Below are 70348 nucleotides of genomic sequence, written 5' to 3' on the forward strand. Positions count from 1 at the left end.
CGGATGTTTCATTGTAGGCCTGGTCGAATCCGCAATGGTCTGTAATGAAGATCTTTTTGGAAATAAAGAAAAGGTTAAAAATAAAAGATCGGTTATTGATTTTCAAAACCATGTATCGCCTAAAGTAGAAATTATTTATAACCATATATGTATATAAATTATTTTATATATATTAGATAATATTAATTAAGGAAGAAAAATTAATGCATATTTAAATTAATTATCTACATAATCAGAAGCAGTTGTGACTAGTGCCTCTGGTGAGTATTTTTAGAAGTACAATAACAAACTTGTGGATTGAGCAACACGTGATTGTTGGTTAGAAATGATAAGGTTTAAGATACTTTTTAAAACAAACAAATACTTAATTGCAAAACGATACAGCAGTACTATGGGTATGATACAATACGCATTATTTATTGAAAATTATATTTCTTTTAAGCCTTTGCATGAAAGGGAAATATGAAAACGAATTTATTCTGGAAGTGACAAAATAAGTAATGCACGTATAATGAAAAGACATATGAGCAGTTTGTCAATTTAATAAAATCGAACCTACATCATCGCTGCCTTTCAAACATTTGTCTTCACGTTTCAAAAGATTCTGAAAGATGTTTAAATTGGTGGAACTTGTTCTAAATTATTTTGTTAAGTTTTGTGGTGGAATTCTTCTCACCCTTCGTTATGTATGTTCTGCTTTAATTGGTACAAAACCCTGACCAACGAAAACTATTTCATTAGCCTGAGTTGGGTTATATTAGGTAGCTGTACACTATTTTCATAAGGAATGTAACATATTTTGTGTTGGTTGAAGGCATCAATTTTGTCTTGAGCATAGTAACATGTATCTCCATTTGGACAATGCTTTTTCAAGAATAATATTAATTCTTTTTGATGCACTCCACAGTATATAATTCATGTTAATACAAAATTTAGATGGTAAGATAAGATTATGGCCAGTCAAATCAAAACCATTTGTCTGTAACTTTGCACGACGTTTCAACTTCACTTCTGGAATACCATTCTTTCTTTTTACACAATAAAATCTTTTATTTCTCACATGTTCAGAGCTATTCATTGTGAAATAAGATTTGTCCATAACAACAATCTGGTTGTTTTTGAGCTGCAGATCTCTTTTATTCAATCATTGCAGTAATCTTTTTTGATTTTCTAACTTCTTTACAGTATATTTGGTGTATAAAGCATTTCCTAACAAGAACATGTTTGCCCTTTAATATCCCATGCACGGGTATGAAATATTGTAAACTTTGTAGTTGAAGTCCAAAATATTATCAAAGGCTATTTTAATAATTTTCAAAGGAAAGTTGGAAGAAAATGTCCAGAATGTAGGGAAAAAATGAAAATTTGAGTATATAATGAAGAGAACGCTTTGGATTTTTACTTAAGTATAATAACTTATAAGAGGTTTCATTATCACTGTTTATATGATACTACTACTTTTACATGATAAATTCACTTGAACTAATTTATTGTTGCTTTGCATTGTTTTCAAACAGATTGTTTATACAGAATTACATGATGTATAACATCAGCTTTTTATTATTATTCACAAAATTAATTTTGATACATTAGTATTTTAAGTCAACAGAAATTTTAATGTTAAATATTTTTTCTAAAAGGATTTTAAAATTAGTTTTATTTTATTTAGAAGCAATTCAGTTTTTATATTTTTAACTTTATAAAATGGCACAAAGATGAAGTTCTCTATATTAGTTTCAAAATTGTTTATGGCATAATGAATAGTTACACTCTTAAAATAGTTTAATATATTTTTTTTATATAAGAAGAGTTGAGAGAATTTACAGAAACATCCTGCATCATAGGAATTTAATTATTTATTACATGGAAAATCCTTTTAATTTAGTGGAACTTCTCATCTTCAGATTCTCTATTTCATCAGTAGAGAATAAATAATAAAACATTTAAATTTATCTCATGTAATAATTGCATTAAAATCCAAATAACTATATAATAGATAATGAACTACTAAAATTGAATCTTTTTACATTGAATAGCAGGTAAATCAAAAAGTTCTAATTATACATTTTTGAAAATTAAAGTAGTTTTCTGCAAGTTTATAGTGTTCTCAGGTACTCTGAAGTTTGCGGTAATATCACATTTTCTCTTTACTTTCTCTCTACTTTCTTCTCTTTAAAAATTTTAAATGATTAAAGCTAAACTTGTGTATATTTCATACTTAGACATTGTGAAAACATAGCTAAACATTTTCTACTATAAATGTTACTAAAATTGTAAGACAACAGTTTTTCCATACTCCAAAGGTTTATGGAAAACATGCATGTTGGAGATTTCCTGAATTGTATGCATTCTTCAAATCAGCTGACAATATATTACTATTTCTTGTCAAACTTCATTACTGAAATTTAAGTTATTCTAGCTTTAAATTTTCCAAATTTAAACTAAAAAGAAACTAATATATTCTTCAAATTTCAATACAGTGATACCTCACTTTTCGTCGATAATTCGTCCGAAAACAATCGACGAATTCCGAAACTGATGAAAACCGAGACAATTTTTTCCATACGAATCAATGTAAATCCAATTAATTCGTTCTAGACACTCCAAAATACATACCAAAAACATATTTTATAGAGAATTAATATAGCGTTAAATACTAAAAGCAATAAGAAATTAATATAAATGACTAATTAGCATAAAGATAAAAGATAAGATAATTAGCATTAATATAAAAGCAATGAAATTGTTTGGCTAGACGTGCAGGGTAATGTCTTGTCTTGTAGAAGCTAGTTGGACGCGAGCCTCTAGCGTATATCGCCCTGTGGTAAAGTGTGACATAACTGTCACGCAATAGTAGTTATATGCATTTACGATTGTCGTATCGCAGGGGAATAATGCCTTCCGGAAGGTCCGTTTAAGGATAACTGGCTCCTATTCAGGCGTTACAAATGTGGAGAAATCTCGGAAAACTTCATGTGGCCAGCCTGTCCTGATAAAGTGCGAACCCATGACCGAACTCCCAGTGTTTAGGAAACGGAACCGTTGGCTAATGGTAGGCCATTGCAGGGTAATGCTCACACAATGAGAAATAACGCCACACTGAGTCGGAAAATGTGTGGGTCGCCTTTTGTTTTTTGAAAAATTAGCAGTGAGGCCACTTGAGCACGCCAACGAAATCTGATGCAATTGACAAAAACTGAGACAAGTTTTTCACAAAAAAAAATCGATGGAAACCGAAACCTATGATAACCGAATTCATCAAAAACCGAGGTATTACTGTATCTCTGAAAATAGACTGCATCCTGTATCGAAAAAACTGCATCCAAAAACTGCAAAGACTGCATAAATCTGCATCCAGATTTATGATATGATGTTTGGGTTAATGTAACCCTTGGTGCCAAGATGGCAGCTTGTCTCTGATTCCTGCAAGGAAACAGTGGGACGCACGTTATAACCTAACCTAACCTATTGTAATAAATTACCATAATTATTAGCAACCAAATTATTAGAATAGGTTAGGTTTAGAACGTGCGTCCCACTGTTTCCTTGCTGGAATCAGAGACGAGCCACCATCTTGGTACCAAGGGTTACATTAACCGATGTATGATCACAGATTATGACATATCTGTGATATGTCATAATCTGTGATCATACATCGGTTTATGGATCACAGATGACCATAAAATTGATAAATTTGTCATTAACCGATGTATGATCACAGATTATGACATATCTGTGATATGTCATAATCTGTGGCCTCTAGTGCCATGTGTCTTATTTCTCTGTCACTAATTTCATTGTATTATTGTAATGATTTTTATTAGATCAATATTCATAACAGTAGATATTTAAAGGTCATCTTAGCCTAGTCCCATTAGTCTATTGCAGTAGTGTCATACCTACTTGGATAAAAATTATAGAAAAGTTATGCAGCACTCTTAAGAAATGTTGTATTTTTTGAGGAACTTGTTCAAATGATGCTGACACTGACAAACATTGCATGTGGAAAGATGTGAGCATAAATCCAATTTTGTTTCACAATGGTTAATGCAAAAAGTGAAAAGGTTTCCAGTTGTGATACTGTTGTGGTTAGGGATTGCAATCCAGCAGTGTTTTTAATCCAGCTGGATTTTTGCTGGATTGAAATCATTCCAGCTGGATCCAGCGTGGATGTATTTTTGGTGCAATAAAGTGTTATCTATCTATCTATCTATCTATCTATCTATCTATCTATCCATCTATCTATCCATCCATCTATCTATCCATCTATCTATCCATCTATCTATCCATCTATCTATCCATCTATCTATCCATCTATCTATCCATCTATCTATCCATCTATCTATCCATCTATCCATCTATCCATCTATCCTGCAATTTATGTTTTTTTAATGAAATAAAACATTTTAAAAAATACTTTAAAAGCTTTTATTATTTAGACTGGTCACTATAAATCAGTAAAACTTCTTACACATTTAGGTAGTAAAATTAACTTTGGTTCGGTTTAACATTTGAGATAGAGATAATTAACTTTAAACGTTTAGTTAGATTATAATTATAATGTAATCTTTAAGTTAAATAATAGCAAAGGTAATTGTACTGATTAATTTATATTAATATATTATAATAATGTAAGGATGGATAATCAGTGGCTAAGTGGCTATCAGTCTTACCAGTTTTTATATATATAGGCTCTACATATTAGTCTGTAGTTATTTATAGGTATATAAAACTATGTACTGGAAGTAGAATAAGTTAAATAAACTACACCTTTATCAGTTTAGCAAAATTTAATAAAATAATAACGTTTTTAATTGTTTTTAACGATCTTCCTCAGTTACAAAAAAAATAGAACATTAAATATAGAACATAAAATGTGTTCGGAATAAATATAAAAATTAACGGAAAACGCCCAAACGGACAAAATATAGATAGATAAACAAAATAAATAGCGGACAAAATATATACAGGGTTTTTTGTTTTAAACTGACGGTACTCAGAAACATCTGTAGAGCAATCTAGCAGCCGGACTGTCACCAAATTTGGGAGAATGGCTAAGGATGACATGGAAAAGAGATTCCGCGAAGAAAAAAGTAGTACCTAAATTCGCCGGTAGAGGAGGATTTGGCGCTGTTGTAGCGAAAAAGCTACCAGCACTTCACTGAAGAAAGGGTCATCAGTCGCTTTTTTCCACTTGCATGGCCGCCTCGCTCCCCGGATCTAACCCCATGTTACTTTTTCCTGTGGGGTTACTTAAAGTCCAAGGTCTATCTTAGTACTGTCCCAAACTTGATGACTTTGAAGGACAGCATTTCTCGAACGTTCCTGTGATGAACATTCCTGCGGACATGTTACGTTTGGCCATAGAGAACACGGTGTTCAGGATGCAATGCCTTTTTCAGCAGGACGGTGATCACATTGAAGAAGAGAGAAAGTTATTTGCTGATTAATTAAACTTTCGTTATTACACTGAAACCTCTGTCTGATTATTCATTCGTGTGTTTGTTAATTGCAGCTGGATTTTATGCAGATTTTTAGCTGTTTTGCTACAACAGCGCCAAATCCACTCCTACTGGAAAATTTGGGTACTACTTTCTTCTTTGCGGAATCTCTTTCCCATGTCGTCCTTAGTCACTCTCCCAAATTTGGCGACAGTTCGGCTGTTAGATTGCTCTACAGATGTCTCTGAGTACCGTCAGTTTAAAAAAAACACCCTGTACGTAAGATCCAACGAAACCAGCATTGTCCGTTAATAACATTAATTAATGTAAAAGGATCTCCACATGGTAGACAATGAGTCCGCATCTCTATGGTTTATACAACCAGTTGTCATGTGCGCCTTGCAGATTTCCAATCTCTCAAGATGTTTGACCATTTGCCTATTTGTCGTCGTTTTTATAATTGCCACTTAGGCAATTATAAAAAATGTTAACATCCAATGGGATATTCCCATTGGATGTTAACATCCTTCTGTCTTGCATATGATGCCAGCGCAGTGTTGTCAAGGTTCTTACTGATTGTATATTTGTGCTCTTGAGCCTTTGTTTTAAACTGCGCATCGTTGCACCCACATAAACAAGCTTGGAATTGAAACGTTGGTTGTGTAAAGGCACCGAATATATACCCGTTGTTGAATTCCAATCCTCTTTCTTTTTATCGTTTCTTAAAAGTTTGAAAACAGTGGGATTACGTCGGCATACAATACGAAAATTATCAGACCTGGCAGTACATCTATGTATCTTGTTTAGTGCTTAATTACATTCCATTTTTATTCTTTTTACATTTATTCCGAACACATTTTATGTTCTATAGTTAATGTTGTATTTTTTTGTAACTGAGGAAGATCGTTAAAAGCGATTGAATACGTTATTATTTTATTAAATTTTGTTGGATTGATTAAGGTATAGTTTACTGTATTTATAAGTAATTTAATTATTAGTGTTAGTAAAGTAGTGAGTAAGTAATTAGTAGCAGTCTAGTAGTTAGCAAAGTGGCAACGCGACGACGTAGACTTTTGCGCAATTATTTAGAAAGTTAATTGAGTATTTGCGGATCCACAGCGCTGGATCCAGAAGGCCGAAGAATGCGCTGGATCCAGCTGGATTGCTGGATGAGGGATCCAGCAATTGCAATTCCTAGTCGTGGTAGACAGTAGTGTATAAATTACTTTACTGTGCAGTAAATATGGAACAAATTTTATGTTCAACGGAATCAGTTCTATTGACATAAATTTGTCTTTAGTTGTTTATTTTTTCAAAATAAAAAACAAAACCATTGGTAATCATGTAGAAATTAAGGTACTCTACATCTTAGATTCAATAGCATCTTGTATTTATATATTTATATTATATATAGTATATTATATTTTATATATAATTATATTTAGTAAATAATAATAATTATAATTATTATTATATAGTAAATAATAATTATATTTTAAATATAATTATTATTATATTTTAAATATAATTATTATAGTAATTATTATTTACTATATATATAAATATAATTATTATTTACTATATATAATATAAACTTATGTATATTATATATAGTAAATATGGTGCATATACAGTTATCATAAAATTTATATGAGTAGACAAAAAATTAGAATATTCGTCTGGCTGAAAGTTTAGTGTACATTTTCTCATGAACAACACAGAGTACAAAACTTTTTTTGACCCTACATAAACAATGTCTATGTATATTTTTATACCCATTAATCAGACAAATTAACTCAAATGTTTTTTGTTACAAATGGAAATGAAATGACAGAAGAATAGAATAACAGTTTGACCATGACAAGATATATGAATATTGGCAAAAACAACCAAATAAACAGCCATAAAAACTAAATTGTAATGCAAATTTCCATATTGGTGGGCAGAGCAGTATAACAGTACAACATGGGGCATAAGTGCGACATCAGTGACAGTGCTAAAGATATTATCATAGCCTTGTACAAAGTAGGAAGAACACAAAAAGAAATTGCGAGTTATGTAAAATGCTTGCAGCCAACAGTCTCCAAAGTACTGAAACAAGAAAACTGTATTCAAGTTTTAACTAATAATTGCCAGAAATGTGATGTAAATGAGCAACAACTTCGAAGGATGAGAGAAACTTGTAAAAGATAGTTGTGTGAAACCGCTTTAAGAGCTTTAAACACATGCATGCACAATGGAGAGCAACTAGAATGAACGTTAGTGGCCAAACCACATGCAGAAGGTTGCATGATTTGCACTTCAATTATCGTGATCCCAACATGAAGCCATCTCTAACGAAAGAGTAACGACAGGTGAGTGGTGCAGAGAGAGGCTCATGTGGAACAAGACGACTGGAATAATCTTCTCTTCGGTGATGAATTCCTGTTTTGTCTCTCCTGTGGTTACCAAGGCCCACGTATATGAAGAACAACCAAAGAGGCCTTCGAAAAGGACTGTATGAAGAGATCCGTGAAGTTTGCATCATCTGTCATGATCTGGGGATGCATGATTTCTAACAGCGTAGGACAACTGCATTCTTCTGGAACGTGTCAATGCACAGACATATCAAGACATCTTAGAGACATTTATGATATCATTGGCAGAGGATTTAATTAAAAAAACATTTCTACAAGACAAAGCATCTTCTTATACCACAAAGTCAATGATACATTGGTTAGAAGAAAGACAGATTGCAATCCTGCCTTGGCCAAGAAATTCACCAGACTTAAACCCATTGAAATTTTGTGGGGAGTCATGAAACAATTGTGAGATCCGGAAATTCCCCTGAACGAAAAATTTTAAAAATCGTTCCCTTTATTAACTTGAGAATTTTCTTATTATAAACATCCTGTCTAGAAAAGGTCCTGGACGAGAAAATATGCGTCCCCGGCCATATAACTGTCAACTATCCTTTGTTCTTAAACTGTATCCAGATCATCTTGCAACCTAAGTTTATAGTTAACATCCGAACTCGTCATATATTTTTGGTCCCGGGAACACCTATGACCCAGATCGCCATCATCCCTCGAGCACGTGACCACTTTTCCCAGCCTAAAGCTATAAAAGCCACTTCTTTCCCCCCTCGGAGGAGTCTCTTATCATCTGCTGGACAAACGCCATCGCGGGTTGTCACCGCTCTGGACCTACCATCCCAACGTCTCCGTGCTCAGTCGTCGACTTTATAAAACTGTGCCAATTTCGGATATTTATCTCCACTGCTTAGATATCAAAGAGCTAACTCTATAAGGAAACTATTGTGAGGTATGAACTGAAACTGTAAGCTCTCTCTCTCGAACCCTACGCGAATTAGGGAATTAGTCAGATTTTGTATTTGTGTCCTTTGTTAATTCTAATAAACCTTGTTTTAATTGTTAAATGGTGTCCTCTTTGACTCGAATATCGCTTTCGCCTTATCGTCGACCCCATCTCACCTATCCACTCGCCCGACCAACAGAGTCCCTACTCGCGGGACTGAATTCAAAACTTAGCCATCTTGACAAGTGAAAGGTCAACGACCTGTTACTGGAAAGGGGAGATACGACTTCCTCCTACCTCGCTCGATCTCACACGATCACTTAATGAACAGTGATGAACTTCTAAAGAGGAACTTGTGGTGTGCATTCGACACATTTGGAACATCACCAGAAACAGGTGCAAAGCATTAATCTGCACCATGCCTGACAGATTGCGAGCACTAATTATGGCAAATGACGACACCACAAAATATTAAGGGTACGTTTGTTAAGTCAAAACGAGTTAAACGAGAATGACGTCGTTGTTATTCTTGTTTCGTTAGACTTTTCGAACGATTTGTTATAACTAAATGGCTGTTTCTAAAATCGAAGATATGAATGTTGCTAGTGCAGCCTTATCCAAAATATTTATCTTAGGTTGCTTCGGATGGACAGTTATTTCAATCATTTCACTTTTTAATTCACAATTTAAACACTCAAGTAGATCTAGAAACATCGATATCATCAGGTGCCATTTTTCTTAATGAAGTAAACTAACTCTTTCCTTCGTGAACTTTGTTAGAGTTTCGTTCGATACGTCATCACCGCGGAGCATGCGCACTGAGCGAGACTACTACTTTTCAAACGATTCGTTACTAACGCATTTAACTCGTTCGACTTAACGAACGTACCCTAAGTTTGTTTTGTTGTATTTGCTATATTTAACCCACATTTAGCTAATATTCTAATTTTTTGTCATGGTCAAACTGTTATTTTATTTTTTTGTCATTTCATTTTCATTTGTAACAAAAAACATTTGAATGAATTTGTCTGATTAATGGGTATAATCAGTGCTGTAACTAGCCATTCCTGTGCCCTGTGCAAGAGTTTGCATTTAGACCACTTGTTAATTAGGTTTGGAAAAATAATAAAACAAATACATGCATTCTGGGTCCCTCTTCCAAGTGAGTCCTGTGGGGATGCACCTGCCTAGTTACTGCACTGGGTATAATAAATATACTTAGACATTTAATAAAGTAAAAATTACATTACAGATACTACACATATCTTCATTGCTCACCATGTCCAATCACCAGGAGCAACTATTCTCTATTGTAGAGATGACCTACAAAGAAAGGTCATCTCTGCAGTGGAGAATAGTTGTTCCTGGTGATTGGACATGGTGAGCCATGAAGATATGTAATGTAATTTTTACTTTATTAAATTGTAATTTCCGCCAGCCTTTTTTACAGATACATAGACATTGTTTATTTAGGATAAAAAAAGTTTCATACTCTGTGTTGTTCATGAGAAAATGCACACTAAACTTTCAGTTAGATGAATATTCTAATTTTTTGTCTAAGAGTTGAGTACAATGCATCGTATTAGATAAGTGATTCCCAACCAGGAGTACGCACTTGGTGAATTAGGGGTATGTGAAAAGAAATTAGTAATGGTGTATGTACTAAATGAATATTCAGATTTTGTATTGAGGCCTTTGGCAATGTCATGGCACTTAATGCTTAGTTTTAAATATTAGTCTTATATTTTATATTATAATTATTCCTGTCTTTCCTCCAATGTTTTTCCGTTAAAAAAAATAACTTTTTACATGTAATTTTGTATATAGTTAAAACAGCTAACATTTTACAACTAATTTCTTAATATTGACCAATATTTAACTTTTTTCTGTTCAGGTAGAAATTATGATTATGATCTTATTGTAATTGGAGGAGGTTCTGGTGGATTAGCTTGTGCTAAAGAAGGTAATTTTAAGTTTTTATGGTATACCTACAATAATCTGTTCTTATAAAAAAATATATAACGGGAATATATATATATATTTGTGTGTGTTTGTGATGTTATAATGTTGCCTCAAAAATCTATTTTCAGAATTTGTATATATTGTGAGATTATGATGTTTAGTTAACAACCACAGAGAGTACTCAAACAAAGAAAACATTTATTTTTCTATCACGATGATGTACAGATTATTAAATTAGATGACAAGCGGTCTCAATTCTACCGCTCAACACTAGAGACACTTTTTTTTAATCATCCAGATATTCGTAACCGAAGTACAACGCGCGACAAAAGTATATGTCTGATGGTGAACCGAAAAATTCGATCTTGTAATACACTACTTACAGCTAAAAATTAATCTAGAACTAATATCTAAAACTAAATCTACAGCTAAGAGGAAAGATAGAAAATAGGACAGGTAAAAAATATAGAAAAGTGGGTATCCAAAGTTCTTTCTCTGTATCCAAAAAAAAGGATGGTCACTAGTACATGTATCTATTCTGTTAGTTCGATGCATCCGGGCCTTTCACCTCGCTTCTTTCAAAATAAATCTCTGGATTCTAACCCTTACGTTTTCACCTCCTCCTTTTTCTTTTCGTCTGATAGATCATCAACACTTTCTTCTTCGGTCATATACCGCTAGTCCATTTTGCACAGAGCTAAGGCATGCCGGAATAGCCAAACTCATGTCTCTCCTCTCCGAAGTTCAAACACCAAGTGTCCCCACTCCCTCACAAATTGTACTCGGGCTGTCAACTCCTCGTATCACTATGACCATATAAGGAAAGGTATTTTCAACAAGAAAATTCTGGGAAGGGCAGATAATAGAACAAAGGGGAGAAGCTATACAGGAGAAATAGAAATAGAAGGAAAAATAAGAATATAAAAATACGCCTATGTAATTACATAATACATATGGCATACAGCCACAATATATAAAGCTATATATCTGGAATGTAATCATTGCTACAGATTTAACATAAAATCATAGATTTTATTTTATATTATATAAAATAAAATTGTTTCCTCGTAATATGAAAAAATTGCAGCAGAATATAATGAATTAACTCATTTATACTTTACAGTATAATTTTTAATATAAATATTGAAAATAGCTAATTATGTTTGGGTTGAATAGATGTTATAATATCTACACCGGAGAACAGTACAGTTTCACGTATCTAAAAGCCTTTTACTGGTGTGCGTATTATCATCACACTAAACCTATTCGTTACAAACGTTTTTCGAACCTTAACGGTTCTTCTTCAGGTAACGATCCCCTAACGAAATGCGCTTTGATTCTAAGTTGTGAAGAAGTACGATCCAGAACGTTGTCCCGTCCTGATGATGTCAATCTGGATTTGCGTGCTACGCTTGTCGTGCTCTAATTTATCGTTTTATTTAGTAGGGCCTGCCATGCCGTCGATAGTTATCTCGTCCTTGTAGTTAATGCAATTACCTTCATTAATAGTGTTAAGACATATGTAGGTTGCTTCCAGCCATCTGAGGTGGTTAGTGCGGTGGGTGGTGTGAATGACTTTTGCCTGGGTGAAAATGGGTTCAATGTCAGGGTCTGACGAGTAAACGGCTAGAGCAGTGTTGTTTCTTCCATGGTTAATATCAGCTACATGCTCTTTGATACGCGTTTCGAGCTGGCGTTTGGTGGATCCTATGTATATCATGCTTCTGTTACACCTGTGTTACAGAAGCATGATAGTGACGGAGTAACAAAAAGAAGCCCTTCCCTGAGTTACTCCGAGTAACAACATCTCTGTCACGTATAACCTGGTTCTCAAATCTTTGTACAAGGAGATTGCCAGAAAAAAGAATATCTGTATTATTTTTAGAAGACATGCTACAATTTTTGAATTGTTAAGGAACGGAAAAGATACAGCAGATCGAAATAAGCTTCTCGGCGTCTACACCATTTCCATTGTGGATCACAGGTGTAACAGAAGCATGATATACATAGGATCCATCAAACGCCACCTCAAAACGTGTATCAAAGAGCACGTAGCTGATTTTAACCATGGAAGAAACAACACTGCTCTGCTGTTTACTCGTCAGACCCTGACATTGAACCCATTTTCACCCAGGCAAAGGTCATTCACACCACCCACCGCACTAACCACCTCAGATGGCTGGAGGCAATCTACATATGTCTTAACACTATTAATGAAGGTAATTGCATTAACTACAAGGACAAGATAACTCTATCAACGGCATGGCAGGCCCTACTAAATAAAACGATAGATTAGAGCACGACAAGCATAGTGCGCAAATCCAGATTGACGTCATCGGGACGGGACAACGTTCTGGATCGTACTTCTTCACAACTTAGAATCGAAGCGCATTTCGTTCGGGGATCGTTACCTGAAGAAGAACCGTTAAAGTTCGAAAACGTTTGTAACTAATTGGTTTAGTGTGATGATGATACGCATACTGGTAAAAGGCTTTTAGATACGTGAAACTGGGTTGAATAGATTAACACTGCTAATAATACTGCTTTCATTATTAATTGTGATCTCTTAAACTGAAACATAATTAACTTTGTGATATTTATGATTCTTACTATTATTTTTAATGGATTTAGTGATTGTAATTAAAATACTCCCATTCAACAGTAGAGAAAAATCTAGCAGTCCAATTGCAACCACATTTAGTATGGTGTCATTTTCATGGTGAGTGAAACTAATTTTTTTTATGGAAATGTCACCACACCAACTTTGGTTACATTTGAACTGCTAAATATCTCTTCAGACATTATTGGACTGCAATTTAAAAAAATAGTAGACCTATAAATTTGCACTGTTGTTTGTTCAGCTGTTTGTCTTTCCTTAATCTCGAGAATGGAGTTAGATGAAAGACAAAACCAGATATGCAAACCTTAGGAGTAGGAGGTCCTTATTAACTATATATGAACTTCTGATCCAAACCAGAAGTCATGTTATTTCAGTTCAAAAATTTTCCCCTGAAAGGTGTTATATAGATGACCAGCATGACTTTATTGTTAAAGGAAAAGTATGATGTACAGGGGAAAACTACTACTTAGGGTACATCCTATGTGGAAGCATCCAGCAACTGCGAGCGGAAAGAATCTTTGTATGCATGTCCAACTCACGAGCAACTTCTGTCCAGAGTGGACATGTATCATTTACAAGATGGCGGCGAAATGACTTCGTCGAATGCTTGCTACGGAAAATATGACAGACATTAAAACAGTAAATTTGATAGGTAATTGATATCTCTAACTAGATACACAACAAATATAAAGAATCTTCATAGAATAATAAGTTGAAAAAGTTTTATTTTTAAAACGTTACAATTACAAAATAAGAAATGATTAAATTATGTAAAAGATTATTAATTAAAGTACATATAATGTACAGTATATACACAATTTATTTGTCATTCTGTTTTCATTCATCTACAAAATCAGCCATTTTCTTCTTTGAAGTGTGAGCAGTGGAAGCGGCAATCAAACTTGCTTGGTAGCTGCTTCCTGCATGCACAAGTAGAAGTGCTATCTGGTGGTCGCTGCACGCTAAACGCAGTTACTCCGGACACGCAAATTTGCTTGAACCAGTTTGTTTGCGTGGCCCATCCAGTGACCGCGAGCGCATTCATGCTTGAGGTTGCTGGATGCTGCCATGTAGGACATACCCTAATTTGAGGTAGAGAGCATTACAGACCAGCAAGGTGATGATGATACAATAAATAATTGCTTGTTGAATAGGAGTACTGTAATTATAATGGCTTAGCAATTTTTCATCCTTTCACAAAAGTTGGATGAATTATTCATATACACATAGAACTATTAAACTTCATTTAACATCATGACAAATTAATTCAATGCAAACATTTTTGATGTACTGATAGATCTGCTTCAGGGGACCTATTCTGAGCTCTTCCGATAACTCAACTGGAGCGATACGTGGGACATTCAATAAGTTTCTTTAGTGAAAGCAGTTAACGAACCTTAGACAAATTGCTATTCTGTGCTCCACGTTAAGTGGGTTTCGCTACAGGTAGTCAGTTGAGATGCATCTGGGTTCCATGCTATAGATTATAGCTATTACGCTTAAGCAAAACATCAACATAGTTTATTAACTCTCTCTCCAATTACTCGTGAAGTAAAATCGTTCTTACAACAAAAGATGCTATGTTGTTTTCACTTTCGTTACGTTCCTAATGGCAGCTCGAAAGTGACTGATAACAAAAGCTTAGTTATCGCACATGGCTATCGGAACCGAAAATGAAACGTACAGCTTGGAATAGCATTTTCACGATTGATTAAATGCAAATTACGTGATTCCGATAGAAACTGGTTTTTATTGTATTCATTAGCTTAACGATACAACTCAGAATAGGTCCCCAGGTCTATATAGCTTACATTCTATTTTGGAATGTTACAATATATAAATTTAGAAATAAATTTAACTATTGTAACATCTACATGTTCTGTACATTTTGAAATAGATTGTAAGCAAGCTACATGGATCAGAAGCAGATCTGTCAGGATATCATTGTCAAAGATGAATTAATTTGTGCTGGTGTTAAATTAAGGCTAATGTTTATATGCATTCATTCATTGCATTCACTTGCAAGTTTTCTAATATGAGGACAATTTGATTTTATAGACTATTTTAGTTATTAAATTTTGATATGCCATTACATTTAGTTATATTTTTAATTAAGAGCAATTATTACATTTCATAGATACAAATGAAGATTTTAAAATATTTTTACTTAAAAATTATAAAAATATGATATTAATATTTCAACAAACACCATTTTCCTAATAATTATTTAACGTGCCATAGTTTTTTGTTTTATTAATTAATATATGTAAGGTGACCAACCATCCTCCTTTAGGGAGAACAGTCCTCCCTTGAAAAGTGTCCTTCTTTCCGATATTTGAAAACTGATCTGTAAATCTCTGTATTTGATCGATGCCGAGCTGATCTGTTGCATGTGATGTGATGTGTGTGTATTTGACATGATGATTTATCAAGGCTTAGTATATTGCAGCGAGATGCGATTACAAGATGCATACGCTCCACACAGGAGACTTTGAGAGAGTGTGCTGCGCAGAAGTGGCTTTGTTTACTTCTTACCAAAACATGACACAGCACATATGCATGCAGTACAGATAAATTATAGTGTATTTGTGTTGCAGTGAATAAAATGTTTCTTCTATTTATGATATTTTTCCTTCAATTTACTTGTGTCCTTCTTTTTGTCGTAAAAAAGTTTGTCACCTTAATATATGTAACAATTAAAGAATTGTAAATTGCATATCATTTTTTTATAGCTGGAGAATTAGGAAAGAAGGTAGCAGTTCTAGATTATGTGAAGCCAACTCCTCAAGGTAAATGCTAAATTTTGTTTTAATATTGTTTATCAAAGTTCATAAAACAAACTAAACAGTAATCACTTTAAAAATACCAGATGAATTTAATGTAATATTCTCAAGAAAAATATGATAATATTTAGTGTTGTATTGTTTTAATGACTAAATAATTTATAATAATTTGAAAAATGTAAAAATAACAATGTTACATGAAATTCAAACTGTTGTTCTTTCCTAATGTATGATATTTTGCCATTTATAATTAATGTTATACAAATATTTTTAATTGGAGTTTTTCCATACATGCAGCATATTAATGTTAGATTAGTATATAAATATAATTTAATATTTATTATTAGAAATTAGAAATTCCAATGAATTGATTGCCATTTGAAGATCTGGGAATTGTAAATGAATCCTTGTTTGATATTATGATAAATACAGTAACTAGTCTTGTTCTCAATGTGGGCAATAGACATAGACAATCTAGCTTTCTGTCTAGGGCTGTGTGGTTGCTTTTAGAGACTCAGATACAAAAATATGCATTTGTTTTGATCTAGTACTGATTAGAATCATATACTTTAATTTCAAGTTCCATGTAATATAGGCCTTATAATATATAAATGTATTGGTTGCCATTTGTAAAGGTCGCCTTTGGCGGCCTGAGTCAAAGAAACCGCCCGACTGAGGTAATTGCTCCCACCTGGAGTCGGGGCCATAAACGGCCGGAAGGATCAAAGGTGTAGCGTCTCCACTTAAGGGTCAATGTGTTGGCCACGTGCCGGCCAGCTTAGGAAAGTAAATGTAAATAAAGCGCGGACGCAAATGTAAGCTACGTCGGCGGGAAATAAGGCGGACGTCGTTGAAGGCTCTAAGAAGGGGAGGCACTGATTGGTCGCAGGAAGGAGTAGCAGAATCCCTTAAATTGGAAGGGTGGCAAAAAAACGAGGAGAAAGGGCGAGGGACCTGATACGTGGCGGTCTCTAACACCAGGCAGACCTTTGAGGCGGAAGAGAGAGTGTTCTCCTCTTGGGAAGTCCTCTAGAGAAAGGTTGTCGTAGAGACGGACGGCCACGAGGTCAAGCCATCTCCGGAAAGGTGACTCGTGTTCCCCGGCCAGCTAAGTCGACGTGCGGCATCTCAGTTTCGGTACATTAGCGTACGTAATGTTATTGCATAGTGTACATCTTTGTAAATATTTGTAAATAAACTGTATATAACTAATTATCGAGTGTGGAGGTGTGACTTTCAACGGACCATCAAACGGACAATCTCGAGGCGTACAGAACGACTCGGGACGGAACATTTGTAAAGATCACGTGACGAGTAAGAAGGATCTTCACTGGCGCAGTCTTCGACAGGATTTTCTTGCAAATCTTCAGGAGATTCTCGCAAGACGACAGGAAAGTACTGAGCCCACATTCGAGATAGTTGAGAACTTTGGATACTTACGGAAGGAAGAGTAGCCGGAAATCAAGGCGGAACAGAACTCAACATTGGTAAGTTGTTCTTGATTATTTGTATTCAGAATGCCGGGACGCGGAAGGACTCAAGGGTCAAAAAGGGGTATGCCATGTTCTGAGGATCAGGGAGGTCGGGCTGATCTTAGTCAATCCCAGGAAATGGATACGGAGCCGGAAAAGGAAATTTTGGACCCCGAGGTCGAGGTTACGGACAGCCAGAATGAAATAGAGGGGCGTGAGTCTGACGAGTTAGAGAAGTTACGCTTGCAAATTAGACTAGCCGAAATAGACTCTAAAAACAAAGGAAATTGAAAGGGACGTTAGAAAGAGCGAAAAGGAAATGGAAACGCAAATTAGACTAGCTGAAATAGAAGTTAGGAAGAGTGAAATAGAGTTAGAGAGAGATCGTCTACGAAGTGATTCTAGGACTAGTGATAACTCTGAGCTGGGAGGTAACTTGGATAGCCTAGCTAGAAAAATCAGATGGGCTTTACCTAAAATGCCAGACAAGGAGGCGGAAGTACCGTCGTGGTTTCGTGCCGTAGAAGTAGTTTTACAAACGTACGATGTGCCGGAAGAACTTCAGGGGCAGCTAGTTTTAACGGTGCTATCGGAGAAATGCAAAACGGCGTTAAATAGGCTTACGGCAGACGAGATCAGGGATTACCAAACCTTAAAACAGTTCCTACTAGACGAACTAAGACTGTCTGCTGCTGAATACCTCAAAGAGTTCACTTCCGCTGAAAAGGGAAGCAAAGAAACGTGGCCCCAATTTGCAGCTAGAATGGAGGATCTCTATCGGTATTATCTGAATAGTAGAGGCGTAGATTCCTTTGAGCAGCTAACAAAATTGGTGGTCTCGGATCACCTTAAGACTAAGCTAGACGCCGACGCTAGGCGTTACGTTTTGTTGCAAGAAGGTAAAGGCTGGTTCCCACCGGAAGAGTTAGCCAGATACGCAGATAAGCATGCGGAGGCTGTGGGAAAGGGTGACTTTAGAGTTATATCTGAATTCGAAAGGGATAGAACAGTCACTAGAACTGGAGGCATGAGCGCGAACAATGGAGGATCAAGAATGAGATGCTATGTCTGTGACCAAATGGGTCATCTCAGAAGGGATTGTCCTCGGAGACATACTAAAGAGGAAGGACCGAAGTCTAAAGCAACGCGAGCGGTTAAAATAGACGAAACGGTAGAATCGGACGAGCAGCTAGTAGCGAGGGTAAAGGTGAACAGGGAAACGGTCAGCGGAAACGTACCCGTTAGTGTAAACAAAAATCTCCTGCTCGCTTGTAAAGGTAATAAATTTTCTGCAATAGTGGACACGGGGGTAGATATGACGGTTATTAGGAAGTCTGTAGTGCCTGTTTACGTGTCGCGGGTAGCGAGAAAGGTTAAGTTAATCAGCGCATTTGGGCAGCAGATATCAGCAGTGTTAGCGACAATACCTGTAAGACTAGAAGGGAGGTCGAGTAAAAAGAAAAATGATTACGCTCCAGCCTTGATAACTTGCGCATTAACTGACGAACTTAGCTGCGGTACAGATGCATTACTTTCGGCAGCCGATTATTGCGTTTTGAGGAGAGTCGAACGGACGAAAACGAATAGGCGACGGAAACCAGTCGCGAAGGTTACGGTTGCGAAAGAAAGCGGGGAAAATAGGACGAGCCCCACGACAAATAAAAAGAGCGATGCTAGAAAATATTGTAAGGCGGGTCATAGTCGGCAGGCAAGCGTTCCCCTTCGGCTAGTTGACCGCACGCCTCTTAAGGAACAATCGGTCCCTAGGGCATTGGTAGCGCGGGATGATAAGGCAAAAATCGCGCACAGAAGGGGGAAAAATCGTAATGAGATCGACGTACTATCCAGACGGGAAATCAGGAGCAATCCGGAACCCCCAGATCGTACAGACAAGGCAGTTATGTCGGTATTAAGTCCTTCGGATAGATGTAATCAGTATCTACCAGGCGATTCTGAATGCAATGTGACGGGACAATTTGCCGAAGATGTTATTGACTGTGTAAAATATCTTTTTCTGTAAAATATTAAATACTGTATATTGTTAGTATAGTTTATTATTTGTAGTAACTTGATCCTTGTAATAAGAAAGGAGGAAGTGTAGTGTAACGAAACAATTTGTACGGTAAAGATTGCTGTTTGTCGCGGTAGTATTGTTTAGGTCAAACAGGCTTTTGTTGAAGCGCAGTTTGAACCTTGTCGGTGGGAGGTGTAAAGGTCGCCTTTGGCGGCCTGAGTCAAAGAAACCGCCCGACTGAGGTAATTGCTCCCACCTGGAGTCGGGGCCATAAACGGCCGGAAGGATCAAAGGTGTAGCGTCTCCACTTAAGGGTCAATGTGTTGGCCACGTGCCGGCCAGCTTAGGAAAGTAAATGTAAATAAAGCGCGGACGCAAATGTAAGCTACGTCGGCGGGAAATAAGGCGGACGTCGTTGAAGGCTCTAAGAAGGGGAGGCACTGATTGGTCGCAGGAAGGAGTAGCAGAATCCCTTAAATTGGAAGGGTGGCAAAAAAACGAGGAGAAAGGGCGAGGGACCTGATACGTGGCGGTCTCTAACACCAGGCAGACCTTTGAGGCGGAAGAGAGAGTGTTCTCCTCTTGGGAAGTCCTCTAGAGAAAGGTTGTCGTAGAGACGGACGGCCACGAGGTCAAGCCATCTCCGGAAAGGTGACTCGTGTTCCCCGGCCAGCTAAGTCGACGTGCGGCATCTCAGTTTCGGTACATTAGCGTACGTAATGTTATTGCATAGTGTACATCTTTGTAAATATTTGTAAATAAACTGTATATAACTAATTATCGAGTGTGGAGGTGTGACTTTCAACGGACCATCAAACGGACAATCTCGAGGCGTACAGAACGACTCGGGACGGAACATTTGTAAAGATCACGTGACGAGTAAGAAGGATCTTCACTCCATTGATTACTTTATGCAAAATATAAAATGAATATGTAACAAGGAGGAGTTTAATTTAGTGTTGATATTTGTATGTTAGCCAAAATTAATACTTCAAATTTGATTTCTAAACCATTGTTTTTAGATTTTTCTAAATTTGAATAATAAACGGATGATAACATACTCATCAATATCAAAAATAAATTTAACAATTAAATAATTTAAAAGTTGACAGTTGGATAGCTGAGACAGCAAAAGACATAAATCTGGAACACCAGAGTTAAGGTTAAGTTGATTCAGAGAACTTGGGAATCTTTTACAGATATGTAGGGTTCTGTCCCTTACCACCCAGCTGCTTCCATTGTGGGTCTAGGCGAATCTGAAAAAAGGCTCTCTACTTAAAGCCTGCAGGGCAAAAATAGTTTTAAGAAAGCTAATAATTAACTCATTATAATTTAGAAATATTTTTGTGATAATCAGTATCATTATCAGTATTAATTCAGCCAGCTGATAGTACATTTTCTAATATGTCTTGATAGCATCTTGTGTATCACATGTATAAATGTGTACTTAATTTAAATTTTCTGTACATGTTTTTTAGTTATTTTGTTGAGTCATATTGTATTTGAATGCAAATTTTATATCAGATATTTGTATTTAAATTGATGTGTTTGTTCTCAGCCATTTGACTTTTGAAAAGTACCATTTGATATTTGAACGTTTGTGTCTGAAGACAACAGAAATTAAAGTTGTCAAAGATTTTTGCATAGTTTAAAAAAACTTTTATCAATATAAATCTGTTTAACATCAAAAATCAGATTTCTTCTTTCAGTCATGTTCTTTCTTGATGTGAAGTGCTATTGGTGTCCACTTTAAAAAATACTAAGAAATCCTAAATAATTTTAATATTGATTATAATTTATTTCTGAGAAAATGCATAAAATTATTTATCATTTTTAATCAGGAAATAAATGGGGATTAGGTGGAACGTGCGTCAATGTTGGATGTATCCCTAAAAAATTATTTCATCACGGTTCATTGCTTGGAGAAATGATAAAACGTTCAAGAAGTTATGGCTGGAATGTGTCAGAAATAGTTGAGCACAATTGGGAAATTCTGCAACAAAATGTAAATAGCTACATTAAATCATTAAATTGGGGACATAGAGTTCAGCTGAGAGAAAAGTTAGTACTGTTAATTATTATTAATATATACAGTCAAACCTGTTTTTATGCGGTGGATAGGGACCGCATAAAAAAACGCTTAAAAAAAATCACACGAAACTTTACGACTGGCTATAAAAAATAGTTTTCGCAACACAGTTAAAAAAATATTTTTTTATGCGGACAATAGGGACCGCATAAAAAAAGTCTCACATAGAAAATAACTCAAAACCGTACGAAATAGAATTTATTGACAACAGATGTCAGCACTTGACTGCATCGTCTCGTCTATCATCTGTTTTACATATTTTTGTCCAGGTGGTGTTTTGTTGACTTAAAAAATAAATTATTTCATTTTTCGCATATTCATGCAATAATATTACTATAATAAGTTCATTTATGCTATAATAAGTTTATTTAGCTATAATAAGTCAACGTGAGTCATGACAAATCGCACGAGACTAGTCGCCAACTATACCGCACAAAGAAAATCGCACAAATAAAAAAATCGCACAAAAAAAGACCGCATAAAAACAGGTTTGACTGTATATCTATTTATATGATTACTTATATTAATTATTATATACAAAATATAAATATTTTTTTTTACATTCACTGTTTCATTGACGTGTTAGTTTATTAATTATGGAATTATTTTAATAACTTTTGATTATGTAATTTAGTTGTGTATTGTGGGAGGTCAGTTAAAATATATTTTAAAATATATATGTAATTTTACAATTTTCAAAAATGAATGTACTTTTAAAAACTAAAAATCACTGATAATAATATTAAAAAACAAGACTGATGAGAAGATCAAAGAGATTTACTTACACTATATGCATTTCAAACGATATATTTCAAATTGCTTCTTTAGTAGGTGATACGGAAGCACAAAGTAAGTAATGCAGTTTGAACACTAATATACAAGAGTACTAAGATATAATCTAGTCACATGCTGTCAACCGCTTTAATAATGCCATACCAATTTTCACAGGCTATATGACATATGATAACATTTAGCATTTTATTCTCCATTTTAAGCCCATAGAAGATGTGATAGCACATCTATGGGCTTCACTATAGTTGAGTTGGTCTCAAAATTTAATGGGTCAAATTTGATAAAACTTTGTTATTTTTCATTAATTACAATGAGGAATCCAAAAATGTGATGAGGGTCCATTTAAATGTAAAAAGTAGGAATTGAAGGGGTTTTTGATATACAGAGTGGTTAAAAAGATTAAACAACAACAAACTAGCAATTAAATAATAATTAGGATTTATTGCTACATTTTTATTGTACAGAAATTTATTTTTCTGAAAGATATAATGAGCAAATATGGTAATCTTCACCAGCACAGGAGCAATGTGCTCATTGGTGACATATTACTCGGCATATCAAATCTTCCATTGAAACAGAGTACAAATATCCAAGTAAAGACATTCAGGATCAACAGAAACATAATGAAGTAACTTCAGTTTGTCTCAAGATGCCTTTTTGAAGTCTTGTTTAAACTCCTTGGTAATTAATGATATTAATAAGAGATTTTGTGTAGTCAAATGAATCTAAAACAATTCTCTACTGAGTAGAAGGAATCAAAAACTTAAGAAACTTTGTATTACTTACATGTAATCTATTTTTAAAACCATCCACATCAACATGTAATTTTTTGCTATTAAACACATTTTTGCCTCAATAGGCTCTGAACAACAACAATAATTTTATCATCACCATATCCTGGTGCCCAGATTTAGTTGCAATATTTATTACTAAGTTAAAGCACTTACTAAATTCGATGCATGTTATACATCATCTTGCCTCAGTATTCTGTTTTGCCCAACATTCCCTGCATAAAGTTTCTGCCAGTTTTTCCTATCTATATGTTTTGTTTGCCTGCTCTCAATTCCCAACCTTAAAGCTCTTGCTTATACCAATCATCATTCTCTGATCTTCCTTTTACTTTCTTCTTTAGGATTTCTTTGTAAAATTCTTATTAGATCTCTTAGGTCACTCATTTCTATACTTATCTTGATCAATATAAGTTTATTTTAATTTCATTTAATGATATTTATAAATTTAAATATAATCATTTTTTTATTATGATGATTAATTACAATATTTGTACTTTTTAAGTCTTCATTCTAATGTTTTCATACATTTTATTTTTACAGAAATGTTGATTATATTAATGCTAAAGGATCTTTTGTAGATGAACACACTATAACTGCTGTTGGAGATAGGATAAATGTAATGTATTTTAATTAAATACTATTATTAAACTTAACTATTATTTAATGTCAAAAACTTAATCTCTTAATCATAAAGAATTTTTAAAAATTAATGACAAGACCAAATTATTTTCTTACTTATTGCTTGTGGCTTAAAACTAAGCTTGAAAACTTACATTACAAATGCTAAACATATAGAAAAATTTATAATCAAGAAATTATTTTATATACAGTGGAACCTCGCTTAACGAGCACCTCGCACAACAAGTATTTCTCATAACAAGCAAAACAAATTGTAAAAATTTGCCTCGCTTAATGAGCGATATTTCGCATAACGAGTGACGAGGAGAGGGGAAGTCCCGAATTGTGCACACTTGGCATGCTCCATCAGTCTGTTTAGCACTCCTTTCGCTAGAATCTTAGTGTTGCTTGTGATCACATATTTTTCCAAACTTGTGTTCACACATATTACTTATAAACATCAACAACCATAGCCCGTTTATTATATAAACACACCAAACAATATGCCAAATTCTTGGGTCATTAAATTTAATGACCGATTCCAAATTAAATTTTAGAAATGTCGGAATTAAAAATTAACTATTTATAATTATTAAATTTAATACGAGATGGAAACATAACTATCTACCTCTAGTCAAATTAATTAATTTCTAATATTTAATTATAGCCTTTACATAACCCAAGAATTTGGCATCGTTTGGAGTGTTTATCAAACATATTAGCTGTGACTTTTTTTTTTTGTTTGTTTCTGCAAATCGAATTCTCATTTCAGGATGGTTCATTCCACGCTAGAAGAAAAGATGATGATGATTCATGCTCTTTAGCAGTTTATATTGTACAATTTTTTTTGAATAAACGTTATACATAAAACATTTGAGCATTTTTTTGGTGTGGAACGCATTATTGCGTTTTACATTAATTTCTATGGAAAAAATTGTTTTGCTTAACGAGTGTTTCGCGTTACGAGTAAGACTCTGGAACGAATTATGCTCACTAAGTGAGGTTCTTAAATTGTTCTTTAACAAAATTCATTACATATTAAATAAAATGAATAACATTTGAAGGGCTCAATTACTTTGGGCAAGTTTAGTGGCCATTCACTATTATTTAACTTGCTCAATGTAATTAATTTATATAGTAAAATTGCTTGATGTTGGGTTTGAGTGAGTAAAGTTGAAAGCTGAGCTACTTATGTTGCTACTGACTCAAGTTTATTGTCTGACTAGGAAACTCATTCTGTGTAATTGTGGGAACGCCGGGGGGTAGGACGGTGTCGTACCTCCTTGTCGGCGTTCGGGTCGGTATGACCCACCCCACTGTCAAGGATGGCTAATTTTTCCCAATATCCCGACTTGTCGGGATCGGGTAATTACTGGTCAGGTCAAGTGGAGGAAGTGTGTGAGTTCGACGATAAGGTTAAGGCGATATTCGAAATAACGGAGTCAGGAAAGAACAAATAAAGATTTATTTGGATAGATAACCTAGTACAGAGAATCTGCGCGTCCCGTCCCTAATCGCAAGAGAGAGAGAGTTCACAATTGTTGGGGGGGTTCATACCTCTTGGTTATCGACAACAATTGCAGAATGTTCTTCGGCTCTGGCGGTGGCTCTGGTGGTGGGCGGAAGGATCTGGCGTCTTTGGAATGGCCTTCGTATGGGACTCTGTTTCGCCGGGACGTTCGTCTTCTTCGGACGTTCAGCCACCCCGTTCTCAGATATCTTCCCCCTTTTATATTCCTGATCTCGTCCGCTGCGATCACCAATCGCGACGGAGGGTGATGAGTCGGGCTCCGTGAGTCAGAAGTCAGATCCGGAGAGGAGGGAAGCGTGTTTGACGGCGGAAGACTGTACATCCTTTGAAGCTTGATCGCTATCTCTGATCTTGATTGTTATCTCTCGAGGGGATTCAAACAATAAAAGTTTAAAATCAGACTGGCCGGTTTAATTCGGTCCTCACATAATCATGTGCAAGAGTAACAAAGTGAGTAGCTGATGTCTACATATCAGCTTTTACTTTAACATTTACATAATCAAGACATTTTATATTTCATAATAGTGGATATTGTTCACGACTAAAAGATTAATATCATTACGGTTCCATTGTACATCTTATGTTTTCACAAGTCAGCACCTAATAGCACAGAAAAATAATCAGTGTTACTGATAGTTTTAAGTGTAACATTAACTGATTTAAATATTTCTTCTTAGGGGTAAATATGCTATTTCATTTACATTTATTTGAACTACCTTATTCATATACGAAGGAAATTCTATGTAAGTAAAAATAAGACATTCTATTTCATATTGGAAGTTGTGCTTTGGTTTCATTTACAAATCATTCTCAGAGGTCAGTTTTAGGAACAAATTTATCAAACTTTAAAAGGTGTCTGGTTCAATTTTTTGTTCAAAAATTTTGTTTTCTATAAACAATTTAGAAACTTTAGGTAAGAAAGATTGGTTCAAAACATAACTCAAACTTCTGCTTAGAGCATAATGATACTTAGCCATAAAAATAATCTGGTGTTTTAAGCTGAAGATTGGCTAACAATTTGGGTTTTGTTTATATTGTATATGTGTATATTCTTGAAACCTCTATGGGAGATTATTCATGCTAAGTGTTACAACCATCTAATAAGATTTTTTGCTAGCAACAGATATACCTACATTCATTGTACATTACAGCCCATCATCTAGCTGACTCAACAAAATTTTAGCTAATTTCAGCATCTTCATTACAATTCTTTGGAAATGCTGGATACTTAGGCTAGTTACTTAAGTAAAATAATTAAAAATAAATAAAATAATAAAATTTTATATTAAATATTGTAATTTTTTCCATAGAAAAAGTTAACTGCCCATAACTTTGTTATAGCAGTTGGTGGAAGACCAAATTATCCAGACATTAAAGGTGCTAAAGAATATGGAATTACGAGTGATGATATATTCTTATTAAAGAAACCTCCTGGTAAAACGTAAGCTTAATTTTAATATTTAAATAAATAAATTATATGATTTTTAGCAATGTCTTAACTTACCACTTATAAAAGTTATTAATCTGAAGAAATATATGTGACACTATAACTGTTGTGGTAGAATTATAAAATAGATATCATTTTCTTGTATTACCTATTTTTTTCTTTTATTCTATTATAAATTCTTTCCATCTTGTGGGCACTAAGAAGGCTTTTTTCTTTTGCATTTCCATCATTGAACAAGTGAACTGCTAGATGTTGAGGGATGAAGCATGACCTATTTGAATCAAACCATTTATGAGAATTTTTGAGGTCCAGATTTTTAGAGTGGCAGATTGACATCTTTGCTGAATGGCCCTCATTACATCTATTGTTTATTGACAATTGTAAAAAATTGACAATTTTTTACAATGGAAAAAATTCCAAATAAATTCTGTATCCATTTCATTATAAAAATATGAAAGAAACAATCAAAATCTGACTTAAATATTAAAACAAATTTTTTAAATTACATATATCAGACATATGAGTATAGTTATTGATGCTGCAGTAATAGTACTTAGATTGGTACTTAAAATTAATAATAGGAGAAAGTAACTGTTGTAATTGAGGCAGTATAAATACAGATAAAGTAACAAAAAATAAAGGAGCTGCCTTTATTTTGAAAAGCAATTTGAATTGGATGAATTATTTTATCATTTCAACTGTTAAATTTGCTCAGTTCATAAGAAAAGAATCCAAAGATGAAGGAAATCTCAAAAAAAGTTTATTGAGTTTTTACTCTAGGACTTCTGTAATCGAGAATATATTGCTTTTAAGTTAAAATATCAAGAGAAAGTCATAAGATGATGACTCAGTGATTCAGTTTTCTTGGCTCAAGATCTCATTGTTTTACTTTTATGTTAAATAAATTTTTTCTTTTTTACATTTATTAATATTTCTTTTATGAAGTATCACTGTTGTAAAAATTATTGCAAAAAATGAAAAGGATTCTTTGTTTGTGCATATAGGATGACTTAGGTTTTTGAGCAATGAAAAATTAATAAAAACCTCATGTTATATGAAAGTAAATATGGTATTTGAGTATTTTTTTCAGCATGGAATTGCATTATCATATTTTACATTAATTTCTATGGACTGTGTATAGTTCATGCTGTTATTATAGCAAAGTGCTATTGAGGTCAAGGTTAATGTCTCTTTTAAAGAGATGATCTGAAAATAGCTGATTATTTAGCAATGATTATAAATATAGTTATTTCATATTTGTTAAATTGGTATTTTTAATGAATATTTGTACATTCTGAATCAATAAAGATAAACTTTTTCCTGTCACGTGCATTATAATCTTTTGATTTTGCTACATGGGTATCAGCTGCATGGAAAAGAAATCTTCAAAAGCTGATAGCAGTCATTCAGGAAATACTGCATTTTAAATTCACTCGACGGATCAGAGGACGAGACTTTGTGGACTAAGAGGAGAATTGTAACAAAGCTTCGGATGCCGAGTCCAAGTAGACAGAAGGTGATAGTGTCAAGAAAACATTGTTGTTTGCCTTAATACCTGCATTTGATGATAATTTATTTGTGATTAAACGAAATGAAATTAGAATTGTATTAATAAATCTTATTTTCTTTATTTTGATCTTTAAAGTCACACCTCGTCCTATATGCGAGATCATCTTATACGTGAGTAAATATGGTATTTTATGTATAATATTTATTTAAAGAAATTTATACAATGCACATTGTTAAGGAGTGTGAATCAATGTCATCTTTTCTTCTAGCACAGAATGAACCAACCTGGAATGTGAATTCAATTTGCAGAAAACAAAAAAAAATCACAGATAATAGCATGATGGAGCATGCGCACAATCCGTGACTTCCCTCTCCTCGTCACTCGTTATGCGAAATTTTGCTCAAGCGAGTCATTTTTTAAAAATTTGATTTACTTGTTATGCGAAATACTCGTCAAGTGAGGTTCCACTGTATTTATCTATAAGAGACTAATGTTATTTGCATATGTTTTTAACAAAGAAATAAAAAAATATTGATTGGATTGATGCTGAAATAGTTTTTGAAAAATATCAGTAGTTTTTACAATAATTACAGAAGAAATAATAAATTTAAAGAAGAAAAATGGACATTTAATTAATACAGAAATAAAAAATAAATTATATAAATGTATTTGGAGATACAGCAAAACTAGTTTTTGAAAAGATTTTCAAATTTTTCAATTAAAAAGTTTAAAGGACAAAGCTATTCTTAATTAAAAACTAAGTGATGCAGGAACTATAGTGATGCCAAATTGATTAAAACTCAAAGATTTTAATTTAAGATAATTATGACAAAAATAAAGAACTAAAATTTAAGTGTTCTATTAATATTTGATGTTATATCTGAACTACTATACCAATGAATATATATTTAAGTTATTATAATAGTAATTATATTTATTATTACTCTTAATATTTAAAATTTTGTTTGTAGAAAATGTAATATTAAATATTAATATGTTTGATTATATTTTTTAGGTTAATAATTGGTGCCAGTTGTATCCTTAAATTGAGTTTAATTTTACTTGTTTTTTAATAAACATATATTTATTTTAATAATTTTTTATTAACATTGTGATTATATTTTTTACTTGCTAAAACATAAAATTTCAGAATGAAATTAAATTACATTTTGATTAATTAAACTTAACATAAGGTAAATTTTTGTAAATTCAAGCAAGTTAATTAAGTAAGAATGACATCAACATTACTTTTATTTCACTTTCACTAGACATTTTGACCGATAGTTTAATAAAAACTGGTTGTTTATAAACCTGAAGTTTGTGAACGTCATTAATGCAATGTGAAATTATTAATATAATGATTTTTACACTGATTTTTGATAATTTTAAAATTAAAGTAATTTAAATATACAAATGAAATCATTCTCATTTTTCTTAAGTTCCTAACAATTCTGAAAAGGTAGTAAAATGTTGATTATCTATACTTTGGGGCACACTGTATTTTTTGATCTCAACAGAAGACAAATTATGTTCTTATCCAGCAGTAAGAATTTGCTATAGACTGAAAAATATCTTGCAAACATATTGAATATATTTTTTAAAATAAGCCAGGACGATGAAGTACAACAAAGAAGAAATATACTTCTCTTACAGACATTACTTATTTTTAAAAATTGTAAATTATTTTTTAATTGTGCTGCCACCACTAAAGGGAAGAATTGGGCTATTTTACATTTGAAGGCGGACGATAAGCCCCAAATAAAAGGTTGACTCCGCCGTGGAATTGTCTTATCCCTCAACAGCGCGAGAAAGGACATATAGTGTAAAGACACATTTTTTTTATGTATTGTCTGTAAGAGAAATATACAGTCGAGTCCGCATAAGTCAACACCCCAAGGGGAAGTGGAAATGTGTCACGTTATCCGATGTGACGACTAAAGTGAAGTTGGAAAAAAAACCACAAAACTACAATTAATAAAGTACAGTAGTGCGTTATACAGTAGTATAGTCTTACAATCCATTGTGTCCTCCATTTACAATAACTCTGTAGATGAAAAACTGAAAAATTCATTTAGTGTTGTTGGTTTTGAGCACTTAACTGTCTCGACTTTCTTTTTCAACAATCACGAACGCCTTGAAAACATCATCTTCACAATTGTCAATTGTTGGCAAGTAACGTCTAAGGATTCTTAATGCCTCTAGCCTGAGAAAATGCAAAATTGGATTTTGGTGTGACATTAATGTAGATTGTATATTTTTTTTTGTTTATCTGTTATTATTTTATACATAAAAATACATAAAATGTTAAGGCATTTTTATTAATATGTATATATATATATATATATTAATTATATATTAATAAATAAATCAACTCCCCTTCTGAAAAAAATGAGTTCGCACCACACGTGCGGAATGAATTCATTTTTTCAGGAGGGTGTAACGACTTATCAGAGTGTGGGACAGCAAAAGTATGTTGACTTATCCAGTGGTGACGAGTTAAACGGTGTCGAGTAAACCGGAATTTTTTAACGTTAATGCTTATGTAAGTGGGCCGGGACCACAGAAAACTGACTACTTAACCGATGGTATCGAGTTATCTGGGTGTCGACTTATGCGGACTCGACCCGACTCTGGGTGTCGACTTATATTGAATATATATTGAAGAGCATTTTAAATAACTATTAATAATAGAGTTAACAAATGCAGAAATATAGAAAGACCTTGCAATAAACTATTATTTTAAACAGTAAACAATTTTAGTGACTTAACCTTTTCATAAGTAGGTTTGGTTTTTGTTGTATGAAGCCTAGTGGCATTTTATCATGTTGCTAGGCACAACCAAAGTTAACATGTATAAGTATTACCAAAAATTGCAGACATGAAAAGTTCTCATTTGTCTCAGTAAAAGGATTAAATTTTGATGCAGTATTGTTTGTTAGTTCTATTTTCCTAGAAATTTTGATAAACATTATTTTAGAATTTTAAGAGAAGTAAACTTAGAAAATTTTTACTAATTTTACTTAATTATGAGGAACTGAAATAGATGTGAGACCGGGGGAATGTGAGACCCCACTCATGGATTCAGGATGGAAATGTTTTATTATATTTTGCCTCAAAGATTGTCAGGATCTTTTTAATGTCAGGAACCTGACATTCAAAAGAATAAATATTTTATATAAGAGAAGAGATATATATTTTTATATATCTCTTCTCTTAGATTTTATATCGCGTTACAACTCACGATAGTGATTGAATTATTTCAAATTAGTCCGATTTTTATCCGAGTGGTGAATGAATCTAGGCGAGAGTTTCAGACCAGCAATGGAGTTAGGTCATCAAAATATAGTACGATAATAAAATACAATTTATTTATTTAAATATAAAAACTATATATATACAATATATCTACATGAACAAATATAATGAGAATATAAAATAAAATTTCCATTCGACAATCTATTTGAGTGAGACAATCTAATATTCAATTCCTTTAAATCTATTTTAAGAGAGAGAGCTTACAGTGTTAGTCAAATATATTACCTCATTTTATTATTTTTTCTATTTTCTTCTATATCCATTGGGACTGGCAATATTTTGCATTTGGCAGGAAACTCCTTTCTGTTAGGTATATACTCATATAATAAACAGAAAGAAGGAAATGGGAACAGAAAGTACATATACTTCTTAAGCATATACTGTGTTTATTTTTTATTGCAGTATTTTAATTTTTGTTTTTAAACATATTCAAATTGCAACATTCTATACTATTATTATTTAATTGTGCACTTAATTATACCAAGATGTGGCATTGGAATGTGCAGGATTTCTTACTGGCTTAAATTTTGATACAACGCTGCTTGTGAGATCTATTTTCTTAAGAGGTTTTGATCAGGTTCGACTTTTTCTCTTTACTGAATTATTTTTTATTTTTAAAATATCTTCAAAATTATTTCAATAATTCATTTTTAATATTAAAAAAATTTTTTTTTATTAATTCTTAATTAGGAAATGGCACAACTTGTTGCTGATAATATGAAATCTAAAGGAACACACATTTTTCAATATTATAACATAACAAAAATTGATAAGCTTGAAAATTCAAAATTAGAAGTTTTGTGGCAAGATAAAGATGGAAAAGAAGGAAAAGAGACGTTTGATACAGTTCTTTTTGCAATCGGTAGACAAATTTAAATATTTACTTAAAAATGAAAAAACATTTTATATGATTACTTTTATATTTTTATAGGACGAAAAGCACAGACTGATGATCTAAATCTTGAAAAAATTGGAGTAAAAATAGATAAGGAAAGCAGAAAGATTATAGGAGAGAATGAACAATCGTCAATTCATAACATTTATGCTATTGGTGATTGCTTGAAAGTAACATTATTTTAAATCCTAACGTCAAAACTGTAGTATAGCTGTTATATTTTAGGTATAATGTGTCTACTCTATCTTTAGATGATTGAAGTTGGATAAAAAAATTTAAATAATTAGAAATTCAAAAGATAGCCACAGATAAGACCAGTTAATTCATGCTTGGTTATGTTATTAGAAATCCACGAAATTTAAAGTTTGCTATTCAATGAGAATTTATAGAAATATTATTATTATTTGCAAAAAATGATATTTTTAAGATGTCACCAGTCACAGTAACATGTCCACAGTGCCAATATATTGTTCATGACTACTTCAGCAAACTTTAGGACACTTTTTGAACAAATCTACAGACCTGACACAAGCTCATTTTACAGCTGAATTCATCAAAAGCTTGTGCAATTAATAATAATTTTGTTTAAATCTTGCATTTTAGTCAATTTAGTAGAAAAGTTGCCGTTATAAAAGTATTAAACTCTGTTAAATTTTCCATTTCATATAAATTTGCCTCCTAGAAATTAGCATTAATTATCTATAAAATTGTTTAACAAATTATTTAATGCATTTAACACAAAAAAAATCAATCATAGACTACAGATTTAACATTGATGAACTTCCGTACAAACAGTAATAGTTTTACTATATCATTTTGTAACCATTCAAAAACAATTGTTAAATTTAAGCCAAATGGCCATGTTGTAAGATGACAATTTGTAGATATGAGGAACTTGATTTGAACTCAGTAATACAACGTATAATGAACAGTACAGATTAAAGCATCATTCCGCATCTGTCAGACATGCTGGTTGATACCACTTTGAAGTGGTTCTTTTTAATGAGCATAATTGTGAGTGGTCATACAGCCTTAATGTGCAGATGCTTCATATTGATTAATTAAATCTTAAGAAATTTACCCTTCCATTCTTGAAGAATTTAATTCAACATTTGCTGATCCTAGAGACCTACTGATTTTTTACATAATATCTAATATAATATAACAATAAATCCAATTTGTTTTGATATTTTTAATTTCAACTATTATTATATAATATATATTTAAAATATTACAGAAACATATGAATTTTATTATCTTATCTCACGGTTTGAATATTAACTTAGGATAAACCCGAGTTAACTCCTGTTGCAATTAAAGCTGGAAGATTACTTGCTCAAAGATTATTTGGTAATTCAACCATTCAAATGGATTATAATAATGTAAATATATTATTCATTTTATAAAATTGCTTTTCAAATTTTTCTGTTTTAGAAAATAACAAATAAATTATATTTTGTATTAAGATATTAATTAAACTTTTGTTAGGTGCCAACAACAGTTTTTACACCATTAGAATATGGTTGTGTTGGTTTTTCAGAAGAAACAGCTGTTAAATTACATAAAGAGGAGAAAATTGAAATATATCATAGTTTTTACAAACCATTAGAAAGTGTGGTGACAGGAGAGGAAACATCTCATTGTTATATTAAAGTAAGTATCTTAGGCTGACTGATGTAATCATTTACCTAAGAGAAGTAACTGTTAAGTATTGAATAATAAAAAACTTAAAAATTAGCTTTTAAATTAATTACAGGTAACCTGGACTACTATAAAACTCAGACTCTCACTCCTTCCTGATTTCATCCCCCACAAATGGCCAAACTCTTAGACTGATTTGGTCCAAAGTTTGCATAGTTACTCTCTACCACCATGTAAGAAACATATGCTACCATATAACAAGGACAACTCAACCCTCTTCCTAAGTTCCCAGGGAAGACTGAGCATTTTTTGCTAGTTTAGTAATAAAAGTACAATATCACTCTTCTTTTCATAGGTTCATTTCCTTTTATAAATATTGTATATATGTTATATATGATGTAATTTCTTCAAATTGAGATCTTTCGTATAGTCTTGTTGTCGGAACGTAGTGACGACCAGAGCTGTAACTAGGGTTTTGGATGCCTATGGCCAAGAATAAAAATGGTGCCTTTTTAATTTTTATTATTAAAAATATAATTATTTTATTCTAAAAAAAGCTATTGTAAAAAATTATCTAATGACATTCAAAATACTATATAAATATAAATATAAAAATATTTTTGTGTTATTAATTTCAAATACATATTATTCCGAAACCTTCTCGTTGGCGCCTTTATTAAATTGGCGCCTATGGCGGGGGCCACATTGGCCATACCCTAGTTACGGCTCTGGTGACGACTAATACTTGACTTCGTGCATTCCTTGTCCGCAGAATAACTCTGGAATGAGTTTTCCGATCTTGATGAAATTTTCTACGACGACTCATCATCACTCAAGGATGAACTGATTAAAATTTCAACTTTCAAAAATGATCCGTTTTTGTAGAACTGGATATAGGTGTTTTTCTTCAGTATGGATCATTTTTGAGAGTTGAAATTTTAATCAGTTCATCCTTGAGTGATGATGAGTCGTCGTGGAAAATTTCATCAAGATCGGACAACTCATTCTAGAGTTATTTTCTTGACAAGGAATGCATGAAGTCAAGTGTTCGTCGCTTCCTGCACGCACGTGTAGAAGCGCCATCTGGTGGTCGGAAAATATGACAAGCATTAAAACGGTAATTTTGAAAGGTAAATGTTGTCGCTAACTGGACACACAACAAATATAAAGAATCTTTATAGAATAATAAGTTTAAACAAGTCTTCTTTTTAAAACGTGGAGCAGCAGCGATCAATATTGATGGCTTTACGATCCATTCTCTCCTTCGTCTTCCTATCGTTAGTACGAAATTTCGATCTCTAAATGGAGAAGCTGCGCAGAGATTCCAAATTGAAATGAAGTCGCTCAAATTCATCATCATCGATGAAATGTCAATGATTGGTGCAAGAATGCTTTACATGATCGAGAGAAGATTGAGAGAGATAAACCTCGAGAAAGATGAGCCTTTTGGTGGATTCTTTATCTATTTGTTTGGTGATTTTCGTCAGCTTCCTCCTGTTAAAGATACTCCTCTCTACTCGAGTGTTTTTTACGATGTAATGTCCCAACAAGGTAGATTCGCATTTGATTCTTTTGAGAAGTTCATTGAACTTAGTAATTCTCATAGACAAAATAGCGCAGATAGTTCCTTCACGGATGTCTTACAACATCTAGCTTCGGGTGATTTCTCTGATACAGATCTGAACATTCTGACGACAAGAAATCGAGCCTATTTATCCAGAGATGAACTTGATCAGTTCCAAACGGCAGTAGAGCTATATCCAACAAACGAGCAAGTTAAACAAAGCAATGAAGACTACTTGCAGTCAACTGGATGCTCTTTTGCTTATATAGCAGGGGTGGGCAAGCAAGAGTTCAGTGGGAGCCGAAATGTAGGTTTTGCAAAATGCATGGGAGCTGCAGTTCTGTACTATCGTGGTGGATAGTATGGTAAGGCCGGAAAGGATAGCACTTTCAGCAAGAGCCGCATGTAACTCAAAAAGAGCCGCACTTGCCCATGCCTGTTATATATCATCTGAAAACACTCCAGATATTGCCCTGCCTTCGTCCAAAGATGACTCAAGCTCTTGGTCTCTCAGTCCCTCCAAGTTTTTGAATCTCTCAGTTAATGCCAGAATCATTCTGAGAGTCAACTTATGGGTGCAAGGAGGTCTCGTCAATGGTTCACTAGGAACTATACGCTACATTATATATGTTCCTAATGCTCGCCCTCCAGCTCTTCCTCTGTTTATTTTAGTGGAATTCGATAGCTATCAGGGACCTTTCATCTATGATAATCTGTTTCCAATAATCCCCATAACACGCACTTCGAACGATGGCAGTATATTGCCATCTCGTAGACAGTTTCCCCTTACCTTAGCATACTCGATGACTATACATAAATCACAGGGATTAACTCTTCCAAAAATCAAAATAGATATAGGGAAAAAAGAAACAGCTATCGGTCTTACCTATGTTACATTGAGTACAGTGAAAAAAATAACTGACATAGTATTTTTAAAGAGTTACAATAAAGATCGCAACGAGTCAATCTGTAAGTCCAAGGCCTATAGTGATAGACAGAATTTCATGAGACATTGGCATAGCAATTAATTAATGGCTTATTCTGACCTTATATTTGTACCTTTAAATGATCCAATAGAAATCATATATATTGTTGAGAACGAATGATTCTTTGTTTCTTTTTTCCTCGTAATCTAGAAAATAAAGGTGCGAGCAGCTTCGTTCCGACTACACGCTGATGTAGCGTTACTTAACTAGTTTAAAATTATATTCTTTATTTCTTCTCAACTTTACTATAATTGAGAGATCAAATTGCTATTATCTGAATTATCAGAAGGAAGTGCCACAGTTTTATAAATTGTATATTCATTTAAATCTCACATGTAAAATTCTGCATACTTTTCATTGACTTTATTAAATGGAAATACCGATGCATACCTTAAAATTAAATGTAGGCACTAGCGGTATCTACCAACTTCCTCAAATGACCAAGGATTGTGATGTGGATGGACAGCCACATCTTTGTGTGTCCACAACTAAACCTAATCTTTAGCTTTGAATGACAATTCTTGATTGTTTCTGGATAGATTGTGGCATGATATCATCTCTGCAACAGCAACCACTGCTTATTTCCACATCTCATAGCATGCAGCACTCTGAACTTACTCCTGAACAGACAAGTAGTCAGCCATCATTTCTGTCACTGCAGCCTGTCTCAGTTACTATACGCTCCATAGTAACTGAGACACCACCAATGCATGAATTATAAAACCCCAGTGATTGATGTACATGCGCACACAAATTTTATTATGATTGTAGTATTATTATTATTACAAAAATTAGCTATTTCTCAATGCCTAATTACTTTCCACCCACCCTGTATATTATAGCATTTTTATACTCTATAATATTTCTTTAAATATTTATGTATATTTTTGAATAAATATTAATATATTTTTTAACATGTACCTGTACACAGACAATACAGGTCAGGACACCATTCCCATCTCTGGGTTGGACTCATGCTGGACAATGTTATAATAGTTATAATTAGGCCAACTATGTAGCTTAAACATAATTGCTAACCATCAGCATTTGGCACGAACCAGCAACGTTTTATTTGCTCTGTCAGCGAACAGGCTGCTTTTTCCCTTTTGTCAGCATTTTTAAAGAATTTTAAAGAAGCAATTAAAGAATTCACAAACACTATTTAATGAGTCTAATACCAATATATATATGCCAAAGACATTGTATGTATTTTATTATCATGACTGAAGCTAACCAGAACAACATTTTCAGATTCATTTAATTGGGAAAGAACCAAGAATGATATGTTTATATATGTATGTTGGTTTATGTATGAGAATTTTAGTTCAGATGTGATAATTTTAAATGGCAGATATGATAAATTGCATCTTCAAGTCTGGCAATATTAGTGACATCATGTTGGCAGTTAAATTAATCATGGCAGGCTCATCAGCAGAAAGAAACTAGTTACTTTTACAAAATTAGACCAAATTATTGAGCAGCATTAAAATTTCTCCACCCAAAATGAAAAACATTGATTCATCACTTAAGAATATACATGCCATATGGTATGAACTTTCTGAAGAAGGGAAACCAGATGGTTCTTTGAGATATGGGAGATTTACAAAGATTTGGCCTTGTAAAATAGCAAGGCTGAAAAATTAAATAATTGTCTTTTTAAAGACATCAAATAGTTTTTAATTAGTGTCTAATAACGTCTGCAATAGTTTTTAATTAGTGTCCAATAACGTCTGCAGTGAAGTTGGTACCCATGTTTTTTCATTGAAAACAAATATTACACCACGATCGAGATATAAAAGGGTTTGCCCAAATCGATACACTTGTTTTCCTTCCTGAAAATGATTGGGTACAGGCATGAATATAATGTTCTTTTCTTCTGTTTTCTTTTCAATAAGATCTTTAAAATTCATAGAGAAAGAAGCCGCAGATGATGACGTTCAAATTGCTTGAGCAATTGAATCATAATCTCTTTTGGTTCTGTCGGGTGGGTTATCCATTTCTTGTCTTTCTACATTATTTAAATATGCAATACTTTCTCTAGCTCCTGGTTGATAACTGAGTAATCCTTGTGGAGTTGTTATAGCTCTGTTCATAATATCTAATGCACGTTTTATATCAGTTTTGTTTTTGACACTGTTTCACATAAAAACATGTAGTTAATTAACAACTAACTTTATTCACTCTTGGATACAACTGACTGGAATGAAAACTACACAAGAACTATCTCAGACAAATGAAAGTATGTAGGAATTTCCACCTTTGACTTGACGCCCAGATCAAGTTATAACAGATCTTCCCAGAGATGTCCAGGTAGTGTCTGTGTTCTAGAGCTCCTTCTGTGGTCCTTTGTCCTCATGTTGATTATTCTGGGGAGCTGGATGTTGGTTGTTCTGACAAACTGGATGTTGCCTCTTTTGGAGTGGTTGTTCTCTTCAACTTATCAGTTGATCAATATGTCTCCTTTCTATAGTTCCTTCTGGTGAAGTTATCATATATGTATATGGTCCAGTCTTCCCTGTTACCTTACCTGGTTTCCCCTTCTTTGCATCTCTATAGCACCTGTAATTGATGATGTCGCCTATCTGCAATTCTTGTATTCTTGTTTCCTCTTTATACAGGTGTGGATTTAGTCGATCATAGATGGTACATAGTCTTCTTCCCATCAACAGTTCTGCTACCGTTTTTCCTATAGTGCTACTAGGTATTGTGCGTAAGCTAAACAAAAGTCTGGGGAGCAACACCTCACTTTTTTCTTGGCTCTGATGTAATTTTTCAATCATTGTCCTTAATAATTTCAGTGAAAGTCAATGGACTGATTGATAGCAACTGTCATGAGTACACTGTAATAAAAGAAATTGTTAACAAAGTAAAACATTGCACAAAGGCATGTAACAGGAGGCACTATCATGTAATATCAACTCTTGACACATCAAAATGGAACACAATAAATCTGGATGTTGATTTATGATGTGTCCCATAAAATATTTAACTGTTTACTTTCCTGGCTGTTATGTATACATAACAAGGGAAAGTATTTGAGGATAAAATTTGACACAATTCCAAGTGTTTTGCAAGTCTCTAAGACCCCTGAACCTGACAGTCAAAAAACAGCAAAAAAAATTCTATGGATTGTGTCTATTGGCATCTGTTTCATATAATATCTTGGTAATTTTTTAAAATTGTGGTGTTAAAGAGTATAAAGCTATTGCCATACTCTGGACACTGTTTATGGCAATAAAAAAATTTTTTCAATTTTTATGGTGTCGGCGTTTTTATTCAAAAAGCAATGTATTTCTATTCCCCATTCTAAAGGTTGGAAGTATGCTTATAATCTGCTCGTACCTTTCTTGAATCATACTGTCAGTCTTTAATATATACATGTTATATATAAATTGCTCTTAACAAAATCAACAATTTTCTAAATAAATATAAAAAACATTCTCGTGTTCTATTTTATTTTTATTTATTGTATTTCTTAAATCAAGATTTTTTCAGGCAGTGTGTCTAAGAGATTCTCCTCAAAAAGTTCTGGGTCTACATATTACTGGACCACATGCAGGGGAAATTATTCAAGGTTTTGCTACAGCAATGAAGTAAGTAGTTTTAACTTAATTGAACTGAAATGGAAATATCTGAATATTTTAATATATTAATTTCTAGATGTGGTATGACAAAAGAGCACTTGGATCAGACAGTTGGAATTCATCCAACAACTGCTGAAGAGATAGTTAAATTAAATATTACAAAAAGATCTGGTAAATCTGCAATAGTAACTGGTTGCTGAGGTTAATTCATCCTTTCTTTATTAATATTATGGAATTTTTATATCAGTTTGACATAAAAATATTTAACAATTAGTCTAAATTAACAAGACACACACAGATATAATTCCATAAAAATATTTCCATAATTAGCAAATAAAGAAAGGATGAAGTTTTTGATAATTTTTTTATATTTTTAATCTGTATGATATCAAAATTTCAAAGTCATTTGAAGAAATTTTGATTGATGAAAGATTATATATGCAGTAATAAGAACTTGTATATAATAATAAAATTATAGATTCAATTACTTATACTGATATCTGTTTGGCTATCAGTCATATGAGAATCTGGCTCATGGCTACAGACCAGGACATTATTCCTCAATTCCTCATCCATATTGATCACACTGGTTAAATTAGGCTTGCCTATGTTTATAACTGTGATTAATGTAGTGGTGCATGACATCATCAATCAATCAATTTACTTAAAGTTTACAATAAATTATTGAAGTTAATTATTGAAAAATATATGTATTTTTATGATGGAAATGGAATTTTGTATAATAAAATACAGAGAGTTGATGTTATTTAAATGTTTCATTTAAAATAAATCATTAATGAAATTAAATAAAAATTTCATTGGCTTCAACACCATTCTACAACAGTTCTCAACTATTCTCAGGCAACAGAACACCATACATATACTTTCTGTTCACAGAGCATTCCCATCAAGATATTCAAAAAACCAATAAGGAATTTCATGTTTACAATTCTCTCAAAACCATTAAGCAATAAACCAGTAAATTTTTATTACACTGAATAAAATAGTAAACCTGGAATCATCTGCAAATAAATATGTTGTAGTACATTAGAATAAATATGCAATCAAAACTTTAAAAAAATTTACTGTGGAAATCTCCAGCGAGTTTGCAGAACATGGATTGAGTACCACAGCCAGAGTTGCCACAATGAAATTTCAAAACGTACTGAAGCTCCTTCTTCAAAAAATGTACTGTTTCTTTGGTTGGTTGCTTTTGATATTAATATATATACTATGTACAAAATAGTTTCCTTTAGGACAATCAGCCATTCGGACATCCTGGGCGTCGATGTGGTTCTTCGATGGTCGATCGAAGGTGGCCCCGGGACAGTGGCGTTCCCTGTGGTTGGTTCCTGGTTACTAAGCGTAACGAGACTCTTACCTGCAGCGCGAGAAAAGTCAAAATCGATCTTCCACCGACTATAGCACGACTTCCTTCCGCGATTTATAATTTCTGCCTGGCATTTTGATATAAACAATGGGTGTCCGACTACAAACGACTTTTACCTATGTTTTTTTTTTAAACTAATACATTTTTCTCTAAGTTAATCGTTTTTTCGCGTCTTTCGTGACGGGTCGGACCTGTCCGGTACATGACATTTTCATAAAAGTTTTAAACAAATAGTGGAAATGACAAAAATAAACAATTTATGTATTTTAGTTCTGAAATACAAATAATACACACACAATACAAATTGATACGATACAAACAATGATAGAAAAGCTTGTTTTTTTAATTTTTTATAAACTAACTCTATTCGGCGATTTTTCCCGCAAAGTCGTTAATTACTTTATCATAAAAGTCGCTGGTCCTCGACTCCATCAACGTATTTGAAAGCTCCTTTTCTATCGAAAGCAACGCTAGCGACCACAATTTTACCTCCGACCGAGTGTTCCTGGCCAACAGGGCCGGATTTACCAATCCAGGTGCCCTGGGCACAAATTCGGTGGGGCCCCCTTTTAAGAGTAGGCAGATTTGATTATTTAGAAAATTTACACAAAATACTGTACTTTCAACTATATTTCAACAAGGAAGTAGTGAATTTCATTTAAAAATAAGGTTATTGTAAACATACATATATTTTATTGTGTAAAACTAATTATTTTAATTTAATTGAAAAATATCCATGTAAAATTTTTCCTCGAAATTTTCGGATGTTTCGTAGGTTTTTTCCCGGGTTTGGTTTTCTTTGCCTGTGGCCCTCATGATTAGGCCACACTAGGCTGTCGCAGTAATAGGAAAAAAAAATATGTTTAAGCATAGTTTTGTGGGGGTCCCTATTTTGTGGGGCCCTGGGCACCAGCCCCAAATGTCCCTATGTAAATCCGGCCCTGCTGGCCAATGTATGAATTCGCTCCGTGATCGAAAAACCGCGCTCAACAAACGCACTGGTAGATGGTACCGTAAAAATTAATGATATTAAATCATATAATTCTTTTAGTGCGTTTTTGTTCAGATCGACATTAATTATGTGTTTTATGTTTAAGAGTTACTTTTCAATATAGCCCGGACACGAATATAAATATTGCGATTCGCTACGTAATTTAGATAAATCAAAAAAATTTCCCATAAAATTTACTAAATTTAAAGAATTAAAACACGTTTGGAAAAATTGTTAATAATTTTAATATTATGAAAAACATCTAAAAGTGATAAAAATTCTAAAGATTTTATGTCTGAAAATCAGTCATTATAATTATAATTATAATTTTCTTTTAATTATACTGTAATTAAATACAACTTTGCAAAAAACGTACATAAAAATAACATTGAATACTCTACTTTTTAAATCTTAAACAATTCACTTAGATAGCTTCCTGCCAGTGGCTAAGAGATAGAATCGTTGGAAGCGTTACACGTGTGTAGTTTCCACCAGCTAAACCGGCCGAGGTTGGTGCTCTGTAAAGCGCATGCGCCAATGCCCTCTGGCTGCTTTACACCATTCAGTTATTCTCGCCGTGAAAGCTGTCTCGGAAGCGCTTCCATTCCGACACCGAATTATTCGAATATACAATAGCGATCTTATCGTTTTTTTCACATATAGTATAGAATTTTTTAATAAGATACATAATGCAGTTATAATAAAATATTAATTTTAGTTAATTCAGAGTACGTTAAAATATGAAAATTTATATTTTAGAAAATACAAGAGAAGGTCATTGGAAGGTGGATGCGGCGCTTCCACCTCTTCCAATGACGGCACGCCACTGGTTTTGATGGTATTCAAAATAGAAAAGAAAAATCAATTTCCTATACATATATTCCACAGTCTTAATTTTATTATTAAATGACGATGTAATGAGAAAAAACTTGTTAAAATTTTTCAATAGGTCGCCTTTCTTTATGTAGCGTGAGCGTAACGAAAATGATGTCACGAGCAGCTATGGCTACACGTCTCTGCATCATAGTTTAGAAACGCTTCCCGCTCGAGCCAAACATGGACTCCATAATCTATTTTCTGCTTTCGGTTACAGCCGAAAGTAGTGTTCTAGCTAAAGAACTACAACATGACAAAAAAGACGAATTGAGCGTTGCTCTTTCTGAAAAAAACGAGCAAAGCAAAGAAACAGAAGATAGATAATTAGGAAAACACTAAATCTTCAACATATCCTTTCGATAAGAGTCATTTTAGACTTTCAAGAAATTCTACAGAAGAAAGTTTTACTTTAAATAATTTCTTCTAATAGGAAACAAATTGCTATAATTTATGAAATAGCCTGTTGAATTTTACACGTGTTCTTCAGTAAGATTTTGTGAAAATTGAGTTTTTTAAATGAACCAGATTCTGATATTCGTTAAGTTAATCGAATTGTAATTACATTTAAGTTTCGGAAATTAGTTAATAATATATTTTTCTTGTCAGCATAGTACAATGATGCTGTACTTTATCTTAATTTATGAGTGTTAACTAAACGGTCTACTGTATGCACTATGATATTAATTATATGTTTATGCCTGTTATTCTTGTTCATTAAATAAAATCTATCATCTATGTGTTTATTATTATAAGAAATTATAAAATTGTTAAATACAAAGAGTGAAATAAAGATAGATCGACCTTGTGAGGAGAAGTTTTGTAAAGTATATGGACACTTGTGAGAGAACCGAGGGGTGTAGAGCTGCCAGCTCGATCCCGCTTACCGGCAACGGGATGGCGAGTTCCGTCACTGCGCCAATGGATGGCGATAAATTGAGTTAGCGAGGTCGTGATAAGGTGTCGGCCGTACTCAACGATGACATGCATTGAACATAAAACAACATATTTAATAAACAAATAAAATTATACAGAGTACAAAAATGGAAGATACGATTAATACGAGATAGATTAAACGATTAATAACTCTATTAGCGCGACATTGATTAATGCGGTCGTGTCGACACTTCTTCGCGGGTTCCGCGGTCCGACCGGATTAGATTTCCACATCGGGAGTTAATATTAGTCTAACTTATAAACTATTCTGGCAGAGAGAGGGTTTCTATATAATCTCGGCAAATACCTCTTTACCCGCGGCGATCGAATCTCGAGCAGTCCTTTCGGTAAGGTGATCGAAGGTGGTTCCGAACGGAGTCGTTTGCCCGGAGGTTTCCTTTGGACGATCGCTCTGAGGCGCGGGTACGACCCCTTTTTATTCGCGTTCTGCAGGGAAACTAGTGGGAGGAATTCTGATGCCATGTGTTGTTTACGTTAAATGTCTGGAATCGAACGTTTCGACAAATTTATTACTTTTTTCTATCCGGTATTGTTACTCAGTTTACCTCATAAAATTGATAACAACTGTCAAACAAACGGAATTAATAATGCCGGTAGTGACTAAGGTCAGGATTTGTATTGTAACCTTAGTAATAATTGTTTAAATCGGAGAGACATTTAATCGGTCTTATCTGCTAAGAAGTCGGGAAAAATAGGATGTGTGTCCTTTTCTTCTCCGACCTTTTTTAGGTTAATTGTAAGTTATTACTAATTAATTAAATTAGTAATAACTCAGACCTCAGTATGTCACACTTGCCAATCAATAGTTTTTCAGAGGCATTTCTGATAGATTTGGTTTAAGCAAAAGCCATATAAGAGGTTTATGAGTTCTTGAAACAAAATATGTTCTATATTAAGTAATTTTATTAAGTGGCTTATTGGTACTATTTAAAGATTATTGTAGTCTCACAATAAAACAAAAACACTTATAATAAAAAAACAGTTCTGTCAGGGTAGTTTTGCGTCAGGTAGTTAAATAATGTTTTTTATTTAGTTCACCTAAAACACATTACTTCTGATCTGTAAGACTAAATATCTGCATCCATAGTTTCCTGTATAATAAGTCCTATTAATATATAAAAAGTACTAGTATACAAAATAATTTTTAAATTACGATAGAAAAAACACAAAGGCATAATACTTAACGTAAATATAAGTTTACAGAAATATTTTCGATTAAAATTAAAAGAATGCTCTAATTTAAGCACTTGTGCACATTTTTTTATTATCATAGGTAGCATATACAATTATAAACTTGATGCAATTTGTTTATTAATAGAAATAAAATTTAACTCAGTGCCATAAATGATTGTTTATATTTTTAGCACAGACATCAAATAATGGACATTTTGACATCCAAAAATCAAATATTTATCATCACGAATTCAGAATGAACTTTTATAAGGCTTAAATACTTCAGTTAAGGATGAACTTCAAGTAACAAACACCGAAAAATATCGTTAAAAAAAAGTTTTCGTGTTATTGAAATTAACTTCTTTCCATGGCAATTTTGACTAACTTCTACATTACTCCTTTACATTATTTAGCAATATCAACTGTCAGTTGTAAATTTTAACACAGCTGTATTAATTATGCAGTATTATGAATTTTAGAATAAAGTCTTTAATATTTTTAATAATCAACATTGATTAAATGTTTTTTGAAATATTTTAACTCTACGAATCTTTCACAGTTACCATTTACACTCAGTTTGAAGGCAAAAGTTAATAAACCGATAAAAAAAAATGATAACAAAGTACAAAAAACGATGAATAATTTTAATTTAAATGGATTTAGTTAAGAGATAAATTTAATATTTACTTTTGTACATGGATTTGTTAACGAATAATAAATAATGGCTTTTTATTTTTTGAAAGCCACATAGATTTATGGTGTGGATTAATAACAAAATAAACTATTTTAATTTAATAAAACACTTTATTTTTAGTTTTAACTATTCTGCAAATATAAAACTTACGTAACTGTTAATTAGAAAAAATAACTAATTAAAAAGTCGAATAAGCAATAGCATATCTGCTTACTGAGTCATATGCCATTTTATTTTGTCAATGTACTGTACTGTAAGAAATGTGAGGGTTGGAATTTGTACAATGTTGATCAGAGAAAGTCGTGGGCATTAATAAAAAAATTAAGTAGGAACCTTGTATATATGAAGTTTGAAAAGTTAAATTAAAAACTTTATCGGAAATTTAAACATATATACTTGACAGACTATTTCAAAATTGATAAGAATGCACTTCAAGACAAGGAAGGTGTCTCATGTAATAACAAAAAATATATTTGAAATGTTCTAAACGTCAGAAATATTTACGGGGAAGATAATATGTTTCAACTGTCATTAGATATGTTTACTGTTTATTAGACTAGTTACCTGATGTTTGCCGCACTTATTAAAAACAAAAAAACAATGAAAACTAAACAGAAAATGTTTTAATCATGATAATTTGTTTGAATTTTCACTTATCTCAAGATTTTTTCGTTTATTCCGTTTTTAAAATAAAAATAAATGAAAATAAAATACAAAAATAATATAATTAATATTTTTTATAAACCATAAAATAATAAAATTATTTATTCATTTAAATTATTTTTTAAACTATATTTAATGTTTTGTAAAATTTTTAATTTTTCGTTTTCATTCTCCTCTAATTTCTTCCACACTAATTTTCTTTCGTCTTCTTCTTCCTGTTTTTTAACATAATGTATAAATTACTCTGAAAGCTCAGGTGTTTGTTTTTTTTCCTTTCTTTCTTTCCTGGTGGTGAAGCTGCCGTTGCTGCTGCCACTCTTTCTTCAAAATTTTCATTAAATTCCAAATTTGAAGGTACTGTTGAAGCTAACAGTGTTTTAAGAGGAAGACAAACATTAGCTTTTATTCCAAAGAAGAAGTCGTAATCTTTATGAAATTCCCGAAAAGAAAGTCGACCACTTCCAGACTCTTTCATCTGGTCTTTCCTCCTCCTATAAGTTATTATCAAATTTTGTCATTTCCAATCGCACTCCACTGTGCCTATCTTAAAATTTGTTGCCTTCTCTGTTCATTGTTCAGCTTGCATCTCCATATAGTTTTACTTTTTAGAATTTGGCTTCTCAAACAAAAAATCCATTTCTCTCCGAATTTCAAGAAGTTTTTTTTTTTTAACAGAAAATGTTGCCCAAATAGTTTCCTATGAAAAATGAAGTTTCACCAGCATATTTAGAATATTTTTATAAAATTTATACCGGTACTCCTCACTTTACGACCGAGTTCCGTTCCGACGACTACGTCGTTAAGCGAATTGGTCGATAAGCGAGGTGCTTGCGCCGGGAATTATATAGTGAAAACTAAACTTCCGCTTAGTTTTCACTATTTTACGCACTATCGGAAGTTAAGAATACATCACACTGACACTAGTGCCACCGGTAACGAGACCTAAACCGTGCAAAAGAATATTTTCAACAGTAAACAATTGCATGTCTTAATAAATTTTATTAAATTTAATAAAATAGTTGATTATTCAGTTGTGAAAGATTGTAATGTCGGATCAATAGGCATATAGCTTTCTCTTCCTTTTCTGAGACTTCTTCCACTACCACCAACGATGAATGAATTTTATAATCAGCAACAAGAAAAATTGTGGCTATTACACCCAAAAATGCATAACCGTTGAAAGGTATGCCGCCAATTATCGGACATATAAATGCAGATACATGTTTTGAGATGGTATATCTACTGAACTTCTGGATATCTAAAGGAAGGTTGCCAAGATACTCAAAAAGTGCTTGTAATCCCCATTGTTGTTTTGTTTTGCAGCATATTCGGTCGTATATCCACTGCGAGATAGAACGTTCTAAAAAGTGATTTCATTTAATTAACTAGTCTGCTTGAAGTAACTTTAGAAACCACAATTCAAATCACTTACCATCGGGGAAGTAATCTTGCATAAATTCATTTATTAAATTACAGTCGCGCTTGCTGAAATCGTAGGTTATCAAGCAAGACAACCACGAATCATTCTCCTCCGAACAAAATGTTCCTGAGAAGTAATTTTCTATTTTAAGCTTGAGGCAACCCAAAAACCCGACTCTACCTCTTTAGAAAAGTCTCGCGCACTCGGGTTGATCTAATGGTGAGAATTTATAAGTCAGAACCTTACTCTATCTATAATTATTATGGCAATATTGTACTTACTTCGAACAACGAATGAATGCAAACTGTATCCTATAAAACAGATGGCAACAAATATCCCTTTAAAAATCATTCTTGGCGAATTTTCTCTAGTCAAACTGAAAGAATCTGGAGGAAACAATCGGTCTTAAATGTTTTCGATTCTTACAATTACATTGATTATTGCTAACAATACTTTTACGTTATTAGTAGGGGAAATACGTAGAAAATGACATATGGTTCTATTTTAGGTTCATAACTCTTTATTGGTAAATCACAGCACTGTCATATTCTACACCAATTATCTGTGGTTCTTTACCTATGAAATATAATAAACATTTATAATACAAAAATAATAGAGAAAAAAATATTGTTAAGTTAATTGAGATCAGCCAAAATCCATTTTGTCCATATGCTATGAACAAAATGGCATATTACGTAAGGAGAAAACGACATACACATAAAAAGTATAAAATTACTGTCAAAGTTCACAAATGAAACGCTTGGTTCTTTTAGAAACGTCAGCGCAAGAAGCGTGAGCCCAATGCAAACAATTTAAGCACCGTAACCAGTCATCTCCAGGCTTAGATCGGAAAAAAAGATCATTGCAATATATGCAAGGACAGTCCTTTTCATCATCTTGAGAGTTTTAAAGAAAATATTCTTTTTCACTGTCTTCAAGTAACGTTTTGGTAATGTTTCGTTTCTTTTTCTCTGGCGGAGCTTTGGGCTCATTTTTTGATTTAATTGCTTTCATGTTAGGAGTAGAAGTTAAAACTAAAGAGGTTTGTCGAGTCTTTGGCTTACGTTTTCCTTCACCAGTTATAAAACGTCTTTTTGGGACTGGAGAAATCTCCTCAATAGACACAACAAGAACAGAAGACGATGGATAGAGGACAAAAATTTATTATAATTACATTGCTTATTTTTCTAGTTTTTCAATTTAGTTTGTTTAAAAGAAAAAGACTTTATTTTCCTAGAAATAACTGTGAATATGAAGGAGAGCAAAAAATAGTAGATAATATTCAAATCACTTTTATATCTGGTCTTAAGCTTTTATTCTTTACAGCAATTACAGTTATTACCATAATTGATTTATTTTTGTATCCTACATTAAAACGAATAACTAGTTCAAAGTTTGAGCTGGCATTTTGTAGTCTGAACATCACATTAATGTGCATTTACGGAGTTAGACAATTCGATTGTTATATTCTTGTAATTGGTGCTGGTGCCGTTATGCTTTCAAAAAGATTCACCTATTTATCTGATGTATTCGAGGGACTGACAACAGACGAAAATTTCCTTAAAACTAAAATCGAAAGCTTGATTCAAAGTCATTGGGATTTAGGAGTTATATACAAGAATTCAATCTAGTGTGTGAAGCATACTCTCCAGCAGTATACTGTTTCGCAATATATTAAACATGTTTTTTCTTCTGCGCATTCTTTTTCTTTGAACTTGATGTTTTCATGCGTTTGGCACTCTTTATTCTCTTATTAGTTTTTACCGTCGTTTGTACGGTTGTGACTTTCCAAGTATCTCGGTTTACATCATTGGTGAGTTAAATTTAAACTTATCCAATTTTATTAAGTAAATAGCCTTAGAATCATCGTTGAAAAATACAGATTTAAAATATTTATAAATAAGATTTCAACAGCATTTACAACCTATTTATAAATACTAAATTAATAATTTATTCCATGTTAGAATTTTATTCAAATGATAAACGATTGAAAAAGAAAATGTTTTCTATTGTAATTGCTCAATAAGTTCCCCGTTTTCTTGAAGAAAGACCATCCTTTTTTACCGTTTACATATATATTGGTAGATTTGCTCTATGAACGAATGTAATTTAATTTAAATTTTAAATTTCTAAGTTTTGTATTCCGTTTGGTTTCTGTACTTTAAAATTTGTTCTGAAAAAGCATTCGAATTTAGTTATTGCCTGAAGACGACGATTATAGGAATGTCGAAAGCGCTTGGAAAGAATTAAAAGTTCTTTAACGCCGTTTCGTGTCGGTTTATTTCTCTCTTTTAAATGTAAGATTAATATTTTAACGAGCAATTATTTATTGTGACATTGTCACAATGCCGGGCTGCAATTTTTAATCTTACTTTTTAAATTTATTTAATTTCAAATATATGCTCTCCACCTGAAATTACCTATTGCTCACAGGAAAAGTACGATGTACTGTACTTTTCCTGTGAGCAATCTATCTAACACCTTTCTGGAGAAACATTTGAATTAAAACAACGTAACTTTCAATTTTCATCAGAAGTTCATATATAGTTAATCGGGGCCTCCTGCCTGTGTAGTTGCAGGACTATTCTCGCAGTTCGTCTGTCTAACTCCCTTCTCGAGATTAAGGAAAGACAGTCAAACGACAGTAGGAATTTATGTGGGATTTGGGCGAGAAGCAAAAAACGAGAGTTCGAACGGCGCGAGAAGAGAACGAGACGACGGTTGAAAAAGGCGCGAAGGAGAAAAGACATTACGATCGTAGAACATAATCGTTCTATCGTGAAAACGCTGGAAGATTATTATTATTTCTAATTCTTTCAATACTCCTACATTTGTCTACAATTTTTTCAAATTGCAGACCAATAAGAAAATTTTTACATCATTCTAGATCGTAACAAAGCATTCAAATCCCGATAACGGGTTGAAAATGTCTACACAAATAAATAATCATTACTTAGCTTTTAATTAATATTGATTTTATCTCACTTCTGCATAAAAATTTCATGTTATAATTGAGTAAATGTTATGTAATTCGGCAATCAAATTGGTGAGTTATGTCACAGCCTACAATAAGAAACAGCCTAGTCATTTGCTCTGAACACGTGTGTCGATTCCTGAGGCGGTTTGCACATAGTCCTCACTAGGAGCGCTGATGACCGGACTATTCGATCAAGTGATCAATGCTAATTCTGTTGTAAAGACGTGGTTATAATATATTTAAAAAATTAAAATTTTGAAAATATTTTACATCAAGATATTGGTAAATTTTTATAAAGTTTGATTTAAAATGGTTCATTGCTCTGTGCCGTTTTGTACATCAAATAAATCAAAAAAAGATGGAACAAGTTTTCACGAATATCCAGCGGAAGAGAGTTTACGTTTAAAATGGATAAAAGCTATCAGTAGAAAAGGTAAGATTTATTTAATACTCCATAATTAAATAATGTAGGAAAAACGAATAATTTTATAACATCTATGCTACTTGCCATTGATGCTACACTTTTGCAATTATTTTATTATATGCTGTAAGGGTTCGTGCAAAAACCACGTGTCCCCATATTTCCCAAATCTTACTTCTCCTTCCCATTATGATCTTTTGTGGCTTTTATAAAACCTCCCTAAAAAAGCACATGGAAAATTTCAACCCTCGAAAATTTATATATTACTTCCTTTTATCAAATTTCTCGGATATTTCAAAAACGGTAGAAAGACATTGCTGAAAACTACATGGGTGTATTTGAAAAGCATTTAATTTCAGCTTTTTAAAATACAAATAAAATTAAATACATATACTCCCCCTTAATGAGGACAAGTACGGTTTTTGCACAACCCCTAACTTCAATGAGATTAGGCTATATTGCAAATTATTTATAGATGGTATAACTAATAAATTTACTGTATAAGCTAACTCTTTTTAAAATTTACAGATGAAAACAGTTCCAAACTTTGGAAGCCAAGTGACTGGTCAGTTGTCTGCAGTAAGCACTTTCTAGAATCAGATTATAAACCAGGATTGAAAAAGAGAATATTGATTCGAAATGCCGTCCCAAGCGTTTTTCCCGAATACCCATCCTATAAGCAGATTGTTTGTAAAGAAGCCAGAAGAGAAGTAAAAAAGGTTAGTCCCAAGAAAGAAGTTTGTACTGGTGCCAAACGAAAGCATGTTCAATCTGAGCAACAAGTACATGATCAAGTTCCATTAATGAGTCCTGTGGACGGAGCTGTTTTTTTAGACTATGAAAGCAGGTTCTCTAGTTCCACAGCCAGATGTGAACTTTCAGACTGTGACATAAGGCCATCTAGTTCTGCATCTGGTATAGAAGTTTCTGTAGGGACAAGTTATACAATGTTAAAACTGAATTCTGACAAGAGAAGACTGAAAACTTTGGAGCAGAAATGCAGGAGACAAGATTACACTATCAAGCGCCTGTATGAAGAACAACGTAGATTGAAAGCAGAAAATAAATTGTTAGCTGGAAAGCTTGAAAAATATCATATAGAAAGCTTAGAGAATGACAGTGCCCAAGGTATGTTACAATAATTCATGTGATAACATATTAATATTCCTAATATCCTATTATATCAATATAGTACATTATAACACAAAATTGGTTTTATGTAATCTGCTATTGATTGTTTAACTTTTTTGGCAGATTTGTGTTAGTGACTAATAAAATTATATTGTACTTTTAGGTAACTGCAAAGCAGATTTCATACTTGAACAGCTGGTTGTTTACAATAAACAAAAGCCTCGTTGGAGTGACAACACAGTAAAATACTGTGTCTTATGGAGCAAAAAGTCTTCTAGGGCATATACATTTGCTAGGAAAACTCCACTTTTATCATTACCATCAAAATCAACATTGAAAAGATATATAGGCTCTGTTTCTGGGGTTAGTGTGGGTTCCCTAATTAAGCAACGATTAACTCAGGAGGCAAAAAAGTTGTCACAAGTGGAAAAATTAGGTTCACTTATTTTGGATGAAATGACCATTAAACCTAATCAACAGTATAACAAGCAAGCAGACGAAGTAGTGGGAACAGTAAAAATGAATGGCCTGGAAAAACAACTTGGACTTGAACATGTCACAGCAAATAGTCTCCTGTGTTTTGTGTTTTCAGGATTATCAAAAAATTTTCGAATTCCTGTTGCATATTTTTTTATCAATGATTTAAAAGGTCAGGAACTTTATACTTTAACTTTAGATGTGATTCATTCAGTGGAGACAGCAGGTCTAAAAGTACTCAGGATAGTTGCTGATAGCCATAGTAAAAATGTTAAGTTATTTGAATTACTTAGTGCTGTTAACCCTCCAATTCCAAAGATTCCACATCCAATGGATAATAATCGTTCAATATTCCTATCATATGATCCATGTCATATATTAAAAAATTTCTGGTCATTGCTTCTTTCTCCAAGTAGGGTAATGGTGAATCATGGAAAACATATTAGTGGTGTATTTCTCCAAAACTTGTTTCACCTACAGAGAGATCATGTTATTAATATACAGAAATTCCCCGTTTTGGTTGAGAGTGAATCTGCAAATTAAAAGTTTCGTATAAAAATAAGATAGAAAAGAGTATTTGGCCGTATTTTCTTAACCGAAATTATTTCAAAATTAAAAGTAACAGTTCTACGAATTCTTCCTTCGACGTTTTAACCACATAATTTCGTCTTCACTTAAAATCTGAAAGAGAAAGGAATCCAAATTAACTTTTATTATTAAAAAATATGTATTTTTGCGTATTAATTGTATTCGTAAAATAACATTAATTACAACATTCAAAGAAATTTCACCCGCGATGTTTGGTAACAAGTGTATCATGTATGAGTGTATGCGCTTTATTTCTATTTATTTTCATTTACAACTTTCATTGCAGAATTAAAAACATAAGAACTGAAACTTTCCTTGGAAAAGTGGGCATTTAATATTACTTCGAGAAAGAAAAATAATTGCAAATTTACTTACATTTTGTCCACACTTACGATTGTTTGTTCGTTTAGTTACGGCAACGCGACACTTGGGCGATCTGCCTGGAGGGGGTGCCTTCCAGGAAGTCTTTTTAAGGGGAACTGGCCCTTATTACAGGCGTGGAGAAAACCCGGAAAACTCCACGTGGCCAGCCCGTCCGAGCGAGGCGCGAACTCCCAGTGTTCAAAGAACGAAAATCGCTTGGCCACTGATGGGTCCACACTTACGAGAACCTTGAGACAACGAAGGAACATCGAAAACTTGAAATACTCTTACGTCAGTTACTCGAGCTTCACTCAATACCATAAATGTTATTTGAGAAATCTTCCCGTTCATTCTTCCCAATGTAACAGTCAACGTGTTTTCTTCCTCAATCGAGACTAGAAAGCATTACCTTAATTGAAGGAGTTTGACATAGACAACGAGCACCGATTTATTCCAAAACGAATTAATTCTTACAACTATAATTACAAAAATATAATTTGTCCTTCTGGACGTTAACCCAAACGGTCTTTAAGTCCGCATGTACAACGGAATATGAAATTTGAATGAAATTAAGTGGCGCCGTCTGTAATTCAAAATACATAAAAACACTAAGTTTCTATTATTTTCGAAAACGAGAGTTAAACTTCGTATGATATTTTACTCGAATATAGTTCGTAACGAATAATGCAGTGTTAAAAATTTATTTTAAATAAATACTCTGAAGCGTAATATAGGAAACGCCCTCGTTAATTCATAGATCTAAAAACGTGGAGAATCCCGACTCCGACCTTATGCGAATCTTGGCCTGGGTCTAGAATGCTCTGATCAGATAGGTAATGCTTATTATTGTTAATTGTCTACTTGGACTTTACTTATAAACAGGACTTTATACTGGTGTTTAAGGATTGGCACAGTAATGAGAGTTAGTTCAGGAAATAACAAAACTTCTTTATTATATCACCTGTAGTAATAATTCCTGAACTAACTCTCATTACTGTGCCAATCCTTAAACACCAGTATAAAGTCTTATTAATAAGTAAAGTCCAATTGACAATTAACAATAATATTAGAATTTAAGGACAGCAAGGCTTTTACAATTAGGTAATGCTTATATTCTTTTAATAATGTAATATGTATTATTATTGAGAGGTTATTTGGTAACGAGATTTCAACGCGTTAAGTGCATATAAATCATAAAGAATTTCATTGTTTTTATAATAGAGAGGTTGAAACCGAAGTTTTAAACGCGAAAACGTGTATATCGGACGTTCATCGCCGCTTTCCTGTAAGCCTAGAAGTTTGCCAATGGTGTTTGGAAAGTTAGTGGAATCACGCTCGACATGCCAAACGCCATTGTCAAACTTCAAGTTTGAAACAAAATGGATAGAAATGGGTTTTTCCAGGAAAATTTGTCCTGTAACTTGATAGCGAAATAAACAAAACTTTTTATTTATCGCAGCACGAAACACTTGAGGTGTTCTTTCCCAGAAGTGTTTATTAGAAAACGATGACCAAACATCTGTTCCGTTGACAGAATCATCTTCGGAAGATTGGGAAGTTCGTCCTGTGTAATGGAAAAAGATTATTTTTCTTCTGTATAATTATTTTGATTTTATTTATTTACTTCTGTATCATTTTTGGCTTAAAAATAAACGCTTTAAAAAGAATAATGATCTGATACTCTTATTAATATAGTCTGCTTAGTTCGCAGACTTATAAAATATACTCTGGAAAGATTATAATTTAGTAGACGAAACGTGAATTTCCTAATTTCTCTTATTCTAGTTAATCTAGTTTATTATTCGAAGCAATAAAATCACATACTAACTGAATTAAGTGTATTATGTACGGATTTATTTTGTTGGTTATATTTAATTGTTTATGAATGCCATATAACTAATTTTCTTTTGTTTTTAAAAAAATTTTATCTAAAATTATTCTTTAGATTTTTCTGTCACGGGCAGTGTTAAATCCATGAGCATACCGGATAATTGCCCCAAAAAATTCTTACGAAGAAAAATGTCTAAAGTCAACAATATATGTGAGGCCCATAATTCAAATTTGTCTGGGTTCCATGAAGTGACAACGCGTCATTGACAGAAAACTGATCTTAAAAAAATCTAGCAACGAGTTGCGTAACTTTCTCGGCTGTTATGACATTTTATTTTAAAAAACAGTTTGTGTTGTGGGTTCAAGTGAAGCTACCGGTGTACACGGTCCTACGTTCCATTTTATCATGTTTCGTTGTAATTTTCAAAAAGGTGGACGAATCTAAACTTGTCGGGTGGAGCCGATTCCTTGCGGATCATGCCTGAAAATTATGACAAACATATTGCATGAACATGAAAAAAGTAGTCCAGTATGAGTGGCTGTTAATGAATACTACCACTGTTACTTCCCGTGTTAAAAGTTCATAAATGTTAACCGCATACGACATTTTATTACGCGTAAAGATCAATTAACGCTTACTTTCCCAATGGGCGCACGGATATACGAAAAACGGCTAGGTCCGGATGAGGCACGAGCCCCAATAGATGGTAAAATTTCTGTGCAGCCTCATCATTAGGATAGTAGGATGAGAAATAGTAGTAGAGATAATAGAAGTAGAAAGAAAGTAGTAGAATGAAAAATGTTGAAAATAGTTGTGTCTCAAAACTAGAAACTCTGTTGGGTCACAGATGAAAGGCATAATTATGTTGAAAACTTTTTTTTTAATTTACAAGTAATCACTGCAAAGGCAAGAGGTCAACCATTCGGCTTATATAACTTTGGGAAGAAGAGCCGTGATCACGTGACCCATATCCTGAGCCTTATTCGGCGTGCAAGGCAGGATGCATCTCTAAGTGCAAGAGAAAGAAGTGCGAATGGAGTGACACGCGCGCAGATTCCACATATTTCCATGCCCGAAGTAAATTGTTGTATCAATTAACTCGTGGGCATATAAAGAAAAACTGAACCGCCGCCACCGAAGATCCGCAATCCAATCCCGACTTGTTTGTTTGGTTAAGTTATGGCAATGCTACACTTGGGCGATCTGTATAGGGGGATGTCTTCCGAGAGGTCTTTTTAAGGGAAATTGGCTCCTACTTAGGCGTTACAGACCTGGAAAAAATCCAGAAAATTCTACGTGGCCAGACCATCCCAGCGAGGCTTGAACCCCCAGTGTTCAGGGAACGAAGACAGCTTGGCCGCTGGTGGGCCCCGAATCCCGACTCAGCAATTATTGTAATACTATATTCATAGAAATTTATAATTACAGGCGATAGATAACGAGTCTGAAAAATGCGAGTGGAAGAGAAAGAACGTGGAGGCAATGCTCAAAGAGGAAATGACGACAGCGGCAAGAACAGCACGCGATCGCGGATGAGTAAAAAAGCCAACGCGCGCAGGTTAGTTGCCGCAAACCGTTTCTTGACACCCAGAAACTGCGTGAGTGAAAATGTAGCTCCCCTTGCAAGTGTAAGCTCAGATAGCTCAGAATGACGTCGTACAACATTCGGAGGGGGAGAATATCTCGAGGAAAGTCACACGTACAAGTATGGTTCCCTTGGCGTTATTACTCGGCGTACAAGGAATCTACAATCCTGGGCCAGGAAAATCTCTCATTCAGAGTTCACAGCTTTTCGTTATTTGCACGTGTTTTCGTCCTCAGCTCCAACAAAATTCAAAATTCGATTAATTAATTCTGCTCATAGATTACAGACACATAGTAAATGATAAAACAATGCCGGTAAAATAACATTAAATGAATTAAAAGCGTTACATATATAATCGGGGCATTTTTGACCCAGGTCAAATTCGGATAACCAGGATTCAGATAAGGTCAGAGTCGGGATTCCCCACGTTTTTAGATCTATGAAGTAACGAAGGCGTTTCCTATATTACGCTTCGGAGTATTTATATACAATACATTTTTAACACTGTATTATTCGTTACGAACTATATTCGAGTAAAATATCATTCGAAGTTTAACTCTCGTTTTCGAAAATAATAGAAACTTAGTGTTTTTATGTATTTTGAATTACAGACGGCGCCACTTAATTTCATTCAAATTTCATATTCCGTTGTACATGCGGACTTAAAGACCGTTTGGGTTAACGTCCAGAAGGACAAATTATATTTTTGTAATTATAATTGTAAGAATTAATTCGTTTTGGAATAAATCGGTGCTCGTTGTCTATGTCAAACTCCTTCAATTAAGGTAATGCTTTCTAGTTTCGATTGAGGAAGAAAATCACGTTGACGGTTACTTTGGGAAAGAAAGAACGGGAAGATTTCTCGTGGTATTGAGAAACTCTTGTAACTGACGTAAGAAGCATTTCAATTTCTCGATGTTCCTTCGTTGTCCGAAGTTTTTTGTAAGTGTGGACAAAATGTAAGTAGATTTGTAATTATTATTGTCTTTTTGGAAGTAATATTGAATACCCACTTTTTCACGGAAAGTTTCAAGATGATAAATGGATAGAAATCCATTTTTTTTTAAAACACGCTTGCACCTGATACATTTGTTCTGAACGTCGTGGGTGAAATTACGTTAAATGTTGTAATTAATGTCACTTTACCAATTCAATTAATACGTAAAAATACACATTTTTTTTAAATAATAAAATGTAATTTGGATTTCTTTCTCTTTCAGATTTTGAGTGAAGATGAAATTCTGTGATTAAAACGTCGAAGGAAGAATTCGCAGAACTGTTACTTTTAATTTTGAAATAATTAATTTCAGTTAGGAAAGCGTGTTTGACATTATTCCCGTATCTTATTTTTATACGAAACTTTTAATTTTCAGATTCAGTCGCAGCCAAAACAGGAAATTTCTGTATAATAACCGATGAAATGTTTCTAAAAGAAGACAAGAAGCGTTGAAGGATGTGTGTAATACTTTATGGAAGAAGAAAATCCAAAACATCCATAAGAAATATATCAAAGAAAGAACATATTTCGTGCAAATGAATCAGAAGAGAAAATTAAATGAAGACGTTCTAAAATTATTTTCCAAATACTTTATTTTGCAAAATACTTTGCATATAAATTGTTTCGAGGAAAATGCATACAAATTACATTAATTTGAGATATTTATTATGCGTGTCGGTAAAATTTGTGAACACTGGTGCGTGCAATTAGTGTATATGATATCATGATGCGATTGGAGTAGTTGTAACCTTTACTTTTTAGTTAAAAAGTGTTGTTGTGAGGACTATGCAAATTACATTTGTATCTGAAAACACAACTTTATGAATTATTTAAAATTACTTATTTAAAATTATATTTATATATTTCTTATCTAGAGTTTTACTATTCTTATCTATAGTATCTATCATATTTTGCAGGTTTAACTCATCGCAACACAGAGAATGGGAAATATAAATGTGAAAATTGCCAGAAAGAATTTATTTCGAAGCATGGATTTAAAGTATCATCAGAAGATTCACAGTGGAGAAGGGCTCTTGCCTTGCAAATTCTGTACTCGTAAGTTCAACCAAACTAGCAATCTACTTTGTCACATGAAGATTCATACCGGAAAAAAGCCGTTTACATGTGATCATTGCAAAAGAAATTTTACACAAAAACAGCATCTGATAGAACATCTGCGAACTCATACAGGGGAGAAGCCGTTTACATGTGATCATTGTAAACGATGTTTCGCACGCAAGTGTACATTGATAAGACATGTTCGTCGTCTTCACACTGGAGAAAAGCCATTCTCTTGTAATTATTGCTTAGAGAAATTTGCTTTCAGATCGACTTTATATGATCATATTAAGAGACGTCATAATAGTAACAATCTTAAATAATGCCTTTTACGAAACAATGTGAAAAACAATAGATAAAAATACGGTTAGGTTGTATTTGTTTGAAAAAACATTTAATACTCCAATTTATATTTTATTGTACACAAAAAGAAGTTTTTTTGTTGATTTTTAATAATTACATTTTACGTAAAAATTTGATTTTTTTTTTTTGGAGTAAACTTGTAAGGTTTTGCAAAATTGAAAGTAAATGGAAGTTTAATTAAATGGTGTATTTTTAATATTTTAAGTATTTATGATTTAAGCTGTGCAGAAAAACCGTATTTTCTATTTTAATTAAAAGTTCAATATTAGAATAGGTGTATCCAAAATAGGAGAAAATTTACACTCTCGTTTACTCAATGATCCATTGCCGTTTCTGATCAGTAGAACTAACCCAAAATAACTGATCTATCAAATCAAAGTATTTATACACGTTATAGGTACCAGCCCTTCCTGGCCGGGTCCCTCTTTATTTTCTCTCTCTTTTTCTTTTGAATGGTTAATATGGAGATACTAGCTCATATAGGCTCTCTCCGATAGACGTTATTGATTGCTATGCGACTGATGAGCCAGCCGTATCCGAACGGCCTAAACGCGTGCGAGGAGAAAGAATGCCCTTCGAGAGGACTTATGGGGAACTGGCCTCCTATTTAGTCGTTATCGGTAAGGAGGAAACTCCAAGCAGCCAGCCAGTCCGATCTCTGCGCAAACCCACGACCGAACTTTCCAGTGTTTAGGATCCGGTCACCACCGCTAGGGTCCCTCTTGTCAGCAAACTTGAATATAAAGCGTCCGGCCGGTTCTTTAATAATAGATTATTGAAAACAACATTGCGTTAATGATTTTTATATTTCTATTACCATAAAACACTGAAACTTTCACCTAAACTGCAAATCTACTTAAAGGACAATATACGTGATTAGAAAATTGAATTCTACATAAAAAGGGACTTTAGGAGAAGCGTGGTCTTTCGCAGTGAACAACGTTGTTTGAATCCTTCAATGATGCAACTGATCTAGGTGAATCGTGACAGCAGAGTGAAGACAACAATTTCCGTGATGTATTCTGGATCTCCAGCTTGAAATGCTGTTTAGAGCCGTACGTTTCCACGATAAAAATCTAGGTACGAGTTGCTTAACATCACAAATCTGTCAAATGTTTCAATCGTAAATGTTATAGATTCCCATTTTCTGTATCAATTTGATTGTATTTAAAGAAGTTTGTGGAAATTAATCTGAAGACCACACGATACTTTCCTACATTTTACATCTAAGCAACGTTTTAATTTCTATTAAAAATACAGTATCTTTGGTTTAGAAAATATAAAAAAGTTTGCGATATTCGTTTACATTTTTCAGATAATGGCACGTATTCAATTTCTAACACCGAAATACAAACTATAAGAAATGCTAAATCTGAATTTCTGTTAATTTTATTGAGAAATACCATTTTAAATATCCTCGTCCGGAAGGGAAAACGACAGATAATTTTGTAAGAGGAGGAGTAGGAAGACAGAAATCGAAAGCACGTCATTCGCTATCTTCGTGCAAACAAAAAACAACACCGATAATACAATAAACACTAACGTCAATTCATAATATTGTAGATGCCAACAACAGCCCCAATTGAACGAATCCATTATATATTTATTACTCTTTATCCTTCTTATAGGGAAATACCGAAAACTCTTATTTCTTCGAATCTGCAATATAGGCCTACTTATAAAACACCACCTGAAAGCGTTATTGCGTGCGTGCAGTTACTATTCTATATACATTTTATTTACTTTTTGTTAAATAGATATAAAAATCTAATATTTTAAACATTGTGATATGTTATTCTGAAATGATTAATTATTATTGTCTTTTAATTAATTTTTAACACGATCTAACGTTGAGATCACCATTATCTTTCATCATAGCAATTAAAACGGGAATATTCAAGATAAATAATTATGTCTTCTGTCATTTATTAGTACTGAGTAAATTTTATTAAGCCCTGGTTACACTATGCGATTTCCAGCCGCGCGGGCGACCGCGACTGCAACAAGCGCCAGTCACGCGCGTCTTCTCATGGACATTGTTCGTTGACGTTGCAACTCGGAAACACGTGACCCTATAATAAACCAATAAAATTATAGCAGCTTGACTACTTTCGTGAGTTTACCGACATTTTACGTTCTACTTCATAGTATTTACGGAATTTTAGCCACTTTTCTCATTAAAATGGTAAGCAGTTCCTTTTCTGAAATGAATAAAATAAAAAAAGCAATTATTTTGGCGAGAATACACAAAAAGATAAAATCTTCGATAAAACGAAGAATTAAAATCCCACAGGTATTCGTGAGCCCGAATAAGCTCAATCAATCTCGATTCTGTAAAAGTATAAATCCTCTAACTATCCGCCATGAGGACGAACTATTTTCAATGTTGTCACCGTATGACATGGCACAAAGGCGTTTGCTGATTGGATGCGCGTTTGCAATCGGCGCGAGTAGAACAATCTTTTTGTTTCTAGTTGCGATTGCAGTCGCCCGCGCGGCTGGAAATCGCATAGTGTGACCAGGGCTTTAGTCTTAACTCAGTGGCGCATTATCCTATGGGCTCCATTGGGGGTCTGACCTAATCCATAATGGACTTAATAAAAAATGGCTGTCAGCGCCCACAGGATGGAAAGAGTTAACAGACAATAAGTAACGCAGAATAGACATTATAACAAATCATGCTCATTTATTCTGATTACGATTTAAAAACATAACTTTTAGGGTTTCTATATAATATTTTTGAAAGCCTGATTTTCTTTGTTGATACGGTATACAAAACTTTATGGAAATTAAAATCGACGTTATTGTTACAATTTGAATTATACGCTGATTGATACAGACGGTCTTTCATCTGTTTTCGAAAATCATTTTAATTCCATTCAAAGGTCGAAGGATTAAAGAAGAATCCATTAGTAATTCATTCCTTTGCTGCATCGAGGTGAATTTAAAGTTTCGTATAACGTTGGCAAGAACTATTTTTTCTTCCATCATGGCAAACTTCTGACCTGTAAAATATTGACTGAATATACGAAATAATATTAACCATCCTTACAATAAAAATTCTCCTTATTATATAACAGAAAATTATCATAAATTATTTTTATATTTAGATTTTTCCATATAAAAAGTTCGCTTCTACTGTATATTTCAAAATTTTTACTTATTGACTAGAAGTCAGTAAACCGAAATAGGACTTTTAAACTACACTGTAAGTTATTAGATTATTCTTTTTAAATGAAAGTTGTATTGATTTGTTAATTATATTAAAACAAGATTTTAACAAGGAAAAGAACAAAATCTTGCATTTCTTTTGTATACGTAGGATAATCCATAAGTCTGGAACCGTATGATTTTACTTTTACAGGTAAAGCATGACGCTGAGTAAGGGGAAACGAATTCAAATTATTTTGATGGCGGGCACGCAACCAGCGTGAAGTTGCTGAATAGTTTAATAGCAAATCCAGGGCCGTGTTAAGTAACGCAGAATAGACTTAATCCAGAATTCTGAGCGGTTTACTGGGCGGAGTTAAGAGCGTTCTGAGCATTATTGCACGATTATTCTTTGCCAGATAACTAGAAAAATTGACAGACAAAGTTAAAATTAAATAAAAAGAAAAATAATAAAAAGTTACTATTTTAATTTTAATGTAATTTTAAAAATGAAGTTATTAGCGAGGAATGGCGTTTGGAATGTCCAGAATGATTCCACTGACTTTCCAAACGCGATTGTCAAACTTTTAGGCTTACAGCAAAGCGGCGCTGAACGTCCGACGTACACGTTTTCGAGTTTAAAACTTCGGCCTCAACCTCGCTATTAATTCAGCACGAGCAGCCACTACAGTCGTAATCATAATATTCTTCAAAGGAAAAACGAAGAGATACAGAGTGACGTTACTAAGTCACTAAGCACAGCAAGTCTACTAATAGTAGTCTGAATAAATGAATGAAAATTCTTACAGTGGACGGTGTCAGAATTACTAAGAACATTGTTCAATATCGTGGCACATCTTGATTAAGCCAGAATTATGCGTCACTGAACACGGTCCAGACTTCTCACTACACGCAATAGTCTGGTTGCAATGTTTTAAACCTTTCGGCGACTTCTCACTGACTGTGAATCTCTACTACAGTATAACCTTAAATTCGTTTCTTATTACTTAGTGTCATGCTTTACCTGTAAAAAACTACATAAAGATTAACTTAATTCCTATGGTTCCAGATTTATAAGACCCCTTATATATATATATAAAGGGTCGTACGAATATAAAAAGAAACATACCATTAGATAACTTCTTCTACTGAAATATTGGAATTATCTTATTCATGAAAGTATTCAATTTGCTTAAGATTTCGAAAGTTAAACTATCTTAAAAAGTTGATAGTTACCAATACAATTTCTGGGTCCTGCAGAAAATGGAACATAAGCGAAAGGACTTCTTCCCGAACTATTTTCTAGAAGAAATCTATCAGGATCGAACAGTTCTGGATTAGGAAATACGTTAGGATCTCGATGAATGTTGTTGATGGAAATTAAAAATGTATTCCCCTTTGAAACTTTATATTCACCTAAGGGAAAACATAATGATTAACTTCTTAATTATAATATAATAACAACTTTATTACGTATTCGAACTCACCAATATTTATTTCTTTGTTGCAGTATCGCGCAATGAAAGGAACCGGAGGGCACAATCTCATGCTCTCCTACGAATGAAGAGAAATGTAAATAATGCATAATGCTCTAGAAATGTCACTATTAATATAATACATTCCTCTAAAACTGTCATATACAGGATGCTATAGGAGAAAATGGCAATATTTTTAGAGACGGACTGCACATACTCCAAACGCTTTGCGCATCTCAACCAAACCACGCCCGATTAGCACGACTTAAAGCGAAAGTCTTTTCCGCGTGCGAAAATTTATCATAACTCAGATGTTGGCATTGCAGTTTCGGAATAAACACGAAGAGAATGGCCGAGTAAAAAAAATTAAGTTCGTGACGATTGCAAAAACAGTACCCCTGGCGGGATTCGAACCCACAATTTCCGGTTTAGGAAACCGATGCCTTATCCATTAGGCCACAGGGGCAATACATACATACCGCGTTTCGTATTCTTAAAATCGGACGCCTGTCTAGAGCAGTGGTTTTCAAAACCTGCGCCCTAGAAGATTTCCGGGTGCACCCTATGGTATTCCAGAGAAATATAAGCTCAGATATAAAAATAAATATAGTAACTTTATTATACCATTTCATTACGGAAACACCGCTCTTTTTGTTAACACATCATTAGTAGGCCCATATTTATTATTTACACATCATTATATTTTTCCAAATTTTCGTTGGATGGTAAAAATTTTTCTGTATAAATTAAAAGACACAGTCGTTTCTAAAAATTCTTTAGACAATCACCATTTTCTTTCTTGTTCTAGAACAAACTGTTGACGACCAGGCCTTTCTTTTGAGGCTACTTAGCCGTCCAGTTAAAATAGTTCCTTAAGAAAACAAAAAAGAGTCCAATTAAAATTTCTAAAATTGGAATAGTGGCAACCTTACGACGTCTTAGTATTTCCATCCTTCTCCATTCCGGAATTTCGAGTCTTTCAGATCCACTTGTAATTAGCGCTGTCAAATGTAGATGATGACTCTACTTCCCCTGGTGACGAATTATTGCGATATTAAAGTTTTCCAAATTTTAAGAACAAGAAATAAAATGGTGATTGTCTAAACAATTTTTAGAAACGATTGTGTCTTTTAATTTAGACATCATTATATTATTCTTAGATAAATACCCCCAAATAAAATTGACAGATTTCTCAAAAAGAAGCGTGATATTGAAGAATCCGATTCTGGAAGTGAGCAAAAGTTAAGTGCAAGTAAGAAAGCAAAATCACGGCTTTCTCGCAAACATAATGAAAGTTATTTAAGCTTTGGTTTCACTTGGATCGGAAGTGAAGAACATTCTTTACTGCTATGTTTAGTATGTGGATATAAAATGGCAAATGAATCATTGCTTCCTAGTAAATTGAGTAAACATTTTAAAACTATACACTCTAATTTACAAGATGAATCTGTAAGTTTTTTCCAGAGATTGTCTGAACAGCAAACAAAAGCGGCAAATTCTTTTAAAAGTATAATGACTGTTTCTGATAAAGCTCAAATCACTTCTTATCAAGTCTCAGAACTCAAAGCAAAAAATATGAAAGCTCATAATTTAGGTGGGCTACTTATTTTAAGGTGGATTGTCAAGGGGAAAAGTACATACCCGTGTACATGAGCTACGAGAAGAACTTTGCGTTTTTTGAAGAGATGAAACAGTTAAATTTTTGTAACTTCCCTCGGTGCGGATTTTGGATTGTCAGGTTACAGTATTTAGTAGATATATTTCAGCGGCTCAATATTTTGAATACTAGCATGCAAGGGAAACAAGAAAATATTCTCACATCCACTGACAAAATGAAAGCGTTTCAGAGAAAACCACAGATTTGGAAAAGAAAAGCTGTTGATGGTAGTTTGGAAATGTTTCCATTGGTAAGTAACACTAACATAAATGAAACACTTCCAATAACAGTTGAACATTTAATAAGTTCAGAAGAAAAATTGGGTTCTTATTTTCAATCACTTAACACTGAACAATACGATTGGATTAGAAACTCATTCATGGAAACTTCAAGTGATTTTAGTAAACCTTGACAGAAAAACTAGCAGCTATATCCACTGATCGTGGAATGATGATTAAACATAAGGAATTGTCTCTCGAAACCTTTTGGATTTCTACAAAAGAAGAATATGTGGCAATATCTAAAAAACTTTGAGCATTTACTACAATTTTCAATATCCTATTTATGTGAATTGGGATTTTCTACCTTCTACAATTTAGAATAAAAAGAGAAATTCTTCAATGTATTGACGAGGAAATGAGTTTTTGCCTTTAAAATATATGCCTAAACATTGAAGAACTCGTTAGGACACATCAGGCTCATGTTTCTCATAAACACAAGAATGGAAAAACTTAACACGTTCGCGCCGGGACTTGCCGAATTTACTAAATCTTACTACGAATGTATCTATCTATATATAAAAATAACTTTTTGTCTTTTTTTTAATTTTTTAACCCCTCTTTTTTTACGAATTCTAAAAAGCATAACTCAAAAAATGTAACATAAAAAATCATTTTTATGTTAGAATGAATTTAATTTTGTCGTATTTATTTTGTTTAATTACCACAAAATCACGCTTAAACTTTATAATTTTTTTCTTTAATATTTAACTTAATTATTATAACATATTTCTCAGAAATTTGTATACAGTGTGCCTACAATAATTTGTAGGATTTTAAATGTGACCGACTTCAAAAAGTTTGAGAACCACTGGTCTAGAGCAATGCTTGATCGCTCCTGCATCGACAAAAGTTTCAAGTTAAAAACCAAAATGTTAAAACGTTTTCCGGTTCGAATAAATAAAGCCTGTAGTTCAGGAATGTGAAAATATTTGCCAGAAAGTTTCAAAAGTTGATCACGGTTAAGTAGAATTGGACAATTACAAGGCTTAAGAAAAATATCACAATGCGATTTCTTCGCGTGCGCTTGAAACAGCACAACTCCGCGCTAAACACAGGCGAAAAATATATATACATTCAAAGAACGAGGACTTGACGAGGGTAAGATTCGAACCCACGCAAGTATAATCCAATGAATTAGCAATCCATCACCTCAACCTCTCGGCCATTTCGTGCATTTTTGCCAAACTCTTCAAAACGCTTGGCACCAACCGTTGCATTCAAAATATTGGTCGCACCAGCATGACGAATGATCGGATATGATTATCGATAACCCGGGAGATTATCTCACAGCATTTCATCTCGTAAACTCTGAAAAGTTGATTCCGATTTGGACGACGTGGCGTGTTATCTGTAGTGATATAACCTTCAAGAGTTTCAATCACATTGGTCAGCGTTCAAATCCAAACCAGCTGAAATGTGCCGATTAGTTCTGCAACTACACTCATTCAGATGAAACTGTGAAATTCTGAAAGTTAATAATGCAACAACATTGTGGAAGAAACGTTCGGCGGAAATAATGTACTTCACGAAAATTTGCAGAGGACGTATTCGTTCTGTCTATAGCTCAGCTGGTAGAGCAGTGGGCTGTAGTAGCATAGCTATTCATAGGTCGGTGGTTCAAATCCACCTCGACGGACGGATTTTTTCCCTCGTTTCTGCCCAACCGTAAAAACTACACCCACTAATTCTGAGTTGTACTATATAATTCGACATTTTTCGAAGATACACGGCGGCGATAAATCCTTCCCGTGTGCGTGTTTAAGACCACATTTTTTTAGTTGCAGACGTCCCGATCAAAGGAAACAGCAGCGGCAATAGTTCACAATTTCGCTTGGAATTTTATGAATACCGTAGCTTTACAGTACCAAGAAATGCAAGCTTTCTGTAGGTTGAGTAATTGCGACAATTCCACATCAATTACCAGTGCCGAAGAGCAGCATCTTAACTTAAAGGGGTAGCTAGTCTGATCTTTAAACCTTTCTAGCCTTGAAACAATGCGTTTGAAGGGTTATGTTTATATGACATTTTTGGATCCTCTGGGCCTCTAAATTATGCTGTAAAAATATTGCCATTTTTCCACGGAATGCCCTGTATATAGTATAGTACAGTCTAGAAGTCAGTTAAGCTTCAGTAATCGAGCTTCGGTAAGAGCTAGATTATTGAAGGTTAAGCTCGATAGTTTCAGTAAAAGAGATTGAACTACAAAAAATATGCAGTTGTTCCAAGCCGATTTTAGTTCACCAGCGGCCGAATGGATAAAACCACTGAACACTGGTTGTGATCGTGGATTTGTGCCGTGCCAATGTGAAGTTTTCCGGATTTTCTTCTCGTTTGTAACACCTAAATAGGGGCCAGTTTACTATAAAAGTCCTCCCGGAAACATCCTCCCTCGGAAGATCGCCCACGGTGTCGCATTCAAATAAATCAAACCAAACTAAACCGAATTTAACCGTTCTTAAAATAATTGAAACTCCATTGTATAATGATTCATTAATTGATCTAAAAAGATATATATAAAATTTTTGAGCATTTTCATTTATTCTGTAAAAATTAAAATATATTAAATTAAGATAATATAAAATATAGTTTTTCATATATTCTTCTGGGGACACTAAGAGGGCCTATTTTCCACGCCCATCGAAGGTTCTTCCTGGCTCACAATGAGGATAGTCACGCGGTGACGAAAGGGTCCGACATATTCAGCACAGACCACCATCAAAAACTTCTGGGTTTTTTCGAACTGCCCAGATTCGATCTGAGATCCCCAGAACTCTGTCAGATACAGGACCACCTTAAGCTCCTTAAGCCCTTCCCACTGATACAAAAAAAAATTAATCTAAACAAGCTTCAAAACATTGTTTATAAAATCGTGTTCGTTGCAAGCTGAGAATGTCATCCACCAGTGGCTGAGTGGATAAAACCACTGAATACTAATCGTGGTTCAAGCCTCACCAAATGGCTGGCCTCGTGGAACTTTCTGGGTTTCCTTCACTTGTCTAACACCTAATAAGGACCATTAAAATCTCCCAGGAGGAGCCTTCTTTTGAAAGATCGCTTTATGCCATAAAACCAAACCAAAGCGATCAAGCTCAGGATGACCATGGATTGACCAAAAATTAAAGTGTATAAAAAATCATTCTGATTTCAAGAACTTGGTAACTTTTAAAAATTACAACCTGATGCTAAGTTTCACATATTTTACGACTTACTTAAATATATTACCTTTATTACACATTCTAGATATTTCATTCGTTTCACATCTTCAGAAGTAATGCTCCGTTCTTTATCATCACCAAATATTTCGAAAATTTCTTCATAAACTTTATTCTGTATATCTGTGTACAAACCGAGAAAATACAATGTCCAGCTAATACCCATAGCCGTGGTATCGTGACCCTGAAACAGCAATACAATTGTTACTTGATTACTTCATTTTGGATCTATTTGGAAACACAATAAAAAATGTTCAATATTATTACT

The 70348-nt window shown here is 33.5% G+C and overlaps 2 protein-coding genes and 1 non-coding gene across 4 annotated transcripts; 1 reads left to right on the plus strand and 2 right to left on the minus strand.

The window, feature by feature from the left end:
• Positions 1 to 281: 281 nt before the first annotated feature.
• LOC136982349 (thioredoxin reductase 2, mitochondrial-like) lies at positions 282 to 40643 on the plus strand. Of its 2 annotated transcripts, XM_067278823.1 has the most exons (14): positions 282 to 395; positions 10633 to 10701; positions 16053 to 16109; positions 21431 to 21650; positions 23802 to 23877; positions 26721 to 26851; positions 29383 to 29402; positions 32168 to 32259; positions 32373 to 32544; positions 32614 to 32747; positions 33864 to 33959; positions 34066 to 34230; positions 40264 to 40361; positions 40429 to 40643. In XM_067278823.1, the coding sequence occupies exons 1-14, from the start codon at positions 326 to 328 to the stop codon at positions 40550 to 40552; spliced, it is 1524 nt and encodes a 507-aa protein (XP_067134924.1). In that variant the 5' UTR covers positions 282 to 325; the 3' UTR covers positions 40553 to 40643. The 2 variants fall into 2 exon arrangements, with proteins under 2 accessions (XP_067134924.1, XP_067134925.1); XM_067278824.1 differs by lacking the exons at positions 282 to 395; positions 10633 to 10701 and adding an exon at positions 13307 to 13419.
• Positions 40644 to 63095: 22452 nt separating this feature from the next.
• LOC136982356 (cytochrome P450 4V2-like) lies at positions 63096 to 70266 on the minus strand. Its single transcript, XM_067278830.1, has 4 exons — positions 70091 to 70266; positions 64943 to 65009; positions 64692 to 64871; positions 63096 to 63310 (listed from the first exon to the last, which is right to left on the minus strand). Exons 1-4 carry the CDS (start codon positions 70244 to 70246, stop codon positions 63153 to 63155), a joined length of 561 nt encoding a protein of 186 aa, XP_067134931.1. The 5' UTR covers positions 70247 to 70266; the 3' UTR covers positions 63096 to 63152.
• TRNAR-CCU (transfer RNA arginine (anticodon CCU)) lies at positions 65324 to 65396 on the minus strand. Its single transcript has one exon. It is a non-coding gene; the product is annotated as a tRNA-Arg (tRNA).
• Positions 70267 to 70348: the final 82 nt, after the last annotated feature.

This window comes from Centruroides vittatus, unplaced genomic scaffold (genome assembly GCF_030686945.1).
Source record: "Centruroides vittatus isolate TY-2023 unplaced genomic scaffold, ASM3068694v2 contig_823, whole genome shotgun sequence".
Classification (NCBI taxonomy): domain Eukaryota; kingdom Metazoa; phylum Arthropoda; class Arachnida; order Scorpiones; family Buthidae; genus Centruroides; species Centruroides vittatus.

What these genes read in the sequence shown, in the direction of transcription:
- LOC136982349 (XM_067278823.1), top strand. Translation starts at nt 326, where the DNA reads ATGATAAGGTTTAAGATACTTTTTAAAACAAACAAATACTTAATTGCA. An exon ending in CTGTTGGAGATAGGATAAAT is followed by an intron (nt 23,878 to 26,720) that starts GTAATGTATTTT and finishes TTTTTTCCATAG; the next exon opens with AAAAAGTTAACTGCCCATAA. An exon ending in AAGAAACCTCCTGGTAAAAC is followed by an intron (nt 26,852 to 29,382) that starts GTAAGCTTAATT and finishes TATATTTTTTAG; the next exon opens with GTTAATAATTGGTGCCAGTT.
- LOC136982356 (XM_067278830.1), bottom strand. Translation starts at nt 70,246, where the DNA reads ATGGGTATTAGCTGGACATTGTATTTTCTCGGTTTGTACACAGATATA. An exon ending in ATCTAGAATGTGTAATAAAG is followed by an intron (nt 65,010 to 70,090) that starts GTAATATATTTA and finishes CTTCATTCGTAG; the next exon opens with GAGAGCATGAGATTGTGCCC. An exon ending in AGGACCCAGAAATTGTATTG is followed by an intron (nt 63,311 to 64,691) that starts GTAACTATCAAC and finishes AATATTTTACAG; the next exon opens with GTCAGAAGTTTGCCATGATG.